This window comes from Salmo trutta, chromosome 38, assembly GCF_901001165.1.
Source record: "Salmo trutta chromosome 38, fSalTru1.1, whole genome shotgun sequence".
NCBI classification, from domain to species: Eukaryota; Metazoa; Chordata; class Actinopteri; order Salmoniformes; family Salmonidae; genus Salmo; species Salmo trutta.
In genome coordinates this window covers 28,666,410-28,738,498 of record NC_042994.1, presented here as the reverse complement: position 1 = coordinate 28,738,498, position 72,089 = coordinate 28,666,410, and the positions used below count along the sequence as shown (strand labels likewise).

Here is a 72,089-nt window from a genome sequence, read left to right as displayed (position 1 = left end):
AAGGGTTACCATAGTAGCCGTGTTTCTAGTGGTCAGCCTGAGCAGCTTTATTTATTTTTATTTAACCTTTATTTAACTGGGCAAGTCAGTTAAGAACAAATTCTTATTTACAATGAAGGCCTACCCTAGTCAGTTGCACAACTGAACGCATTCAACCGAAATGTGTTTTTCCTATGAATCAGAGAGGTGAGGGGGGCTGCCTTAATCACATCCATGTCATCAGTGCTCGGGGAGTAGGTGCTGTTGGGGGACAAAATGCCTAGCTCAAGGGTAGAACAGTAGATATTTTTCACCTTGCCGGCTCAGGAATTCGAACCAACCACCTTTCAGTTACTGGCCCCACGCTCTTAACAGCTAAGCTACCAGCTAGTCATGTCATTGCTGAGATGCGGTGTGTTTTCTGTGCCCAGGAAATATCACTTTTTATTTAGTATAAAATGCGAATTTCAAAAGGCTTTAAATACAATATCAGGTGTCTATTACCTTAAAAACGTAAAAATATGGATCTTGAAAGAGAAATGTTATGCATTTAGAAAAAAAAATGTTTTTCTGGATGTCGGAGTTTTGTATCACCGGGTGTTATTCATCAACTTCCACGAGAAATATACGCCTTAAAATAGTAGCATATTTAAAGTCTCTCTTCATCAATAACGTTCTATTTTCATGATTATTGTATTTATTATTATCTCTCTAGGGACTCAACAGCCAGTGGAATCCCGTGGCGCGATATTCAAATACCTTAGAAATGCTATTACTTAAATTTCTCAAACATATGACTATTTTACACCATTTTAAAGACAAGACTCTCGTTAATCTAACCACACTGTCCGATTTCAAAAAGGCTTTACAACGAAAGCAAAACATTAGATTATGTCAGCAGAGTACCCAGCCAGAAATAATCAGACACACATTTTTCAAGCTAGCATATAATGTCACAAAAACCAAAACCACAGCTAAATGCAGCACTAACCTTTGATGATCTTCATCAGATGACACTCCTAGGACATTATGTTATACAATACATGCATGTTTTGTTCAATCAAGTTCATATTTATATCAAAAAACAGCTTTTTACATTAGCATGTGACGTTCAGAACTAGCATACCCACCGAACACTTCCAGTGAATTTACTAAATTACTAACGATAAACGTTCACAAAAAACATAACAATTATTTAAAGAATTATAGATACAGAACTCCTTTATGCAATCGCGGTGTCCGATTTTAAAATAGCTTTTCGGCAAAAGCACATTTTGCAATATTCTGAGTATATAGCTCGCCATCACGGGCTAGCTATTTTGACACCCACCAAGTTTGGCACTCACCAAACTCAGATTTACTATAAGAAAAATTTGATTACCTTTGCTGTTCTTCGTCAGAATGCACTCCCAGGACTTCTACTTCATCCACAAATGTTGTTTTGGTTCAAAATAATCCATAGTTATGTTCAAATATCCTCTATTTTGTTCTTGCGTTCAAGACACTATCCGAACGGTGACGCGCGGACGCGTATCGTGACAAAGAAATTCTAAATATTCCATTACCGTACTTCGAAGCATGTCAAACGCTGTTTAAAATCAATTTTTATGCGATTTTTCTCGTAAAAAAGCGATAATATTCCGACCAGGAAACCCTGTTTTCATTCAAAGACTCAAAGTTGAAAATGGAGTCGCCTCGTGCACGCGCGCCCCCGTCTCATTGTTCTCAGATCGACCACTTACCAAATGCGCTACTGTTTTTCAGCCATGGGCTGCAAAGTCATCATTCAACGTTCTGGCGCCTTCTGAGAGCCTATGGGAGCCTTACAAAGTGTCACGTTACAGCAGAGATCCTCAGTTTTCAATAAAGAGAGTGTAGAAGGCCAAGAAATGGTCAGAGAGGGCACTTCCTGTACAGAATCTTCTCAGGTTTTTGCCTGCCATATGAGTTCTGTTATACTCACAGACACCATTCAAACAGTTTTAGAAACTTTAGGGTGTTTTCTATCCAAATCAAACAATTATATGCATATTCTAGTTTCTGGGCAGTAGTAATAACCAGATTAAATCGAGTACGTTTTTTATCCGGATGTGAAAATACTGCCCCCTATCCTAGAGAGGTTAAAGATTTTCTGTGTCCCTGATATCACGTTCCATGCTGTTAGTTTGTTGTAATTCTCCATTTAAGAAAACAACCCCTTCCTACAATGACACCACATTCAGGAAGTGTCATCATTTCTGTGGTGGGAAAACAACGATGCAAAGCTACATGCATATAAACACTCAGTTTGATCTATTTGTCCATGTTTCATGTTGTTAGTCCCCAAAAGAAAAATCAGCCCCGTCGCGGATAACGATGTCTTGCTCCCAGACAGACTAAACAACTTTTATGCTCGCTTTGAGGACAATACAGTGCCACTAACACGGCCCGCTACCAAATCCTGCGGGCTCTCCTTCACTGTAGCCAACGTGAGTAAAACATTTAAACGTGTTAACCCTCGCAAAGCTGCAGGCCCAGACAGCATCCCCGGCCGCGTCCTCAGAGCATGTGCAGACCAGCTGGCTGGTGTGTTTACAGACATATTCAATCAATCCTTATCCCAGTCTGCTGTCCCCACATGCTTCAAGAGGCCCACCATTGTTCCTGTTCCCAAGAAAGCTAAGGTTACTGAGCTAAATGACTACCGCTCTGTAGCACTCACTTCCGTCATCATGAAGTGCTTTGAGAGACTAGTCAAGGACCATATCACCGCCACCCTACCTGACACCCTAGACCCACTCCAATTTTCTGCTCCGCCCATAACCGGAAGGCTCTCCAGAGGGTAGTGAGGTCTGCACAACGCATCACTGAGTGCAAACTACCTGCCCTCCAGGACACCTACACCACCCGATGTCACAGGAAGGCCAAAAAGATCCTCAAGGACAGCAACCACCCGAGCCACTGCCTGTTCACCCCGTTAACATCCAGAAGGCGAGGTCAGTACAGGTGCATCAAAGCTGGAATCGAGAGACTGGAAAAACAGCTTATATCTCAAGGCCATCAGACTGTTAAACAGCCATCACTAACATTGAGTGGCTGCTGCCAACAAATGGGAAAATTGATGTAATCAATTTATCACTTGCCACTTTATATTATTTATATTAGATAATGTTTACATAACCTACATGATTAATCTCATATGCATATACTGTACACCATACCATCTACTGCATCTTGCCATCTTGATGTAATTAGATGTATCACTAGCCACTTTCAACAATGCCACTTTATATAATGTTTTCATAACCTACATTACTCATCTCATATGTATATACTGTACTCTATACCATCTACTGCATCTTGCCATCCTGATGTAATGTATCACTAGCCACCTTAAACAATGCTGCTTTATATGTTTTCATACCCTACAATACTCATCTCATATGTATATACTGTACTCCATACCATCTACTGCATCTTGCCTATGCCGTTCGACCATCACTCATTTATATATTTTTATGTACATATTCATATTCATTCCTTTACACTTGTGTGTACAAGGTGGTTGTTGTGGAATTGGTAGATTACTTGTTAGATATTACTGCATGGTCGGAACTAGAAGCACAAGCATTTCGCTACACTTGCATTAACACCTGCTAACCATGTGTATGTGACAAATACATTTGATTTGATTTGACTCAAACTTCCACCCTGTTATGCAAAATTAAACACATTTTTTCATGTTCAAATATGTTTGATAGAGAAGTTAAAATCCTGTTCAAGTGTCTAATTTGGGCTCCAAATGTCCACCCTGGATTATGCACCTAACAGGTTGGACAATGCACCTAAAAAAAACAAGCTTGACCAATATGTTTTTATAACTCTGGACATGAAATAGCATCATTTTTACTTGAAACCTTTAAGGAGGCTATAAAGAAAGGAGAACTACCTGCCTCTCTGAAGCAAGGGGTTATTACTCTTATACCTAAACCACACAAGGATCTCCTAAGTATTGATAATTGGGGTTCAATCACACTCCTAAATAACGACTACAAAATTATAGCCTTAATCTTCGTGAAAAGGTTAAAGTCTTGCTTGAATGATCTGATTGATGAATGTCAATCAGGGTTTATGAAAGGGTGCCATATATCTAATAATCTGAGGCTGGTGTTAGACTTGGTTGAGTATTGTGATCTACTGGATCACTTCCCTGTTTTCTTATTGTTGGATTTTCAGAAAGCATTTGATACCCTTAAGTCACCAATTTTATCTTAGATTGTTTTAAGCATGTGAAGTTTGGTAATTTTTGTTGTTGATGCTATTTGAGCTCTGAACTCAAAGGAACACGATAAGGTTGTCCAATCTCACCTTTTTTATTTTTGTTAGTGTCACAGTATCCAACGAAGGTGGCGCCCCTCCTCGTTCGGGCGGCGCTCGGCGGTCGTCGTCGCCGGCCTATTAGCTGCCACCGATCTATGTTTCTGTGTCTTTTAGTTTTGTCTGTCTATCCCGCACCTGTTTCGTGTCTGTCATTAGTGGGGGGTTATTTAGTGTGTATTTTCAGTTTGGGTTCTCGTGCGGGATTGTTTATTGTCCACTCAGGACAGTTGTGTGTGTGGCCTGTTTCGCTGGCCTGTGTCAGATTTATTGCCGGGCTGCGCCCCGTGCGCTTTTTCCTCGTGTTTTATTTTGGGAATGTGTTTTCCCTGGCGGACTTTATTAAGCGCCCTGTGCCTTTCGGCTATTGTGTTTTGTTTCCCGTGGCATTAAAACACTGTTGCTCCGGCCCTCTGTCTCCTGTGCCTGATTCCGCATCTCCACTGGTCCTAGAATTCCGTGACAGTTAGTATGCCAAATCTTATGCTCATTAGTTCATCAAAGTCAATTTGAAGGCATTTACATTCCAGGACAGAAAGATCCAGATATCCTAACTGGTGGATGTCACAAGCTAGATTACCATTGGATATTGTGAAGCAATTCTCTAAAATCTCAGGTTTGGTATTACATTTTTCCAGATCTGAGATGTTTGTTTTGAAAGGAGCTGTCAATCCAGCAGATTGTAACATCTCTGAAAAAGATACTATAACCTAACTCGGTGTAAAGATCACCAAAAATCTTAAGGCTGTGAATGATCTTAATTTGAATCCTGTAACTGAATCTGTCAACAACAAAAAATATCCTCATGGTTAGGGAGGGATTTAAGTCTTCAAGGAAGGGTGCTTTTATCCAAAGCTGAGGGGCTATCTTTTTTCATCCATTGACATTCCCAAATCCACTTGACATTCCCAAATCCACTTGCTTTGTACAACTTCATATGGAAAAACAAGCCACATAAGATAAAAAGAGATGTTATCACCAACAGGGTTTGTGATGGCGTCTAAATGTCTTAGATTTCACTCTCTTCAATCAGATATCAAAAGTCAACTGGGTTAAAAGGTATATAACAATAACTCATTTTGTTTTTCAGAAGTTCGAAGGGCTTAATTTTTTACTACAATGTCCGTATATTGTGGGTAAACTTCCTGTGAAATTGGTGGGTTTTCACAAGCAGGCTTTAATGTGCTGGGCTTTGTTGTATGAACAACTTTTCACCTCATAAATGTTTTATATGGAACAATGGGTCGATATTACATAGAAACAAGATGTTATTTAACCATAAATGGTTCTCGAAAAACATTGTTCTTGTCAGCCAATTAGTTAGTATTACTGGGAATCTATTTACACGGAGAGAATTTATGGAAAGATACAACTTTGAGGTTTCAAGCAAGGAATATGACACTGTTATTAAAGCTATACCTAGTGGGATAAAAACTTTACTTCAGAATAATGCATATTTTGGAATATCTCTTATTGTAAGCGATATCCAGGTGAATGGTATAGGTTTACTAGATAAGAAATTCAACAATCGTTTATTAAGGGATATTTTCTACAGGAAGTCTATTCCCTCTGCGATATTTTGTTGGGCTTCATCGTTTGTTGTAAACTGGCGCCGTGCTTGGCTCACTCCACACAAATTCATGGTGACCAATAAAGTAAAGGAGATCTCCTTTCAGAGTATCCATAGATTCTATCCGTGTAATAGCTTGATTTCTAAATATACTGCTCAAAAAAATAAAGGGAACACTTAAACAACACAATGTAACTCCAAGTCAATCACACTTCTGTGAAATCAAACTGTCCACTTAGGAAGCAACACTGATTGACAATAAATTTCACATGCTGTTGTGCAAATGGAATAGACAACAGGTGGAAATTATAGGCAATAAGCAAGACACCCCCAATAAAGGAGTGGTTCAGCAGGTGGTGACCACAGACCACTTCTCAGTTCCTATGCTTCCTGGCTGATGTTTTGGTCACTTTTGAATGCTGGCAGTGCTTTCACTCTAGTGGTAGCATGAGACGGAGTCTACAACCCACACAAGTGGCTCAGGTAGTGCAGCTCATCCAGGATGGCACATCAATGCGAGCTGTGGCAAGAAGGTTTGCTGTGTCTGTCAGCGTAGTGTCCAGAGCATGGAGGCGCTACCAGGAGACAGGCCAGTACATCAGGAGACGTGGAGGAGGCCGTAGGAGGGCAACAACCCAGCAGCAGGACCGCTACCTCAGCCTTTGTGCAAGGAGGAGCAGGAGGAGCACTGCCAGAGCCCTGCAAAATGACCTCCAGCAGGCCACAAATGTGCATGTGTCTGCTCAAATGGTCAGAAACAGACTCCATGAGGGTGGTATGAGGGCCTGACGTCCACAGGTGGGGGTTGTGCTTACAGCCCAACACCGTGCAGGACGTTTGGCATTTGCCAGAGAACACCAAGATTGGCAAATTCGCCACTGGCGCCCTGTGCTCTTCACAGATGAAAGCAGGTTCACACTGAGCACATGTAACAGACGTGACAGAGTCTGGAGACGCCGTGGAGAACGTTCTGCTGCCTGCAACATCCTCCAGCATGACAGGTTTGGCGGTGGGTCAGTCATGGTGTGGGGTGGCATTTCTTTGGGGGGCCGCACAGCCCTCCATGTGCTCGCCAGAGGTAGCCTGACTGCCATTAGGTACCGAGATGAGATCCTCAGACCCCTTGTGAGACCATATGCTGGTGCGGTTGGCCCTGGGTTCCTCCTAATGCAAGACAATGCTAGACCTCATGTGGCTGGAGTGTGTCAGCAGTTCCTGCAAGAGGAAGGCATTGATGCTATGGACTGGCCCGCCCATTCCCCAGACCTGAATCCAATTGAGCACATCTGGGACATCATGTCTCGCTCCATCCACCAACGCCACGTTGCACCACAGACTGTCCAGGAGTTGGCGGATGCTTTAGTCCAGGTCTGGGAGGAGATCCCTCAGGAGACCATCCGCCACCTCATCAGGAGCATGCCCAGGCGTTGTAGGGAGGTCATACAGGCACGTGGAGGCCACACACACTACTGAGCCTCATTTTGACTTGTTTTAAGGACATTACATCAAAGTTGGATCAGCCTGTAGTGTGGTTTTCCACGTTAATTTTGAGTGTGACTCCAAATCCAGACCTCCATGGGTTGATAAATTGGATTACCATTGATTATTTTTGTGTGATTTTGTTGTCAGCACATTCAACTATGTAAAGAAAAAAGTATTTAATAAGATTATTTATTTCATTCAGATCTAGGATGTGTTGTTTAAGTGTTCCCTTTATTTTTTTGAGCAGTGCATATACCTGATGTTACCAGTGAATGCACTTTTTGTGAACTAGAAACTGAATCTATTGAACACTTATTCTGTCATTGTTTATATAGTGAAGTGTTCTGGACTATATCTTGGCAACAAAATGCATACAACCATTGAATTATCTAAGTTTGACATTATTTTACTACACTGAATCCACAATTGAATGTGAGTATGTCATAAATCTCTTTATTTAATTAGGAAAAATGTTCATTCACAAATCAACATTTGTGATGTTTCCTTAATTTTTTAAATCTGATCTGGGAAACTATTTAGAATCATTAAAACGTATACAAAACAAAATGTCTAAAAAATGTATTCGCTTCATGTCTGTATTTGAATTGATATAATGTGGATTTGTATTTTTTTTTTTCTCTTATTTCTTTGTGGAATCCTTCTGGCTGTTCTGTTTCTGTTTTGCATGTTATTGTTTAATAAAAATAAAAAATAATAAAAAAACTTCAAGCTGTGTTGTCCCTCCTACCATTTCATTCGCTCTTCCGACTGTCCATCAAGTCCTGGCTGAACCCTACGTCACAGCCATTGACAAAGCACATTTTCGATTCCGCTGGTTTGAGTAGTTATGCAGCGTTTAAAACACCTGGGAAAATACAAGGTAAAATCATGACTTCAATGATCTTCTGATCTGAAAGAGACCAGAGTTTCCGAGTTAGAATTCTGAGTTGGATGACCTTTAAAATTTGGGGTTAGGCTATTTCCGAGTTCCCAGTTGCGAGCCCCCAGTTGTTTTGAACGCGGCACAAGCGCCGACTTGGGAAACACAGTTTCAGCTTGATCACCAAATTAATTGGGAAATAAATAAAAGCCTCAACAGCTAGCTTCCGATCAATTTTAGTTTCACTGTCTGATCATTAAAAAAACGGGCACACTAATTGTTATTTTGACCTTTCCACAAACGTTCTGGCATGTGTTGCTTGATATGAGCACGTTAACACAAACGGTCTGGTACAGTATGTGTTGCTTGACAAGTTAACACAAATGTATCACAGAATAGGTCATCAGTCCACGTTAGGTAGTGGCTAGTGCCTGGCCAGTCATCTAGCTCGCTATATTTCAGTAATGCTGCATGACAGTGTCATAAACCGTATTTTCTACAAGTTATTTAAAATATAATGGAGAAAAAAAACATGACTGTAAAGAACTCATTACAACAACAACGGATTTAAGAAACAAACTTTCAATTGAAGGGAAAATTCTTGGCAGGAAAAAACCCTGCCATAACCAGCCATAAAATAATACAATATTTGTCACAACAGGTGTAAATATATGGGTCATGACAGTGTTATGACCATATTATGACACGTTATGACAAGTTGGGTGTGTTCGTAAATTTATTTTGGCTAACTACTCCTATTTCAGAGCTCTCGTCTGAGTGTGCCAGAGCGCAAAATAACTGATTAATTAACAAACGCTGAACACCCGTTGAATATGACCGGTGTCAGTAAACATTGGCAAAAAAAGCGTAATTAAATTGTTGCTAGCAGCACAGTTACAGTTACTAACGCTTTAGATAACATGAAAACAGCCTAACCAGCTCTGCTAGGGCGAGCAAAATGGTCAGAGTGAGGTGTTCCCTCATTTGTGTCTGGAAGTAGCTAGCAATCTAGCCAACGTTAGCCAGTTAGCTTGTGTACTTGACGGCGGTAGTGAGGTCAGAATGCTCGGATCAACCCTACTCCTCTGCCAGTGTGCACTCTGAACGATCTGAGATCGAAACACTCTGAATTTTTGAAATTACAATCTGACAATGCTCTGAATTTTGCGAACGGCCCAGAGCGCAGTCTGAGACAACACTGGAGGCAATTTACGAAACACACCCAATTATGTCAGCTGTTATGACATATTATGTCATGGTTATGATCAAATGTTTTCATATCATATTTGTAATGTGTACTTGAGTTTTTGTCCTCAAAAAGTGACTACACCTCAGCAATTTATTTAAAAAACACATTACCAGAAAGGTGATATTTGAACCTTTCCTGGAGCCATACAGCATTACTAGTTATTGTTTAAATAATTACTTTTGATCGAATCCCCGAGCTGACGAAGTAAAAATCTGTCGTTCTGCCCCTGAACAAGGCAGTTAACCCACTGTTCCCCGGTAGGCCGTCATTGTAAATAAGAATTTGTTATTAACTAACTTGCCTAGTTAAATAAAGGTTATATTTAAAACATAAAACAATATGTAGAGTAAATTTTAGATTCCATGTACAGTCGTGGCCAAAAGTTTTGAGAATGACACAAATATTAATTTCCACAAAGTTTGCTGCTTCAGTGTCTTTAGATATTTTTGTCAGATGTTACTATGGAATACTGAAGTATAATTACAAGCATTTCATAAGTGTCAAAGGCTTTTATTGACAATTACAAGAAGTTGATGCAAAGAATATTTGCAGTGTTGACCCTTCTTTTTCAAGACCTCTGCAATCCGCCCTGGCATGCTGTCAATTAACTTCTGGGCCACATCCTGACTGATGGCAGCCCATTCTTGCATAATCAATGCTTGGAGTTTGTCAGAATTTGTGGGGTTTTGTTTGTCCACCTGCCTCTTGAGGATTGACCACAAGTTCTCAATGGGAATAAGGTCTGGGGAGTTTCATGGCCATGGACCCAAAATATCAATGTTTTGCTCCCCGAGCCACTTAGTTATCACTTTTGCCTTATGGCAAGGTGCTTCATCATGCTGGAAAAGGCATTGTTCGTCACCAAACTGTTCCTGGATGGTTGGGAGAAGTTGCTCTCTGAGGATGTGTTGGTACCACTCTTTATTCATGACTGTGTTCTTAGGCAAAATTGTGAGTGAGCCCACTTCGTTGGCTGAGAAGCAGCCCCACACATGAATGGTCTCAGGATGCTTTACTGTTGGCATGACACAGGACTGATGGTAGCGCTCACCTTGTCTTCTCCGGACAAGCTTTTTTGCGGATGCCCCAAACAATCGAAAAGGGGATTCAGAGAAAATGACTTTACCCCAGTCCTCAGCAGTCAAATCCCTGTACCTTTTGCAGAATATCAGTCTGTCCCTGATGTTTTTCCTGGAGAGAAGTGGCTTCTTTGCTGCCCTTCATGACACCAGGCCATCCTCCAAAAGTCTTTGCCTTACTGTGCGTGCAAATGCACTCACACCTGCCTTCTGCCATTCCTGAGCAAGCTCTGTACTGGTGGTGCCCCGATCCCGCAACTGAATCAACTTTAGGAGACGTTCCTGGCGCTTGCTGGACTTTCTTGGGCGCCCCGAAGCCTTCTTCACAACAATTGAACCGCTGTCCTTGAAGTTCTTGATGATCCGATAAATGGTTGATTTAGGTGCAATCTTACTGACAGCAATATCCTTGCCTGTGAAGGCCTTTTTGTGCAAAGCAATGATGACGGCACGTGTTTCCGTGCAGGTAACCATGGTTGACAGAGGAAGAACAATGATTCCAAGCACCACCCTCCTTTTGAAGCTTCCAGTCTGTTATTCGAACTCAATCAGCATGATAGAGTGATCTCCAGCCTTGTCCTCATCAACACTCACACCTGTATTAACGAGAGAATCACTGACATGATGTCAGCTGGTCCTTTTGTGGCAGGGCTGAAATGCAGTGGAAATGTTTTTTTGGGATTTGCAATTAATTGCAATTCATCTGATCACTCTTCATAACATTCTGGAGTATATGCAAATTGCCATTGTACAAGCTGAGGCAGCAGACTTTGTGAAAGTTAATATTTGTGTCATTCTCAAAACTTTTGGACACGACTGTAGTTACATTTAACAGGATAACTAATGTCTGGTGTATTACTACACCCTCACAACAGTGATGTACTATACTAGACACGCTAGCTCACCATCATGTCGCTAGCTTCACCATCATGTCGCTAGCTTCACCATCATGTCGCTATCTTCACCATCATGTCGCTGGCTTCACCATCATGTCGCTAGCTTCACCATCATGTCGCTATCTTCACCATCATGTCGCTATCTTCACCATCATGTCGCTAGCTTCACCATCATGTCGCTAGCTTCACCATCATGTCGCTAGCTTCACCATCATGTCGATCCCTTGCCCATTTCGCTTCCCTTCATTGAAAATGAATGGTGCCCCATTGTGTCATCCCCCCCAATGTGCTAGATGGTTTCTTATCAGAAGGGTAATACAGACACAGATTCACAGAGTTTCCATCCATCAGAAACAACAGGACTGCTGCTGCTGGGAGTGGAGAGGCAGGATGAGGCATGAAACAGACAAAGTTTAAGCTCTGGTTAAAAGTAGTATGTAGGGAATAGGGAGCCATTTGGTACTGAGTATTGAATAACCTTGGCTTTGGTATTGACCACCCTTGGCTTCGGTACTGAGCACCCTTGGCTTTGATACTGACCACCCTTGGCTTTGGCACTGACCACCCTTGGCTTTGGTACTGACCACCCTTGGCTATGTCCAAATCCTCTTGACGGGCTCCTTTTCTCTCTATAGTGCACTACCTTCCACCAGAGCACTATTGGCTAAAAACACATTGTGAATGTGACACAATAGCACCACCTACAGGACAATAGGGGAAACTACATTATTTCAAAAAAAGTTTTTACATACATATAAAAAAGTGATTATATTTGTCCTGTTGAAAACTGCATATCCCAACTCTCTCTGAGACACCATCTGAGAGTAAGGTCATGGCAATTAGGCTGGGAAAGAGTGGAAAGATGAGACTCTCACAAAATATATAAATAAATGGAGGTAGTTTTGTGCCAACAAAATAAAGGGGTTAAATATGTGTAAAAAAAAATATATATATATATATTGCCTTTTAAATAATTTCATTACAAAAATCCTAAAATCAAATTGCTAAATGATCAATGGTATGACCATCTTAAAACAATTCCATATGTTAGCTTAGTAGAATGTAATTTACCAAGCACCTGTATCACAACATTGTACTAGACCAGAAGTCTAACTTACCAAGCACCTGTATCACAACATTGTACTAGACCAGAAGTCTAACTTACCAAGCACCTGTATCACAACATTGTACTAGACCAGAAGTCTAATTTACCAAGCACCTGTATCACAACATTGTACTAGACCAGAAGTCTAATTTACCAAGCACCTGTATCACAACATTGTACTAGACCAGAAGTCTAATTTACCAAGCACCTGTATCACAACATTGTACTAGACCAGAAGTCTAATTTACCAAGCACCTGTATCACAACATTGTACTAGACCAGAAGTCTAATTTACCAAGCACCTGTATCACAACATTGTACTAGAACAGAAGTCTAACTTACCAAGCACCTGTATCACAACATTGTACTAGAACAGAAGTCTAACTTACCGGTGAAGTCACAATACAGAGACAATAATGAAACAAGTATTACAATCTCCATTCCCTGTAATAATTTCTGAGAGTCCCTCAGTGAAGGACACTGTATTCTGTTAGGGAGCTGAATAATTTTTACTGGAAACTCCCCAACGATCCACCCTCTTCCTCTCTCTCTCTCCTGCTTCTCTAAGGGCAGTGAGGGGGGAGCCCTCCTCCTCTCTCTCTCTCTCTCTCTCTCCTGCTTCTCTAAGGGCAGTGAGGGGGGAGCCCTCCTCCTCTCTCTCTCTCTCTCTCCTGCTTCTCTAAGGGCAGTGAGGGGGGGCCGTCCTCTTCTCTCTCTCGCTCTCTCCTGCTTCTCTAAGGGCAGTGAGGGGGGAGCCATCCTCCTCCTCTCTTCCTCCTCCTCTCTCTCCTGCTTTTCTAAGTGTAGTAGGTTCCTGTCGGTGTCAGCATTGTTCTGTTACTCCCGAGACAAGAAACATAGTAATATTTCTGTGTGACAGTACAGGCAAAAGAGAGTGAATGAGTGAGAGACAGAGAGAAGGAGATGCGGGGGAGAGAGGGAGATGGGCAGAGAAAGAGAGAGACCCCAAATAAGGACAGTAGTGAAAATAGAGAACTGCCCAATTCTTCTCTGTGCCACCAGGCATCTCTCACCACAAACACACAGTCTCTCTTGTGAGCCAATTCTATTGAAATCTAACAGATACTCCCAAATTACTTTAGTTTGTGTTTTTTTAACCATCTCTCTTACACACACACCTCAATTCATCATGTCATGAATCTACAGTACAAGGTGTTGAAAGCCTTCCACAGGAATGCTGGCCCATGTTGACTCCATGCTTCTGTCGAGTCGCGTCAATTCAAATCTGGTATTAGAACAAATTATTTGGCAAAGAGTAACTCAAGTTTTCTTTGTTCTTTAATTATTGCAAACACTTGAATGGTAAATATGTCGTTCGTATACGGTCTCTCTGTGACACCACGCAGGGCAGACAGAGAAGAGAACGTCAGATCCTATTGTTCTCTCTTATATACTCTGACAGAGATAGTTCCCGCTCAATGCTGGCCTGTCAGAGGGAGGAGGAGCGTGGTTTAAACTTGCTCATCCTAACATCGGCGTGCAGGCTGGTCCCAGCCTCGTGACGCACTTCCTGTCGCCGGGTGTAGTTCTTGTCTTCAGCAGTTGATTTATCCGTAGTTTATATACTTAATATTGTAGCATAGCTTCCCCGGTATATTATAAAGGTTATGCAAACAAATAGCCAGTTCAACCATAACACTTCCCACATTTGTCTCAAGTTGGCTGGATGCAATTTTTTGTACCTTTATTTAACTAGGCAAGTCAGTTAAGAACAAATTCTTATTTTCAATGATGGCCTAGGAACAGTGGGTTAACTGCCTTGTTCAGGGGCAGAAGTACAGATTTTTTACCTCGTCAGCTCAGGGATTTGATCTTGCAACCTTTCGGTTACTAGTCCAACGCTCTAACCACTAGGCTACCTGCCACCCCTTGGGTGGTGAACCATTCTTGATACACAGGGAACTGTTGAGCTTGAAAAACCCAGTAGCGTTGCAGTTCTTGACACAAACCGGTGCGTCTGGCTCCTACTACCATACCCTGTTCAAAAGGCACTTATATATATTTGCCCATTCACCCTCTGAATGGCACAAATACACAATCCATGTCTCAATTGTCTCAAGGCTTAAAAATCCTTATTTAACCTGTCTCCTCCCCCTTCATCTACACTAATTGAAGTGGATTTAACAAGTGACACCAATAAGAGATCATAGATTTCACCTGGTCAGTCAATGTCATGGAAAGAGCAGGTGTTCATAATGTTTTGTACACTCAGTGTATGTGTACAAAAGTATTGGGACAGTGACATATGTTTTGTTGTTTTGGCTCTGTACTTCAGCAGTTTGGATTTTAAATGATACATTGACTACGAGGTTACACTGCAAACTGTCAGCTTTAATTTGGTGAACCGTTTAGAAATTACAGCACTTTTTGTACAAAGTCCCCCCGTTTTATGGGACCAAAAGTATTGGGACAAATTCACTTATGTGTATTAAAGTAGTAAAAAGTTAAGAATTTGGTCCCATATTCTTAGTACCAAATGATCACATAAAGCTTATCACTCTACAAACTTGTTGGATACATTTGCTGTTTGTTTTGGTTGAGTTTCAGATAATGTTGTGCCCAATAGAAATCAGTGGTAAATAATGTGTTGTGACATTTTAGTCTCTTTTATTGTAAATAACAATATAATATGTTTCTAAACACTTCTACATTCATATGGATGCTACCATGATTGTGGATAGTCCTGAATTATGAATACTGATGAGTGAGAAAGTTACAGACCCACAAATATCATACCCCCAAGACATGCTAACCTCTCACCATTACAATAACAGGGGAGGTTAGCATTATATATCATACCCCCAAGACATGCTAATCTCTCACCATTACAAGACAGGGGAGGTTAGCATTGTATATCATACCTCCAAGACATGCTAATCTCTCACCATTACAAGACAGGGGAGGTTAGCATTATATATCATACCCCCAAGACATGCTAATCTCTCACCATTACAAGACAGGGGAGGTTAGCATTGTATATCATACCTCCAAGACATGCTAATCTCTCACCATTACAAGACAGGGGAGGTTAGCATTGTATATCATACCTCCAAGACATGCTAATCTCTCACCATTACAAGACAGGGGAGGTTAGCATTGTATATCATACCTCCAAGACATGCTAATCTCTCACCATTACAATAACAGGTGAGGTTAGCATTGTTTATCATACCCCCAAGACATGCTAACCACCATTACAAGACAGGGGAGGTTAGCATTATTGGGCGGTATGATATCTGTGCGCCAGAGAGCTAAACAGAACTGAGGAAGTTGATTAGATCTGAACACACACAACATTCCTGAACTACCTCTCTGTAATGTCAGCCCTCCTCCTCCTCCCATACTTGTCCCAGATGGCACCCTATTTCCTATATAGTGCACTACTTTTGACCAGTCGCCTTGTACCACATAGGGAATAGGGTGCTGTTTGGGACTTATATTCCAGGAGTGTATAATATCTCTGTTAATGTTGCATTCAAGTAGTGTTCAGTCAGATTCTCAGATGTACCTCTCCCTCCCTCTGCCCTCTCTCTCTCCCTCCCTCCCTCTGCCCTCCCTCCCTCCCTTCGCCCTCTCTCCTCTACCTTTTTCAATCTCACACACACACACACACACACACACACACACACACACACACACACACACACACACACACACACACACACACACACACACACTCACAGAGAGAGTTTCTATCCATCAGAAACAACAGGACTACTACTGCTGGGAGTGGAGAGGCAGAGTGAGGCATGAAACAGACAAAGTTAAAACTCTGGTTAAAAGTAGTATGTAGGGAAAAGTGTGCCATTTGGGACATGATCACCCTGGGCCTTGGTACTGACTACTCTTGGTACTGGCTACCCTTGGTACTGACTACCCTTGGTACTGGCTACCCTTGGTACTGACTACCATTGGCCTTGGTACTGACTACTCTTGGTACTGGCTACCCTTGGTACAGACTACCCTTGGTACTGGCTACCCTTGGTACTGACTACCATTGGCCTTGGTACTGACTACCCTTGGTACTGACTACCATTGGTCTTGGCACTGACTCCCCTTGGCACTGACTACCCTTGGTGCTGACTACCCTTGGTACTGGCTATCCTTGTTACTGACTACCCTTGGTACTGGACTCCCTTGGTACTGAATAGCTTTGGTACTGACTACAATTGGCATTGGTACTGACTACCATTGGTCCTGGCACTGACTGCCCTTGGCACTGACTACCCTTGGTGCTGACTACCCTTGGTGCTGACTACCCTTGGCCTTGGTACTGATAACCCTTGGCCTTGGTTTTGACTACCATTGGCATTGGCACTAACTACCCTTGGTACTGACTACCCTTGGCCTTGGTACTGACTACCCTTGGCCTTGGTACTAACAAGTTAGGAACCAATATACACAGGCAGTTAGGAAAGCAAAGGCTAGCTTTTTCAAACAAAAATTTGCATCCTGTAGCACTAACTCTCAAAAGTTCTGGGACACTGTAAAGTCCATGGAGAATAAGAGCACACCTCCTCCCAGCTGCCCACTGTCAACAGCCCTGCACCCCTCACTGCAACTTGCCCAAGCCTCCCCCATTTCTCCTTTACCCAAATCCAGATAGCTGATGTTCTGAAAGAGCTGCAACATCTGGACCCCTACAAATCAGCAGGGCTAGACAATCTGGACCCTCTCTTCCTAAAATTATCCGCCAAAATTGTTGCAACCCCTATTACTAGCTTGTTCAAACTTTCTTTCGTATCGTCTGAGATCCCCAAAGATTGGAAAGCTGCTGCGGTCATCCCCCTCTTCAAAGGGGGAGACACTCTAGACCCAAACTGCTACAGACCTATATCTATCCTCCCCTGCCTTTCTAAGGTCTTCGAAAGCCAAGTTAACAAACAGATCACCGACCATTTGGAATCCCACCGTACCGTCTCCACTATGCAATCTGGTTTCTGAGCTGGTCATGGGTGCACCTCAGGCATGCTTAAGGTCCTAAACGATATCATAACCGCCATTGATAAGAGACAATACTGTGCAGCTGTATTCATCGTCCTGGCCAAGGCTTTCGACTCTGTCAATCACCACATTCTTATCGGCAGACTCAACAGCCTTGGTTTCTCAAATGACTGCCTCGCCTGGTTCACCAACTACTTCTCTGACAGAGTTCAGTGTGTCAAATCGAAGGGCCTGTTGTCCGGACCTCTGTCAGTCTCTATGGGGGTGCCACAAGGTTCAATCCTCGGGCCGACTCTTTTCTCTGTATACTTCAATGACGTCACTCTTGCTGCTGGTGATTCTCTGATCCACCTCTACGCAGATGACACCATTTTGTATACTTCTGGCCCTTCTTTGGACACTGTGTTAACTAACCTCCAGACAAGCTTCAATGCCATACAACTACCGTGGCCTCCAACTGCTCTTAAATGCAAGCAAAACTAAATGTATGCTCTTCAACCGATCGCTGCCCACACCTACCCACCCATCCAGCATCACTACTCTGGACGGTTCTGACTTAGAATATGTGGACAACTACAAATACCTAGGTGTCTGGTTAGACTGTAAACTCTCCTTCCAGACTCACATTAAGTATCTCCAATCCAAAATTAAATATAGAATCGGCTTCCTATTTCGCAACAAAGCATCCTGCACTCATGCTGCCAAACATACCCTAGTAAAACTGTCTATCCTACCGATCCTTGACTTCGGCGATGTCATTTACAAAATAGCCTCCAACACTCTACTCAGCAAATTGGATGCAGTCTATCACAGTGCCATCCGTTTTGTCACCAAAGCCCCATATACTACCCACCACTGCGACCTGTATGCTCTCATTGGCTGGCCCTCGCTTCATATTCGTCGCCAAACCCACTGGCTCCAGGGCATCTATAAGTCGTTGCTAGTTAAAGCCCCGCCTTATCTCAGCTCACTGGTCACCATAGCAGCACCCACCCGTAGTACGCGCTCTAGCAGGTATATTTCACTGGTCACCCCCAAAGCCAATTCCTCCTTCAGCCGCCTTTCCTTCCAGTTCTGTGCTGCCAGTGACTGGAACGAACTGCAAAAATCACTGAAGCTGGAGACTCCCTCACTAACTTTAAGCACCAGCTGTCAGAGCAGCTCACAGATCACTGCAACTGTACATAGCCCATCTGTAAATAGCCCATCCAAGTACCTCATCACCATATTGCATATTTATTTTATTTATTTCTGCTTCTTTGCACCCCAGTACTTGCACACTCATCTTCTGCGCATCTATCACCCCAGTGTTTAATTTGCCATACTGTAATAATTTCACCACTATGGCCTATTTATTGCCTCAACCCCCTTATCCTACCTCATTTGCACACACTGTATATAGACTTTCTCTATTGCATTATTGAATGTATGTTTGTTTATTCCATGTGTAACTGTGTTGTTGTTTGTGTCTTGGTACTGACTACCCTTGGTACTGACTACTTCTGGTACCGACTACCCTTGGTACTGACTACTCTTGGACTTGGTATTGATTACCCTTGCTACTGACTACACATGGTACCGGCTACCCTTGGTACTGACTACACATGGTACTGATTACCCTTGGTACTGACTACACACGGAACTGACTACTCTTGGTACTGACTACCCTTGGTACTGACTACTCTTGGCCTTGGTACTGATTACACATGGTACTGACTACCCAGTCCAATATTATATTCCAATTCATTTTTTTTTTCTGAATTAAAAACCTTTTGCTCCTGAATTTAATTTTAAAGACTGCTGGGATTTAAAATCTTGCATTATTCAAATAGCATTTAGTGCAATTGTACATAACGGATTGTATATGTGCAGGTGAGTTAAAAATAGGGACTTTACATCAAATCTCCTCATAGTGCGGATATTAATGGTGACCTGTGCAACACCATTCCCCCCCCATAGTTTATTTAAATAATTAAAACAGACTTTGTAAGTATTACTTAGTAAATAATTTTCTAAATAAAACTGACTAAATGGATTTTAACACACTTGTGTGAAACCCTATGCCATAATCTTCTACAGGGGTAACTGGCCCTTCTACAGGGGTAACAACATTTCATGAAATAACAAAAAAAGTGTAAACTGTAGTCATTTATCTCCCTTTATAGTTTATTCTGCCTAAGCATGACCTTTATCCACTTACCAATTTTTTCACCAATTGTTGCTTTTTTGTGTCAACAATTAGACATTGTTCTTAGGGGGGGGCTAGATACCTCCTAGTACCCTACAGGCTGTGACTTACAGCTAGGCGAAATAGACAAAAAAAATAGTTATTAGTGCCTTTAAATTCATTTTTAGAAACAGGAGTTTAGCCAGTCTGTGGCTTCAGGCTCATGCGATGGTGCCTTGAGAACAGGTGTTGTGCCGAAAAATCTCCCCCCTGCCAGAATTCAACCCCCACCTTCAGCGACCGCCCCCGCTTGCGACAAGATGCCCATGTCGCCCATACCTAAATCCGCTACTGATTTGTATTAGTCTATAAATACATATCTTTGCCAAACTTCGTAATTTCTCCCATGTCTTATTTGACTAGTAGTTGTTCTGAAATGTTTATTGCTTGCCAACATTTGACTCCCTCCTCTGTGTTTAATATAACACACAAACATTCATTATTCATTTCGGTTGCCTATCCTGACGTGAAGTTTGTTCTATAGAAAGTATTTGACTCTGATATGTGCCACAAAGTATTTGACTCTATCCACAAATTAAGGAAATTAGAAGGGGGGAGAATTCTGGCAGGGGGGAGACTTTCGGCACAACACCAGTGAATATCCTCTCCATACTTGCAGAGCCATTGGCGATGCAAAACAACCTTTTGGCTATGGAACGCAGTTCCGTCAAATATACAGGTCAAATAATATTTGACACGTTAAATAAGCTTTTAATTTAAACCCTGTTGCCCAAAGCTAACGTTATAAGGAGCCAGCTAGCTTCATGAGGCTCGATCGGACCGGGTTATGTGTTGTAAACCTAGACACAGTAAGGATTAGGCACAATATTTTTTATTTGCGATTTGCTTTCAAAATAAAAGTACCTCTTTGGAAGTGATGCGGAAGGTTACAATTGGTGGAATCATGCCAAATGTAAACTAGATAATGTTAAACCAGGTTGGAATGTGAAGCAATGAAATGGGGTACCAGTCTACTCGGTGACACTCACAGAACACAACTGTGAAGAGTTTAGGCAAATATTAGCGTTGTAGCTCTTATCACGGGACTGTGACTGTGTGAAATCACCTCCCAAGTCAGCCTGTTGTGGGTATTGACATTTATATTGCACTGTACAGCTTTACCTAATGATTGGGGATCAATGAGATGGGGTATCAGTCTACTCAATACCCAATATATTTCTCCCAACATCCTCCTCAGAGTTATCAGACTCCAAAACATCCACGCAGTATTGTTTTTCCTCTGGAATAGTGTTCAATACACATAGGTTGACAATAAATGTGGTTCAATTCACAGTTGTTTCAGAGTCCCGCAATAAGAGCTACGACACTAATGTTCTCTGGGTGTCACTGAGTAGACTGATACCCCTTGTCATTGATCCACAATCCATAGGTAAGGCTGTACAGTGAAATAAGTATGGCCCCCAATGCAATTCTAAAGTCTAATAGATCCACTAGGATTAAAACAGATTTTTGTCAAATTAACAAATGATTCCATCCTCATTTAGCATGATCTATTCAATTATGGCATAATTCTACTATTTGTATTCATTTGCATCACTGTCAATAACATACCTTTATTTTGAAGGCTAACCGCAAGGTCCACTATTGTGGCTAATGCTTATTGTGGCTAGCTTCACATAGATGGGTCCGACCATTAATCAAATAAGAACTGTCTTATAAATTAGGGTTATTTTAGATGATTACACCTAGCTATATAGTTAGCTTGCTAACTACAGCTACTGAAACAGATTATGTCGTTTTGCTATTTTGGGGGGGAAGAACATTGTTTGCATCCATGAGCTAGCTAGCTTTTTTATGACCATCACTGTAGGTGCGCGCGAGACAAGTTTACCAGCATCATAGCATACGTATCGATGAATCGTTGTGACATATGAAATACGAGTGATGTAATCAATGTGTAATAACTACGTAAAAAAGTTATGAACGCGTTAAATGATGTGACGTGAAGTCATATCCAGGTCCTGATTGGTCAACAAGCTTATTTGAAACGTCAAATAGTGTTAATTGACACGTCAAATAGTGTTTATTGACATGTATCTTTTTTGGCATGCAAAGACCCAAACGGCGTTTCATATATATGACCACTCCAGGCAGAGTTGTTACAAACACATCTATATGTAGGCCTAAAGCTTTTTAGGCGAAATAGCCCAATCAAAACGGAAAGCTCCTTGAACGTGGGAATATGCCAGGCCTATTGGGCCAAAATCAATTGTATAAATAATAGAAAGAAAATGAACGAAACGTTTAAGATATCAGATTGTTTATAAATACTTTGCTACCATGACACACTTAGTTATCTCCCCACCTCGTTTCCTTTCTTTTAGCATGTGCACATAGTAAGTACACCATCATTGGGATAAGTGTATTTTCAGATTCCACAATGATTCTTTAGTTGTGGATGTTTCATGTAGCCAGCGTGTAACAACAAGCATAAAACAATGACATCCGGTCTATAACCTAACAGTTTAACGTCATACCAGCAGGTGGCAGCCTTACACAAAACAGTGGACTCTACGTTACCGCACTCCCTCTCTTGCTCTTGGTCCTCATCTTTGTAAGTCACCTTGATTTAGACCCTGTGTGCTTTATCAGCTTCTTTATGAAAATATTTAGCGAACGTCATGGCAGTAGCTAAAGCAAGGGGCTATTATATATAGCAGCACACACATAGACTACAAATGCATGCTGGGCCGGGCATGCCCTGAGCTGAAGTGAGCGCTACTGGAGCGAAATTGGAGATGACCGACGCTCCAGCCTTTGGGAATCTCGCTCCACGATCCAGTCAAATTGGGCACGCTCTGCTCCGTTCCAGCTCCGCTCACGTACTCTGGTTCCTACCAGCCTACTGTGTTGCACTGGTAAATGCTTCACAATGTATTTATTCGTAGGCTATAGCCTGGAAATAATTGAAATAATATAGCCTAAATAATTAATTTTAGTTCCTTCTCAGGCCCCTGACGAACTTAGTGTTTATATGCTGTTTAATATGACATGTAGCCTATTTGAAATTATGTTCGGTCTAAGGCACTGCATCTCAGTGCTAGAAGCGTCACTACAGACCTGGTTCGAATCCAGGCTGTATCACAACCGGCAGTGATTGGGAGTCCCATAGGGCAGGGCACAATTGGCCCAGCGTCATCCGGGTTTGTAGTAAGAATTTGTTCTTAACTGACTTGACTAGTTAAATAAAGGTTACATTTACAATTACAAAAAAACATCCTATGTTCATCATTTCATGTTTATTCAAATACGTTTCATTCAAATCCATATTGTTTGTTTTTCAATACTTAAAAACAATTGGTAGGTCCAGGTAGTCACATAAATAGATGGGTGTTTGTGAAATTGTGATTTTAATGAATGGAGTGAATTTGGAGAAGTGTTTTTTTCTGTGAGGGAGCAGTAGGAAAGGACAAGGAGAGCCACACCCACTCATCTGAATTTCCAACCGCTCACCTCTGTTCACATGCTGTGACCCCAACCCCTCCTCTACATAAAGGACTGGTCCATTCCGTTGTGGTGCACCACCTGTTTGTTCTTGTGTCGTCGTGGCAACCTGTCTTTCAGCTGGTAGTGGCCCATGCGTGTGTGTTTATAGTAAGAGGAGTAGATGAAACAGGAGACCACCAAGAGAATCACCACCGCAGCTGCAGCCAGCCCTGCAATGATGGGCAGGTAGTCCACTACAGGGCAGGAGAGTAGAAAGAGGGGAGAGAGAGAGGCAGATGGGAGAGAGGGGCAGAGGGGAGGAGGAGAGCGAGAGGCAGATGGGGCAGAAGGGAGGAGGAGAGGGAGAGAGAGAGGGAGGGAGATACAGTGAATTTGGAAAGTATTCAGATCCCTTGATTTTTTGTTACAGCCTTATTGTAAAATGGATTCAATAAAAAAAATCCTCATCAATCTACACACAATACCCCATAATGACAAAGTGAGAACAGTTTTTAAATACTTATTAAAAAATGAACAGCAGAAATACCTTATTTACATAAGTATTTGGACACTTTGCTATGAGACTCGAATTGAGCTCAGGTGTATCCTGTTTTCATTGATCATGCTTGAGATGTTTCTACAACTTGATTGGAGTCCACCTGTGGTAAATTCAATTGATTGGACATGATTTGGAAAAGCACACACCTGTCTATATAAGGTTCCAGTTGACAGTGCATGTCAGAGCAAAGACCAAGTCATGAGTTGAAGGATTTGTCCATTGAGCTCCGAGACGTGATTGTGTCGAGGCACAGATCTGGGGAAGGGTACCAAAAAAATGTCTGCAGCATTGAAGGTCCCCAAGAACACAGTGGCCTCCATCACTCCTAAATGGAACCAGGGACTGTAGTGACACCTCTTGCACTGAGATGCTGTGCCTTGGACCGCTGCACCACTCGGGAGCCCAAATACAGGTGTGCCAAGCTTGTAGCGTCATACCCAAGAAGACTCGAGGCTGTAATCGCTGCCAAAAGTGCTTCAACAAAGTACTGAGTAAAGGTTCTGAATACTTATGTAAATGTGATAAAGTTTTGTATTTATTATAAATTTGCAAAAAATTCTAAAAACCTGTTTTTGCTTTGTCATTATGGGGTATTGTGTGTAGATTGATGAGGGGGGAAAACAATTGAATCAATTTTAGAATATGGCTGTAACGTGACACAATTTGGAAAAAGTCAAGGGGTCTGAATACTTTCCAAATGCAACCAACCAATCAACCATCTGTCTCACCTGTGACCTCCACGTTAACAGTACAGGTGCTGTTTCCCGGGGGGTTTCTGGCGATGCAGGTGTACTCTCCAGAGTGAGACTTGGCTATGTTGGTGATGGTCACTACGGATCTCTCTTCTGTGGTGTTGGGGGCGGGGGCGGATTGGGGGAGCAACCAACCGTACGAGGGGGCGGGGTTACCATTTGCACTACAGTTAAGTGATAAGGTGTCGCCCTCTGTGATCCTCATGGAGAAACATCCAGGACTCATAGTGATCAGAGGCTTGTCTGGGGGGGGGGGTGTATGAGAAACAAGTTGATTAATGAGAGAGAAAGAGAGATGAAACAAGTTGATTAATGAGAGAATAGGAAGTGAAAACAACATCAGTGAACGTCATGACTCGTCTGGTATCTAACTAACAGTTGTACTAAATGTGTGGAGACAGAGAACCAGATGGACTCACAGAGCACGGTGATGTTGAGGCGGTCTGATTCCATTACAGGAGGAGGTTGGGGTCCCTCTGGTCCCAGATCCAACATGGCTGAACACCACAACTGGGCCCTGTCATCATCTCTACTAGGGGTGAAGTCCAGAGTATAGGCCCCATTCTCTGGTGTCTTGATGTTGTCCTTGGATTTCTGTTGTGTGTCTAATTCTGTCTGTTCACCAGTGGTATTGACTTTGTAGAAGGTCACCCTGAGTCTCTCAATAGGAGCGATGTTCTGGACAAGACACTGTAGCTGGTAGTGATGCTTCTCAACCATCGGATCAGGGTACGTCCTATAGCTGATGGACACACTGTCTGGAAGCTCTGTGGAGGAATGGAAACACACACAGTAATTTAACAGTGCAGAGCCATACTAAGAATACATTCAGAAACACCAGAGAAGATAAGAGAGAGACGTCACTCACTATAAACTGTGATGTCCAGCTGTTTCTTACACTGGCCTCCTTCTGTGAAGCATGTTGGTTTGATATTCCAGTCATTCACACTGTCATGAAATATTTAAAGTGCATTTAAAATAAATCAATGAAAAATAGAAGCCAGAACTGTCTAAAATACCAGTAAAACCATTAATTAAAGTCTATTGAAGCCTTTTTTTAAAAACGAGTTTTAAAAGTCTCAGCTGTGTCTGCCCCTCTTAGAACAATCGGAAATTTCTTTTTGATACTGTCGCAAAGCTAACTGAAAAGCAGCATTCGCAAATGGAGGATGGCTTTCACTTCAGCAGTAATACATTTATGAACTTCTTTGAGGAAAAGATCATGATCATTAGAAAGCAAATTACGGACTCCTCTTTAAATCTGGGTATTCCTCCAAAGCTCCATTGTCCTGAGTCTGCACAACTCTGCCAGGACCTAGGATCAAGGGAGATACTAAAGTGTTTTAGTACTATATCTCTTGACACAATGATGAAAATAATCATGGCCTCCAAACCCTCAAGCTGCCTACTGGACCCTATTCCAACTAAACTACTGAAAGAGCTGCTTCCTGTGCTTGGCCCTCCTATGTTGAACATAATAAACGGCTCTCTATCCACCGGATGTGTACCAAGCTCACTAAAAGTGGCAGTAATAAAGCCTCTCTTGAAAAAGCCGAATCTTGACCCAGAAATTATAAAAAAACTATCGGCCTATATCGAATCTTCCATTCCTCTCAAAAATTTTAGAAAAAGCTGTTGCACAGCAACTCATTGCCTTCCTGAAGACAAACAATGTATACGAAACGCTTCAGTCTGGTTTTAGACCCCATCATAGCACTGAGACTGCACTTGTGAAGGTGGTAAATGACCTTTTAATGACGTCAGACTGAGGCTCTGCATCTGTCCTCGTGCTCCTAGATCTTAGTGCCGCTTTTGATACCATCGATCACCACATTCTTTTGGAGAGATTGGAAACCCAAATTGGTCTACATGGACAAGTTCTGGCCTGGTTTAGATCTTATCTGTCGGAAAGATATCAGTTTGTCTCTATGAATGGTTTGTCCTCTGACAAATCAATTGTACATTTCGGTGTTCCTCAAGGTTCCGTTTTAGGACCACTATTGTTTTCACTATATATTTTACCTCTTGGGGATGTCATTCGAAAACATAATGTTAAATTTCACTGCTATGCGGACGACACACAGCTGTACATTTCAATGAAACATGGTGAAGCCCCAAAATTGCCCTCGCTAGAAGCCTGTGTTTCAGACATAAAGAAGTGGATGGCTGCAAACTTTCTACTTTTAAACTCAGACAAAACAGAGATGCTTGTTCTAGGTCCCAAGAAACAAAGAGATCTTCTGTTGAATCTGACAATTAATCTGGATGGTTGTACAGTCGTCTCAAATAAAACTGTGAAGGACCTCGGCGTTACTCTGGACCCTGATCTCTCCTTTGAAGAACATATCAAGACTGTTTCAAGGACAGCTTTTTTCCATCTACGTAACATTGCAAAAATCAGAAACTTTCTGTCCAAAAGTGACGCAGAAAAATTAATCCATGCTTTTGTTACTTCTAGGCTGGACTACTGCAATGCTCTACTTTCCGGCTACCCGGATAAAGCACTAAACAAACTTCAGTTAGTGCTAAATACGGCTGCTAGAATCCTGACTAGAACCAAAACATTTGATCATATTACTCCAGTGCTAGCCTCCCTACACTGGCTTCCTGTTAAGGCAAGGGCTGATTTCAAGGTTTTACTGCTAACCTACAAAGCATTACATGGGCTTGCTCCTACCTATCTTTCCGATTTGGTCCTGCCGTACATACCTACACGTATGCTACGGTCACAAGACGCAGGCCTCCTAATTGTCCCTAGAATTTCTAAGCAAACGGCTGGAGGTAGGGCTTTCTCCTATAGAGCTCCATTTTTATGGAATGGTCTGCCTACCCATGTGAGAGACGCAGACTCAGTCTCAACCTTTAAGTCTTTACTGAAGACTTATCTCTTCAATAGGTCCTATGATTAAGTATAGTCTGGCCCAGGAGTGTGAAGGTGAACGGAAAGGCTGGAGCAACGAACCGCCCTTGCTGTCTCTGCCTTGCCGGTTCCCCTCTTTCCACTGGGATTCTCTGCCTCTAACCCTATTACAGGGGCTGAGTCACTGGCTTACTGGTGTTCTTCCATGCCGTCCATGGGAGGGGTGCGTCACTTGAGTGTGTCACTGACGTGGTCTTCCTGTCTGGGTTGGCAAACCCCCCCTTGGGTTGTGCCATGGCGGAGATCTTTGTGGGCTATACTCGGCCTTGTCCTAGGACGGTAAGTTGGTGGTTGTAGACATCCCTCTAGTGGTGTGGGGGCTGTGCTTTGGCAAAGGGGGTGGGGTTATATCCTGCCTGTTTAGCCCTGTCCGGGGGTATCATCGGATGGGGCCACAGTGTCTTCTGATCTCTCCTGTCTCAGCCTCCAGTATTTATGCTGCAGTAGTTTATGTGTCGGGGGGCTAAGGTCAGTCTGTTACATCTGGAGTATTTCTCTTGTCTTATCCGGTGTCCTGTGTGAATTTAAATATGCTCTCTCTAATTCTCTCTATCTGTCTTTCTCTCCGAGGACCTGAGCCCGAGGACCATGCCTCAGGACTACCTGGCATGATGACTCCTTGCTGTCCCCAGTCCACCTGGCCGTGCTGCTGCTCCAGTTTCAACTGTTCTGCCCTCGGCTATGGAACCCTGACCTGTTCACCGGACGTGCTTGTTGCACCCTCGACAACTACTATGATTATTATTATTTGACCATGCTGGTCATCTATGATCATTTTAACATCTTGACCATGTTCTGTTATAATTATCCACCCGGCACAGCCAGAAGAGGACTGGCCACCCCTCATAGCCTGGTTCCTCTCTAGGTTTCTTCCTAGGTTTTTGCCTTTCTAGGGAGTTTTTCCTAGGGAGTTTTTCCTAGCCACCGTGCTTCTTTCACATGCATTGCTTGCTGTTTGGGGTTTTAGGCTGGGTTTCTGTACAGCACTTTGAGATATCAGCTGATGTACGAAGGGCTATATAAATAAATTTGATTTGATCTTACCTGTCCACCCTCCAGTTGAGGAACGTCCCCTCCATGTCTGTTAGACCCACCCCTCCCTCGGTCGCCTCCCAGCCCAATTTCTTATTAAGCTGATCGGAGGTGCATTTGGCTGAAGCTGGGTCTCCATACTTCACCACCAGCCTGGCAGGACTGATCACCAGGCACTCAGCATCTGGAAGACCAAGGTCAAGTTAAAACTTTATTGTTCTGATATTGTTGAAACCAAACAGGAAAATATTATTGTCTAATGTTAATCTATCTGTTAATCAACTACATGTTACACTCCATAACCCAGAAGTTGCCACACACACACACACACACACACACACACACACACACACACACACACACACACACACACACACACACACACACCATGCTACAGTACATCTCCCGTACTAGCAGACCCCATGCTTCTAATGACCTCTAGTTATCACTATGGCAACACAGACAACATCTGGACCCTCCTCTTCCTGCCATTGTGCTCTGTGATGCCCCACACACACACACACACGTTTTAGTCATTTAGCAGACGCTCTTATCCAGAGCAATTTACAGTAGTGAATGCATTTTTTTTTTGTACTGCCCCCCCCCGTGGGAATCGAACCCACAACCTTGGCAACCACACACACACACACACACAGCCAGATCCACTCAAAATCTTTGGACTCCAAATTCTAATTCACTCTGCCATAATAAGTACCACGAAACACACAGGCTTTCCAATCTATTAATAAAAAAATACTTCATATTAAATACATAAAGTACTAAAATATTAAAACGAAACAGAAAAACAGGAGTCGATTGCGTCAATCTAATTAATATAGTAATAAAATCCCCATCAAAATACGTCTGAAGGGGAAACTCTCAGGTAAAAAGAAATACATGGCGGAAGTTGTGTCCCCCCCCAAAAAAGGGGTTAAATATGTGTCAAAAGCTAAATATATATATATTTCCTTTTAAATATTTTTGGGGGATACTTACAGAAATCCTAAAATCAAATTGCTAAATGATCAATGGTATGACCATCTTAAAACAATTCCATATGTTAGCTTAGTAGAATGTAATTTACCAAGCACCTGTATCACAACATTGTACTAGACCAGAAGTCTAACTTACCAAGCACCTGTATCACAACATTGTACTAGACCAGAAGTCTAATTTACCAAGCACCTGTATCACAACATTGTACTAGACCAGAAGTCTAATTTACCAAGCACCTGTATCACAACATTGTACTAGACCAGAAGTCTAACTTACCAAGCACCTGTATCACAACATTGTACTAGACCAGAAGTCTAATTTACCAAGCACCTGTATCACAACATTGTACTAGACCAGAAGTCTAATTTACCAAGCACCTGTATCACAACATTGTACTAGACCAGAAGTCTAATTTACCAAGCACCTGTATCACAACATTGTACTAGACCAGAAGTCTAATTTACCAAGCACCTGTTTCACAACATTGTACTAGACCAGAAGTCTAATTTACCAAGCACCTGTATCACAACATTGTACTAGACCAGAAGTCTAACTTACCAAGCACCTGTATTACAACATTGTACTAGAACAGAAGTCTAATTTACCAAGCACCTGTATCACAACATTGTACTAGACCAGAAGTCTAACTTACCAAGCACCTGTATCACAACATTGTACTAGACCAGAAGTCTAATTTACCAAGCACCTGTATCACAACATTGTACTAGACCAGGAGTCTAATTTACCAAGCACCTGTATCACAACATTGTACTAGACCAGGAGTCTAATTTACCAAACACCTGTATCACAACATTGTACTAGACCAGAAGTCTAATTTACCAACCACCTGTATCACAACATTGTACTAGACCAGAAGTCTAATTTACCAAGCACCTGTATCACAACATTGTACTAGACCAGAAGTCTAACTTACCGGTGAAGTCACAATACAGAGACAATAATGAAACAAGTATTACAATCTCCATTCCCCTTAATAATTCCTGAGAGTCCCTCAGTGAAGGACACTGTATTCTGTTAGGGAGCTGAATAATTTTTACTGGAAACTCCCCAACGTCTCTCTCCTGCTTCTCTAAAGGCAGTGAGGGGGGAGAGAATAGGGGGGAAGTGTAGTAGGTTCCTGTCGGGGTCATTGGTTTGGAATTTCCCAGAAAGCTAGAGAAAAACATTGTTCTGTTACTCCCCGAGACCAGAAACATAGTAATAATTCTGAGTGACAGTACAGGCTAAAGAGAGGTGAGTGAGAGACAGAGAGAGAAATGGAGAGGGAGATGGGGGAGAGGGAGGGAGATGGGCAGAGAGAGAGAGACCCAAATAAGGACAGTAGTGTATAATGGAGTATTGGAAATAGAGAACTGTCTGATTTATTCTCTGTGCCACCAGGTGTCTCTCACTGTCACCACAAACACACACTGTCTCATCTGGTGAGCCCATTCTATTGAAATGTAGTGGGTACACCCACATTACTTTAGTTTCTGTCTTTTTTTACCATAATTCTACACTGAGTATACCAAAACCAAGCAGCGTTGCAGTTCTTGACACAAACCGGTGCATCTGGCTCCTACTACCATACCCTGTTCAAAAGGCACTTAAATATATTTGCCCATTCACCCTCTGAATGGCACAAATACACAATCCATGTCTCAAAAGTTAAGAATTTGGTCCCATATTCTTAGTACCAAATGATCACATAAAGCTTATCACTCTACAAACTTGTTGGATACATTTGCTGTTTGTTTAGGTTGAGTTTCAGATAATGTTGTGCCCAATAGAAATCAGTGGTAAATAATGTGTTGTGACATTTTAGTCTCTTTTATTGTAAATAACAATATAATATGTTTCTAAACACTTCTACATTCATATGGATGCTACCATGATTGTGGATAGTCCTGAATTATGAATACTGATGAGTGAGAAAGTTACAGACCCACAAATATTATACCCCCAAGACATGCTAACCTCTCACCATTACAATAACAGGGGAGGTTAGCATTGTATATCATACCCCCAAGACATGCTAATCTCTCACCATTACAAGACAGGGGAGGTTAGCATTATATATCATACCTCCAAGACATGCTAATCTCTCACAATTACAATAACAGGGGAGGTTAGCATTGTTTATCATACCCCCAAGACATGCTAATCTCTCACCATTACAAGACAGGGGAGGTTAGCATTATATATCATATCTCCAAGACATGCTAATCTCTCACAATTACAATAACAGGGGAGGTTAGCATTGTTTATCATACCCCCAAGACATGCTAACCACCATTACAAGACAGGGGAGGTTAGCATTATTGGGCGGTATGATATCTGTGCGCCAGAGAGCTAAACAGAACTGAGGAAGTTGATTAGATCTGAACACACACAACATTCCTGAACTACCTCTCTGTAATGTCAGCCCTCCTCCTCCTCCCATACTTGTCCCAAATGGCACCCTATTCCCTATATAGTGCACTACGTTTGACCAGTCGCCTTGCACCACATAGGGAATAGGGTGCTGTTTCGGACTTATATTCCAGGAGTTTATAATGTCTCTGTTAATGTTGCATTCAAGTAGTGTTCAGTCAGATTCTCAGATGTACCTCTCCCTCCCTCTGCCCTCTATCTCCCTCTCTCCCTCCCTCCCTCCCTCTGCCCTCTCTCCGCCCCTCTCTCCGTCCCTCTCTCCGTCCCTCTCTCCCTCTGCCCTCCCTCCCTCCCTTCGCCCTCTCTCCCTCCCTCCCCTCTCCCTCCCTCCCTCCCCTCTCCCTCCCCCTCCCTCCCTCCCCTCTGCCCTCCCTCCCCTCTCCCTCCCTCCCTCCCTCTGCCCTCTCTCCCTCCCTCCCCTCTGCCCTCCCTCCCCTCTCCCTCCCTCCCTCCCCTCTCCCTCCCTCTCCCTCCCCCTCCCTCCCTCCCTCTGCCCTCTCTCCCTCCCTCCCTCCCCTCTGCCCTCCCTCCCCTCTCCCTCCCTCCCTCTCCCTCCCTCCCTCCCCTCCCCTCTCCCTCCCTCCCTCTGCCTTCTCTCCTCTAACTTTTTCAAGCCCACTCTACCTCTTCCTTCTTTTTCACTCATCCAACTCCACCCTTCTCTGAGTGGTACGTGTTTACTCATCCAACTCCACCCTTCTCTGAGTGGTACGTGTTTACTCATCCAACTCCACCCTTCTCTGAGTGGTACGTGTTTACTCATCCAACTCCACCCTTCTCTGAGTGGTACGTGTTTACTCATCCAACTCCACCATCTCTGAGTGGTACGTGTTTACTCATCCAACTCCACCCTTCTCTGAGTGGTACGTGTTTACTCATCCAACTCCACCCTTCTCTGAGTGGTACGTGTTTACTCATCCAACTCCACCCTTCTCTGAGTGGTACGTGTTTACTCAGAGGAAGGGAAAGTTTCTTATCAGAAGGGAAATAAACACACACCCACCGAGTTTCTATCCATCAGAAAAAACAGGACAACTGTATATACGCTATTATTTATGTTTTTTGTATGCTATTTTAATATTTGAGAATTAACCAATGATATCAGGCAAAACCCGGCCATGATTACAGCACCTGTGTGTGTGTCTTTTGACACTATATAAACGAGTCACCCCACAGTGTTTGTCATTATACCCCGATGAAGACAGCTTGTCTGTCGAAACGTTGGACATAAATATTTTTGCATCTGAGCTCCTAGAGTGTGCGGCTCTCCTTTATAGCCAGCACCTCGTCTAAATAGGTGTGCCTTTATTTCACCTCTAGATTGTTTTCTTGTTTACGTCTGTCTCCTACCCTGTTCCCTTTACTCTGCTCCTGTTCTCCAGGACCTAGGGGTTCTGCTCAACACCCAGATCCATCTGACGTCCTCCTATACCAACCACCCTCCAACCTTTCTTTACATCAGCTACTGTTATTGTCAAGTTGTCATTATCTGCTAAGAAAGAGCAAGACAACTATCATACTGGGCACATCATGTGAGCTGCACAGATTAGCTAAAAACACTAGCACTGCAAACACTCAGAACAAAGAGGGCAGCAGCACCTGGACTTTGCAGTTTCCCTCTTCGAGTCCACTACTGTCGTGGAATATTGCTTCAAAAATATAACAACACTCTTACAAGAACTTTTGAATTCAATATAGGCTTTAATACAAAGTAACTAACGTTTGTCGTCGGATTTTGACCAAAATGCAGCGGGGAAATGTGCACTCATCTTCTTTATTATAAAAACGGACAAGAAGGAGAACCAAAACAAACACAAAGAAAACACAACAACTAATCACAAGCTGGTAAGGCACAAGGCTATACACAGAACAATCTCCCACAAAGTACTCAACAAACACATACCTATATATAGGACTCTCAATCAGAGGCAACTAGAAAACACCTGCCTCCAATTGAGAGTCCCACCCCAATTAACAAAACATAGAAATACAAAAGACTAGACAGAACATAGAAATACACTAACAAAGAACAGTGCCCAAAAACCCCCGGAATACATAAATCAAATACCCTACTAAACAAACCACCACCCCGAACCACATAAAACAAATACCCTCTGCCACATCCTGACCAAACTACAATAACAAATAACCCGTATTACTGGTCAGGACGTGACAGTACCCCCCCCCCCCCACCCCAAAGGTGGAGACCCCGGATGCACCTCACACAAAAAAAAAAAATTACCCCAAAAACAAACAAATCCCCTAAACTAAAGGGAGGGAAGGGAGGGAGGGTGGCTGCCGTCAACGGGAAGGGAGGGTGGCTGTGCAACACCCCCCCCTCCCCAACCCACCTATACTGGAGGTGGCTCAGGTTCCGGTCTACAACCCCCACCCAACCTGTCCACCCCTGCAGCATACTCAGGGCCGTAGAGCGTCTCTGGGGGCTCCGGACTTTGGACCAACTCTGGAAGCTTGGTTTTGGACCGTAGGCAGACTCACTCGGTTCCGGACCGTAGGCAGACCCATTCGGTTCCGAGCTGTAGGCAGATTCACTCGGCTCCGGACCGCAGGCAGACTCACTCGGCTCCGGACCGCAGGCAGACTCACTCGGCTCCGGACCGCAGGCAGACTCACTCGGCTCCGGACCGCAGGCAGACTCACTCGGCTCCGGACCGCAGGCAGACTCACTCGGCTCCGGACCGCAGGCAGACTCACTCAGCCCCCTAGCTCTCTATCCGGTCATTGTACTCATTGTCCTTGCTACTTCCTGCTATTCAATTATGTTTTTTCAGCATAGCAGCTGCATCTAGTTTCTTTACATTAACTCCCACATAAATCCCTCCTCTGGGACTAATTAGTCCCACAAACCAAAGTAACAGTTAAAGGATGGAAGCAAAAAGATATCAACCATATACACACACAAAATAAACTGGACCAAACATATACAAATCAATAACACAGATAGGAGTAAAAGATCCAGTAAAAAATGAAATAAAAACACTATCAATGAACCAATGTACTGTGAAGAGGTGGCCATAGAGAGGGGTTTTTGTTCTTTATTTTGGTTAGGCCAGGGTGTTACATTGGGTGGGCGTTCTATGTTAATTTTTCTATGTTTTTGTATTTCTTTGTTTTGGGCCGTGTGTGTGTGTGTGTGTGTGGCTCCCAATCAAGCACAGCTGTAGTTCGTTGTTGCTGATTGGGAGTCACACATAAGTAGCCCGTTTTTCCTTTGGGGTTTTGTGGGTGATTGTTTTCTGTATAGCTTCTGTGCCTTATGGAATGGTTCGGTTGTTCTTTTATGTTGCTTGTCGTATTTTAGTGTTCAGTTTTCTCATTAAAATGACGGACACTTACCACGCTGCATTTTGGTCGGATTTCTCTTCCCCTTCATCTGAGGACGACGAAGACAGCCGTTACAGAATCACCCACCAGAAAAGGACCAAGCAGTGGAGGAAGGAGCAGCACCAGGAGAAGAGCGTTCAGGACTCGTGGACATGGGAGGAGATACTGGACGGTAAAGGACCATGGGCTCAAGCTGGGGAGTATCGCCGCCCGCAGTGGGAGATCGAGGCAGCGAGAGCAGAGAGGCACTGGTATGAGGCAAGGGAGCGCAACAGGCACGAGAGGCAGCCCCCAAAAAATGTTGGGGGGGCACACGGGGAGTGTGGCAGAGTCAGGTTGGAGACCTGAGCCAACTCCCCGTGCTTACAGGAGGCAGCGCAGTACTGGTCAGACACCGTGTTATGCGGTAAAGCGCACGGTGTCCCCAGTACGCGTTGATAGCCCAGAGCGCTACATGCCAGCCCCCCGCCAGGTCGGAGTGTTCCAGCTCAGCGCATCTGGTCTCCGGTGCGCCGTTTCGGTCCAGGCTATCCTGCGCCGGCTCTGCGCACTGTGTCTCCAGGGCGCTGGGAGGGCTCAGTTCGCCCAATGCCTGCTCTCCGCCCGTGCCTGGCCAAAGTGGGCATTCAGCCTGGAGTAAGGGTGTCAAGGCTAAGGACCAGAACTCCAGTGCTCCCCCACAGCTCGGTTTATCCTCTGCCTCCTCCTCGGACCAGGCCTCCAGTGGGTCTCCCCAGCCTGGTCTATCCTGTGCCTCCTCCCAGGACCAGGCCTCCAGTGGGTCTCCCCATCCTGGTCAGTCCTGTGCCTAGAGCCAGGCCTCCTTCATGTCTCCCCAGCCTGGTGAATCCTGGGCCAGAGCCGCCAGAGCCGCCCGCCAGTCCGGAGCCGCCAGAGCCGCCCGCCTGTCCGGAGCCGCCAGAGCCGCCCGCCAGCCTGGTGAGTCCTGTGCCTGCGCCCAGGGCCAGGCCTCCTTCATGTCTCCCCAGCCTGGTGAGTCCTGTGCCTGTGCCCAGGGCCAAGCCTCCTTCATGTCTCCCCAGCCTGGTGAATCCTGGGTCAGAGCCGCCAGAGCCGCCTGCCAGCCCGGAGCCGCCCGCCAGCCCGGAGCAGCCTGGCGCAGCCAGGGTCGCCCGCCAGCCGGGCGCAGGGGCGCCTCCTAAGTGGGCGACGCCGAGGGTGGAGCGGAGACCACGTCCCGCACCTGAGCCACCGCCGTAGGAAGGCCCACCCCAAAAACCCCTCCCCTTCAGAGTCAGGTTTTGCGGCCGGAGTCCGCACCTTTAGGGGGGGGGGGTACTGTAACGCCCTGGCCATAGAGAGGGGTTTTTGTTCTTTATTTTGGTTAGGCCAGGGTGTTACATTGGGTGGGCGTTCTATGTTCATTTTTCTGTTTTTGTATTTCTTTGTTTTGGGCCGTGTGTGGCTCCCAATCAGGCACAGCTGCAGTTCGTTGTTGCTGATTGGGAGTCACACATAAGTAGCCTGTTTTTCCTTTGGGGTTTTCTGGGTGATTGTTTTCCGTATAGCTTCTGTGCCTTGTGGAATTGTTCGGTTGTTCTTTTATGTTGCTTGTCGTATTTTAGTGTTCAGTATTCTCATTAAAATGACGGACACTTACCACGCTGCATTTTGGTCTGATTTCTCTTCCCCCCTGAGAACGACGAAGACAGCCGTTACAAGAGGCATGAGCATGTAGTACATACAAGAGGCATGAGCATGTAGTACATAACCTCAGGCTATCTCAGTTATGTACAATATACAGAGAATAAGAAAACCCTTATAATGTCATTCTAAATACGACATTTAAACAAGATCCTTCCTTACAGACATCTCTGTAACAACAGTGAAATCACAAATGAAAACACCTGTTTATCGCTCTAACTAAAATACCTGTTCAGTCTTTTAGGAAGACCTTAAAGAGTTTGTTCTGCCCACACATCCTGAAACTAATCAGCTATACCTTTTTCCTGATTCTTTAACATTTCAAGAGATAATGCTACTTGAGTTATATTACCACATTTACCTTTGTGATTCACAATCATTCCTTTATCAAATTTACAAACTCCTGCAGTTTAACACCCAAATAATTTAACAATTAACTGTGTTTCTCACATCTATCCCATTATCTCCACAGCTGTAGAAACATTCATATCTACTTTTTACCATAGTAAACCTATCATTATGAGGACCATTTCATTCAGTTCTCATGTCATATGTTGCACATTCATGTTCTCCCAACATAGTTTCATTTAAGACACTTCTACCCCTGGTGCTACCTAAGGCAATTCTACATTCTATGTTGCACAAAGGGATATAGTATTTTCTCTGAATACATTGAACATTTTCCACCTAACACATTCTTCAAAAGATGCAAGTTCAGGTACTATTAAAATATCAGAATAAGGTGATTTGCTACACAAAATACAATTGTCCATCCTATGTTTAGTTGCTGCTTACTGAGCCCACTTATACACGCCATTTGTTACTGCTTTTCTAAATTGTTGATCAATGTTTGATTCTGGGGTAGTTTCTTCATTGTAGCCACCCCAGTTGGTAACAGATGTCCAGATGTTCTGCATCAACCCACTTTCCTGTGGTTTTGCTATTGTCTTAGTTGGTGTACTAGTCTCTAGTGGGAGGTGATTTTACAATTTCTTCTAGGTTTGTCGCTGTTGCTGTCAAGGCCATTCTACCGTTCTTCATCTGTCCTGTTTCACTGTCTGTTAGAAAGACCATGTGAGTACAGATAAGTTGATAAGAAAGTCTCCTTTCCATTCTTCTGTTGTTGATTCTTTGTCCCCTTGGACAGCACCTCTGTCAGGGGTATCTGCCAGAGTAGGTATGTCATCAGGAGCAACAGGCATGTCACTCCTCCCCATCCCTGGACTCTCTGGATATTCAGGAGAGAGTGTCTGTTGGAAGTTGCTCCTTGATCTACCTCTCCTGCCTGGCTCCTGCCTGGCTCCTGCCTGGCTCCTGCCTGGCTCCTGGATCTCCTCTGCTCCCGTTCCCTTTGGACACCCACCTGGTGTACCAGCATCCTCTGCGTCTTCATGGCCTGGTGGTTGTCTCCTCCTCTCCTACGGGACTTTGGTACAGTGGTTTAGATGGTACCACGTGTTGCTTCCTTTCACCTGGACAGCAGTTAACGTTGTTCGAGCCACCTTGTAGGGACCCTCCCTCCTTGGCTCATTCCATTCTTCCGGAACACTCGGACCTGGTCACCTTGGATCACCAGACGTGGAACCTCTGGTCCTGGTTCAGGTTTCTGCCTTCTTTCTGTGAGGCATTCAAACTTAGAGACTTATGGCCTCTGTTCTATGATCACACCATACATCCACTTATTTCACTCATCACTCACCAACTAACATTCCAGCTGAAGCTGGCGACCCCTCTCCTTCTGGTTCCTAAGCATAAGACTTGGAAAGTGAAAAATAAAAACACAACAGTATCGACAATGTGATATGTCATGCATAAATATATTCATGAAAACCGAAATCTGAGACCATGACAATTCCACTCTCTCTTCACCTGACTCTATGCCTCCAGGATACTTTCCTGCTGGAATCCACAAGAATAAAAGCCTTAAAAAGCTTCCTCATGCTTTCACCCAGTCTTCCCCTTTCGGCCACAGGTTCTGAGAGGTGTTCCCAAATCATGTCATTTTCACGTTGTTTCCCCATCTGCTCCATTTCAACTGATAGGCATATCCCTAATCAACATGATATCTTCTTGAAGGAATTCAATACTGTATATGCTTTCACATTAATGCCTTTAACATGTTGTTCAAAGTACAATTACACTAACATCTATCCTCTTTCACATGATGCATTAACCAATAGAACAAGTAGCTCCCAAACCCAACAACTGTATGTCTACAGTGGAATCTAGTCTCTCTCTCTCGCTCTCTTTCATGGTGCTTTCAAGCTCACCCATTATTCAGCTGGACCTTATTTCTTGTGAGAATTATGCACCCACCGAAGAGAGACATGACGATCTTTACCACTGCAGGTGCTGTAAGAAGTATACCCCCAGCCTGGTGTATCTTGATGTACACTCAATCTCCAGAATTCAGCCCATGCCCTTGGTTATTTCTGGCTTCTTATGTGCTGCTTTTCTCCTGAGGACATACACACTAACACATGGGTTATTTCCTGACAACAGACTTTCTTCTCATGTCAAGATCACTACTTTGTAATATTTAAATAACAGCCCTATTTAAACATTCTGTTTCCTCTCCTTTTACCACAGATATACCTATACCTAATGATAGGCAAATTATGGTCCCTACAGCAACTGCTGTAAGAATAACATGTAATCAGTTAAGTGTCTTCCAGTTGGAAGAATATCCAACCTCTTAAAACTCCAAGTCATAACTTTCTTAAACTGTTACCATAGTGTTAAATGTCACCACTATCACTTTTACTCTTACCATAACCTAGGTATGTGTAATGTTCAATTTACTCAGAATTTTCCCTATATTGTGCATCCCTATATTTTACACAGCCAGCTGTCCTTTCTCTTCTGTGAGTTATCTTCCTCTAAAAATCTACATAGTCTCTAAAAATAACACCCCTCTACCACCATAACCTTCATTTATGAGCCCCCTCAGATCCCCAATGTAGTCACAGTTCTTCTAACCCATAACACATCATTTCCTAGTTCTCATTTCCTCCCACAGTTTGATACATATCAAAACATTCTCGAATCATAATGTAACTAAACCTGGGGAAAACGTCCATCCGTTACGTTCTATGACCACTACTCATAATGTAACTAAACCACTACTCATAATGTAACTAAACCTGGGGAAAACGTCCATCCGTTACGTTCTATGACCACTACTCATAATGTAACTAAACCACTACTCATAATGTAACTAAACCTGGGGAAAACGTCCATCCGTTACGTTCTATGCCCACTACTCATAATGTAACTAAACCTGGGGAAAACATCCATCCGTTACGTTCTATGCCCACTACTCATAATGTAACTAAACCTGGGGAAAATGTCCATCCGTTACGTTCTATGCCCACTACTCATAATGTAACTAAACCTGGGGAAAACGTCCATCCGTTACGTTCTATGCCCACTACTCATAATGTAACTAAACCTGGGGAAAACGTCCATCCGTTACGTTCTATGACCACTACTCATAATGTAACTAAACCTGGGGAAAACGTCCATCCATTACGTTCTATGACCACTACTCATAATGTAACTAAACCACTACTCATAATGTAACTAAACCTGGGGAAAACGTCCATCCGTTACGTTCTATGCCCACTACTCATAATGTAACTAAACCTGGGGAAAACGTCCATCCGTTACGTTCTATGCCCACTACTCATAATGTAACTAAACCTGGGGAAAATGTCCATCCGTTTCGTTCTATGCCCACTACTCATAATGTAACTAAACCTGGGGAAAACGTCCATCCGTTACGTTCTATGCCCATGTTATGTTGGTCTCGTCCTTCATCCTTGTGTGTATCGCAAAACAGACTATAAACCTTTTATGCAATTAATTATCAACACAATTTAACATTAAAATTGCAATGAGATAATAAAACAAAAGAAACAAAAACCTTTAATCTAATCTTCTGTAAGTTCTGTCAACCTCCCTGTCTCAGGATTTAGTTTCCAGAGCTTCCCTAGGCCTAGTAAATGTAAAACAGTTCTATATCCAAATCATAACTAAAGCATTTATAAATTGTCCAACCCAAAAACAGAGTAACATAAATCCACTATCCTTACTGCAATCGTTAAATGTTTGTTTCAATCCACCACCATGTTCATAAACTAACTAAAATATTTTAAAAGTTCATTTTAAATTTGGCAATCCCAATGCTGGCGCTTAACCCAATTACTTATTTAACTCAACAAACATTTCCTCACACTCTTGATTCCATTCTACAAGTGTTTTAGCACTTTCTGAGAATGACGGCATAATATGTCTGTAACAAAACTGAAAACTCCTTACGTTTTCCTGAGCATGCGCGGAGAGTTTAGCCATGTCTCAGAATGCACAGTTTCTTGCCCTCAGAAAACCTCAAACATGTTACATTTTGCTTTGCCTGTTCCTCCACCTAATTTACTAAGGTGGTGATCTCTCATATAAGTTTATTTTCCATCGTTCGACGCCAATAACAAATCATCCTCGTATTTTATCACCACAGAAATGATTGTTTCAATGCTAAATGATACCAAGTGGGACTATTTGCAAATCCCATCGGTTCTCTAATAACAGTTAGGTAAAACGTGATCTAATACGTCTTCCATCACATAGAAACTGTCATCTCTATGAACCACTCATTGATCGAACAGAGACCATACACGGCTTTCTGAAAGTTCCATTCTTACTAACCTCAAAACGATTAGTTGTTGCTCTTTTGAAAAGGATGCATACTCTCGTATAGCTGCTTCTCATTCTCTCAGATAATAATTCATTAGTCACAGCACTTAATACCTCCTATTAAAGCCCACTCTATACTGTCTGCAACTGTATACTGAACACTACAGATGACTTCATTTCTTATCCCAGTACAGCACCTCATCACTGTGCGTTTTTTACATTCACAGATATCATTATTATTTCTTTTTTTACATAGGAATTGTCGCCCCTACGATCTCTGCTGGTGTCTTATTTATTTTATCAGTTTACATTACTTTAACTTTATTAATCCTATTTAACTTTATTAATCCTATTTAACACATTTTTCTGTCTAATTCAGCTGTTTATAATATTTACACTTTATCTCTTTATATTTATTCACTTATGATATTCTATCCTACTTAATGTCTTATTGTTTATATTCCTAATTTATCCTACCTATTCTCTACACTTGTAGAGTCTCTCCAGACCCACACTCTCTCCTAGATGCTGTGACTTCCTAAGGGTCCTGCAGCTCCAGTGTTACCCGTTTTCCTCCTACCGTCCTTCTTCTTTATGTATTTGTTGTCACTATTTATTCTAAATAGCCTGAGTTTATTTTAACCATATAGTATAGCTTGTGTTTTATCTGTATGTTTTATCTTCTCACTTCACACTCCGTATATACCATGTGTCTTGTTTAATCATTTTTACCACAAGTTCTATGCATTCCAGACTAGTTATTTAACACATTTATTATGTAAATGTTCTACCTTTTCATAGTTCCTTTTAATCAATACCCTTTGATTTATTTTTCTTCCCAGTATGCTCTATGCGCATCCTTTTCCTATTACACTCGATCAACTGTCACAGAGAGGTTTGCGCATTCCTTCCCCTTGACACACACACACACACACACACACACACACACACCAGTATACTATATTTAACTGCAGTCTTTAGCTTCTCTGATTCACTTCCGCAGACACAGAGAAGCTTTCATTCATTCATGTTTTTATGGTATGACGGAAGTCCTGCCTAATCGGGTCAGTTTCCCTTTCATATCTCACTCACCCCCTCCCTGCTATACTCTGTTCCTCAGAGCAGCAACGAGGAGTGGCCTACTGATTTACCGACTCCGTTAGCTAGACGGAGCGTTTTATCTGCAGGATCTGTTTTGCAGTTGAACCTCGCCTAATCGGGTCGACGTTTTCCTGCTCCCTAACTATTCACCCAGGCCGACCCTTTTTCTAATTTTAAAAGCGGTCTCGTGGGCTTTCTGCCTACTTATTTATGCAGCCCTCTACTCTCTTAGAGCTGTATTCTTAAGCAATCTGTCCATTCAGTCCTTCTACTAATTTTATCGAAGCGTTATCACAGGATTTTCTATCTACTTATTTATTTGTTTTGACCATATGGGCAGGCAGCGGCAGCCCCATACCAGGCCAGGCCTACCGCTCACCACACATTTAGTCCTCACAGATGTACATATTTAATTTTATTTAACAACCCCCAAAATTCATGCATGCAAGCAGTTTCTATTGAATTCAAAAGCTCTTAGTATTACTAGGTGTTTTAGGAATGTAAGGAGAGACCTACGTGACGTCTTTTTCCGCTGAGACAGAAACCCTGAAGCAATCTACACACACATTTCAACTACGTAAGAACAAGCTTACCTGTATATAGTTGGGCGGCCACCCGTTTGTGAGATTGTCCCGAGAAACTGTCACCAGCCAAGAACGACACTGTCCGAGGTCCCTTCGATCTCCTGGCAAGCTCGCCATTTATGTCGTGGAATATTGCTTAAAAAATATAACACTCTTACAAGAACTTTTGAATTCAATATAGGCTTTAATACAGAGTAGCAAAGCCAAGCCCTTCCATGAAAAAGACTACATTCTCATATTACAGAGTCCTTTTTTTATATGATTCTGTCTTTGCATAACGTATAGAGTCTCCTCCCTCTATACGAAACTAGCTTCCCTAGACCGTTCTTCACCATTATCTCTCCATATCAGTTCTTGCTTGTTAACGCCTGATGACGAACACATTTGTTCCGGTTTGGACTACAATGGTGGCAGACCCCCTAGCTTACACAACAAAAATAGATTTATTGTATATGGTTCACATGTCAGTCAATTTGCCACCATTCTTCTCTTGTTTCCTCCTGACAATAGTATGTTATTATGTTCTCAGCTAATGCAATCTCTGTCATGACATCCTACTCAGAGATGGCAATTGTACTGCATGCCCCCACCTCTCTATCCGGTCATTGTACTCATTGTCCTTGCTACTTCCTGCTATTCAATTATGTTTTTTCAGCATAGCAGCTGCATCTAGTTTCTTTACATTAACTCCCTCACTACCGGTTGAAAAACAAGTGACAGGCAGAACCTCCCATCCACACAATACCCACCTCTTCTCTATTCCACACACCAGAATTTTGTATTTCAGTCTGACTGCCATGTGAGTGTACATACAATCTGAAAGTAAATTGACACACATGTACCAAATAAATATCAATGGTTATGTATTTAAGTCTAAAATATTGCTAGATTGTTTTCACAGCTGTTTCATAAGGTGTTCGTTATTGTAAATTGTAACTATCCCTTGATGGTATTTGTTAGTTCAACATTATTCATTGCATCATAAGACTATATATATATATATATATATATATATATATATATATATATATATATATATATTCAACCACAAGGGTGTACTAATGAGCTATGATTTTTTTAAATCATAATTGAGGACTAAAATACTTTGTGTAGATTAAGGGAATGCCTGTTTAAAATGAAAACATGACAGCCAGACAAGCCAGTGTATGAATCAAATGTATTTTCATATGAATGGAGTGGAAATTAGCTCACTTTGTGATCTGTAAGGTAAGTAGCAATGTGTGTGTGGAGGGCATTGAAATTATATTGTTTACACTGATGCCTGTTTATTCATAAAAAGCAGAAGATGGTAAATAACATATATCGCAATGGTTAGCCTATGCAAATGAATAGGAATACATTTAGCCTAATTGGTAAAAACATATGACGTGGGGGAAAATCGGGATCCTAGTCAGGCTTTTGTTTGTCAATTCATGTGTATCAAATCTGTTGGCAATTGTGGGCTAAATCAATGACAAGCAGCTTAAATGTTCAGGCTTCATCATGGTCTGTGATCAAAACAGGCTGGGGTGTTTTCGGTTCCGTTTAGTGAGTGACAACGCAACTGCACTGAAATGCATAGCCTGATTCAATGGGATTCTCCTGAATAATACATGTTTTTATCTGTTAAACTGTTTGGTCGATGCATAGATCCATACCTATTCTAACTTTTTGGTATTTTGCATTAGGCATAGCTCTACATTGCAGAGCATTTAATAAACCAACCACATTTCCTGTGATGTTTAGGATGCGCAAGACCTTCGATAGGCTAGTAGACTGCGGAAATAATCGTGGAGATCACCATTGTTATAGTCTAGATCGCTTATAAAATCTGGACCGTTGCTTTTCCTATAGCTAAGCAAACAAGTGGTAGCATATGCTTTTTGGACATCTCTATAACAAGGCCTATATCCTCACATACCCCCTCAATTCGAACCCTGCTTTTAACCATAAAACATCACAGAAATGTATAGACGAAGGATTGCATGGTGACAGTGATTGTGTCTGTTATGGGATGGGATGAGCGCGTTTCTTTCATAGTTCCCAGTTGTCCGACTGAAGTCGGAAGTCAGAAATGAAAGGTGTCCAGGTGAGTCCAATGATGCGCTGCTGCGCGTGATGGTGACCGGTGATGAAGCGCAGGTGCGCGTAATGATGGCGACAGGTGTGCATGATGAAGGCAGTCTGGAGCCTCGAGCAGAGAGGGAGAGCGGGAGCAGGCGTCACAGTAGGTGTATATACACATATACAGTATTTGTGTATGTATTGTTTTATATACAGTATGAGTCATCGTTTAAAATCAAAATATTTGCAAAGTAGTAAAAACGTTGTTATTTATTGAAACTGATACAATACTCAGATAATAAAAGAGACAAAAAACTAAACAAAAAGTCCTCACCATAATCAGACAATGTAATTTGTATATGAACAAAGTAAATAGTAAATTGTATTTGATCTGACTCCATAAGATAATAAGGAAATGTAGAATGAAGTAATGAATGGGCATCAAGAATGGTCTGAGATCGTGAAATCAAATACAGGCAATAACATTGTCAAATGAATGAACTCCATTATATGTAGAAGGCAAAATTATAAAGGTACAAGGTAATACTATCAAAAGTATTGTTGTCATGGTAATCAATCAAAGCTGCACTATGCAGAAATCACTCAGAAAAAAACGAAACTTAATAAGAAAGGGGAGCATAGAAATACCGCATGTAGAACAGATCTACCGCTTCTTAGACTTGCTTTCAATGAGAATGACATATCTATAACTCACATTTCTATGTGGATATGGCCAGGTCGCCAACTCGCTCCCTCTCTCCAGCACTCGACGTCGCCTGTCTACTAACCATCATAATACCTTCTCATCATTACCCACACCTGCTCCCCATCATTACCCACACCTGCTCTCCATCATTACCCACACCTGCTCTCCATCATTACCCACACCTGCTCCTCATCATTACCCACACCTGGACTTCATCATCATCTTGACTACCTTCCCTTCATGTAGCCCTCAGTAGCTTCAGTCATCAGGCAGTAGAGGTTTGTTTTCATGTTCAGTACTCATCCCCTGTTTTGTTCATTTAACTAGCATCATCGTTATCAAACTGTCCTTCTGCACCTGCTTCCTGACTCTCTACATATGCCTGACAATTATAAATCAATAGTTAGCAGAAAGTGGACAGACAGCCACAGTGGGAGGGGGTTGGAAAATAATCACATGTATTCAGCCAATCAGTGGGTTCAGGAAGTGGTCTTACAGCCAATGAATGAGCTGGAGGAGAAACACCGCCACCATGGCACTTCCAGCAGCCTGACAGGAACATGCTGAGGAGGGAAACAGATGTTTAGGCTGTGATTACACAGGCAGCACAATTATGATCTTTTGCCAATATTTGGCATGTTTGATACAGTGCATTCGGAAAATATTCAGACCCCTTCACGTTTCCACATGTTATGTTACAGGCTTATTCTAAAATGGATTAAACAATTTTTAAATCCTCATCAATCTACACACAATACCCCATAATGACAAAGCGAAAACTGGCTTTTAAAAATGCTTGCTAATTTTTTTTTTTAAAGCATTCAGACCCTTTGCTAAGAGACTCAAAATTGAGCTCAGGTGCATCCTGTTTCCATTGATCATCCTTCAGATGTTTCTGCAACTTGATTGGAGTCCACCTGTGGTAAATTCAATTGATTGGACATGATTTGGAAAGGCACACACCTTTCTACATAAGGTCCCACAGTTGATAGTGAATGTCAGAGCAAAAACCAAGCTGAGGTCGAACGAATTGTCCATAGATCTCCGAGACGTGATTGTGTCGAGGCACAGATCTGGGGAAGGGTACCAAAAAATGTCTGCAGCATTGAAGGTCCCCAAGAACACAGTGGCCTCCCATCATTCTTAAATGGAAGAAGATTGGAACCACCAAGACTCTTCCAAGAGCTGTTCCAATCGGAGAAGAAGGGCCTTGGTCAAGGAGGTGACCAAGAAGCTGATGGTCACTCTGACAGAGCTCCAGAGTTCCTCTGTCCAGAAGGTCAACCATCTCTGCAGCGCTCCACCAATCAGGCCTTTATGGTAGTGCCAGATGGACTTTTACTCCTCAGTAAAAGTCACATGACATCCCACTTGGTGTTTGCCAAACGGCACCCAAATGAATCTCAGACCATGAGAAAAAAGATTCTCTGATCTGAAGAAACCAAGATTGAACTCTTTGGCCTGAATGCCAAGCGTCACGTCTGGAGGAAACCTTGCACCATCCCTAAGGTGAAGTATGGTGGTGGCAGGAATGTTTTTCAGCAGCAGGAACTGGGAGTCTAGTCAGGATCGAGGTAAAGATGAACGGAGCAAAGTACAGAGAGATCCTTGATGAAAACCTGCTCCAGGACGCTCAGGACCTCAGACTGGGGCAAAGGTTCGCCTTCCAACAGGACTACGACACTAAGCACAAGGCCAAGACAACGCAGGAGTGGATTTGGAAAAAGTTTCTGAATGTCCTTGAATGGCCCAGCCACAGCCCGGACTTGAACCAGATTAAACATCTCTGGAGAGATCTGAAAATAGCTGTGCAGCTACGCTCCCCATCCAACCTGATAGAACTTGACAGGATCTGCAGAGAAGAATGGGAGAAACTCCCCAAATACACGTGAGCCAAGTTTGCACCGTCATACCAAAGAAGACTCGAGGCTGTAATCACTGCCAAAGGTGCTTTAACAAAGTCCTGAGTAAAGGGTCTGAATACTTATGAAAATGTGATCAGTTTTTTATTAGAAATGTTTTTGCAAAAGAATACCAAAACCTGTTTTTGCTTTGTCATTATGGGGTATTGTGTTGAGATTGATGAGGGGGAAAAAATGATTTAATCCATTTTAGAATAAGTCTGTTAAGTAACAAAATGTTGAAAAAGTGAAGGCGTCTGAATACTTTCCGAATGCACTGTATATTATTTAGTATACGTAAAGACAACATTAAATTGATCAGTTCAGTTCAGCCTAAATTCAACACACCTGGTCTTCCAGGTGGGTTTAAATCAAAAACATGAAGTGCCTGTGGCCCTCCAGAACCAGGGTTGCCAGTTACACTTTATTTGGATAATCCAGTTGGTCATAATATCAACAAACTATCCATTGATAAGCAGAAGCTTACTACATTTACGGTTAAGGTTATGTTTAGGGTTAAGTTTAGGGTTAAGATAAGGGTTAAGGTGAGGGTTAGGGTTAGTAGATAGTCTGTAGAGCATCTACAGATGGATAAAGTGTTACTGGGTTGCCTACCCCTGCCCTATATAGTGCACTACGTTTGACCATATGGGGAATAGGGTGCCATTAGGGATGTATCTCAGGGTAAAGTAGTGCACTATGTAGGGAATAGGGTGCCATTTGGGATGCATCCTTCCAGGAGTTTATAATGTCTCTGGTAATGTTACATTCAAGTAGTGTTCAGTCAGATTCTCAGATGTCTATCCCTCCCCCTGCCATCTCTCCCTCACCCTGCCCTCTCTCCCTCCCCCTGCCCTCTCTCCCTCCCTCTGCCCTCTCTCCCTCCCCCTGCCCTCTCTCCCTCCCCCTGCCCTCTCTCCCTCCCTCTGCCCTCTCTCCCTCCCTCTGCCCTCTGTCCCTCCCCCTGCCCTCTCTCCCCTCCGTCCAATCGTTCTGTTTTCCTCCCCCCAATATTTCACACCAGCCCACTCTGGCCTCTCACCCCCAGTCTTTTCTCTCACACACACACACACACACACACACACACACACACACACACACACACACACACACACACACACACACACACACACACACACACACACACACACACACACACACAGAGAGAGCAGGGAGAGACCGAGAGAGCAGAGAGAGCAGAGAGACCGAGAGAGACCAAGAGAGCAGAGACCGAGAGTAAAGGAGAACAGTGCAGACACATCACCAGTCGAGTCACAGAGAAACAGATAGACTCACAGTGCACGGCGAGGTTGAAGGGCTCTGATACCACTTCAGGAGGAGGTTGGGGTCCCAGTTCTCCCAGTCCTAACAGGGCTGAACACCAGAGCTGGGCCCCATCATCACCTCTACTGGGGGACCACAGCAGGGGATATACCCCACTAATAGGTTCCTTGGTGGTCTGCCTTGGTACATCTGGTGCATATAACAATGTCTTTGTCTTTCTACCGATGGCAGAGGCTTTGTAGAAGGCCACATTGAGACTGTTAACTGGAGCGACCTTCTGGATGAGACACTTAAACTCGTACTCTTTCCCCTCAACCATCGGACCTGAGGGGCCTGTCATGGACACACTGTCTGGAAGCTCTGTGGAGGAATGGAAACACACACACAGTGATTTAACAGTGCAGAGCCATACTAAGAATACATTCAGAAACTCCAGAGAAGATAAGAGAGAGACGTCACTCACTATAAACTGTGATGTTCAGCTGTTTCAGACACTGGCCTCCTTCTGTGTAGCATGTTGGTTTGATATTCCAGTCAGTCACACTGTCAAATCACATTACATTTTATTTAAAGCAGCAATCCTTAGTTGAAACAATAACCAACTTGATTTAAATTGCATTTAAAATAGCAAATAAAGGCAATATCACAGTTTAAGTTCAAACATAAAAAAAGTAGCCAGCTGCCACTGTTTGCCACTTTAAAGGCTAAAAAGGTGGGTTTTAAAAGTCTCAGCTGTGTCTGCCCCTCTTACCTGTCCACCCTCCAGTTTAGGGACTTCACCTCCTTGTCTGTTAGATCCGTCCCTCCCTGGGTGGCTTCCCAGCCCATTTGTACAGGGGTATCTGAGCTGCAATTAGAGGAGGCTGGGTCTCCATACTTCACCACCAGCCTGGCAGGACTGATCACCAGGCACTCAGCATCTGGAAGACCAAGGTCAAGTTAAAACTTTATTGTTCTGTTATATTTGATTTTATTGTTCAAACCAAACAGGACAATATTATTGTCTAATGTTTATCTATCTGAATGTTAATCAACTACATGTTACACTCCATAACCCAGAAATATCCACACACACAAGGAGGAAGAACATGCACACACACACACACACACACACACACACACACACACACACACACACACACACACACACACACACACACACACACACACACACACACACACAGAACCTGTTGAAGCAACCCCTCCCTAGTATTCACCAATCATACCATGTCAAATGAGTGACTAGTTTAACTCTAGGAAGGAAGGAAGTGTCATGACTGTCCTGATCAGGTCAGGGTACAGGAGACCACCACCCTGCAGATTATCTCCCAAACCCCCAACAGAGGAGGAGAGATCTAGGGGTCTGAAGATGTGGGGGTTTTATGACACCTCATGCCCATAATACAGAGAAATTCCTTTGTCCTAACAATGGAGAACTGGCCTCAGAACATTAAACATGCAATAAAGGGACTTTGGAACAATGGTTTCCGTCAGCCACAATGGTGGTTATGACGAAAAGTGGAATATTAAAATGTATGTAACTTTTGTATTTGTTTTTAAAGGTTAAGAGATGACGTTATTATGAAAACATTGTACCTTTAAGAGTTTTCCCAGTATATGCCTGATGTTTATACATTGTACGCTGTTTGGAAAATATCCAAATCAAACAGAATGTTTTGATAAAGATGAAATGTGAAGTTAGTGTCTAAAATCTGATTTTTAGCCAAATCTAAGCCTTGCCCCCTTTACTTGGTCCGCCCAGAGAATTGCCCTAAAGGCGGTTACACCCACTTCTGACCCGAGGGTATAAGACAGGAGAGTGAAGAATTAACATTGAGGACTATTGACCCCAAGCTGCAGCTAAGGTCTAACAAAGTCGACGAACCCCAAAACGAAACACAAGGTTGAAGACAAAGAAATATTTTTCTACACGAGCTACGGACGAGTAGCTGTGTCTAAGCGGGTGAACTCAAGCCGAACCACCCAGCCTCCACTCTCCATTGAATCGTGGTATCGACACCATTCGAGCCGAAGCTGTGAGCTCTGAGCTACAGAGCTGTCTGTCCTCAGAAGACCCCTTTCCGATCAAGGGTGAGGATCAGACCACTTAGCCAAGAAGGACACTGACATCGTGAGGACAACCAGAGAGTTGCGCCGGAGAACTGCGTCATTTAGAAGCCTAAACGACCCACGCGGAGCTTCCCACCTGAGAACTCCAACACGTAATTACATCATTATATTCTGACCCATAAGAGCGGCAGTTCGGGGCAAGGCTAATTTTAAATAAGCATGGCTGACAAATGAACCCAAATGTATATTTCTCTCGTGTACTTCCTTTCTTTCTCTCTCTTTAAAATCCCCATTTTGGGTAACAAGCGCCATAGTGTGTTGGCCCGTTATACTAAGTCCTAATCAATAGCTAGACTGTGTTTTGTGTATGTGCATTTTTATCATCATTTTAGCTTGCTAGTAAATAAATAATCAACTAAGATTGGTGTGGTAAATTCAGTGGTAAAGCCCGGGTCCGTGCAGATTCCCGGATTATACGACTTTCAGATTATGAGACTGTAGAGGAAATTGATTAATTTAGCGACTGTTGTAATCGATATTCTGATATCCTTTGAGTTAATTTGGGAAATAGAAACTCAATCAAAACAATGTTCCCATGGTGCCCCAGGTTAATGAGTTAATAATTGCTTGATTCATTGCTTAATTCATTTAATCACGTAATTATAAACCGTTAATCATTCGATGAGCAACAGTCGTCACATTAACTAATACAACGTCACGACAGAAGGAAGGAAGGAAGGAAGGAAGGAAGGAAGATGCATTCCTACAGAATTTGAAAGGAGGGAGAAGGGCGTAGAGGCCAGATCAACTCAGAACCTTTTCACTCCAAATTATATTATATTTCACTCTGTACCACGTAACACACAGGCTTTCCAATTTTTTCATTTAAAATAGTAAATACATAAAGTACTAAAATATTAGATCGAAACAGAAAAAAAAATACTTAGGCACATTTATCACAACATTGTACTAGAACAGAAGTCTAATTTACCAAGCACCTGTATCACAACATTGTACTAGACCAGAAGTCTAATTTACCAAGCACCTGTATCACAACATTGTACTAGACCAGAAGTCTAATTTACCAAGCACCTGTATCACAACATTGTACTAGTACAGAAGTCTAATTTACCAAGCACCTGTATCACAACATTGTACTAGACCAGAAGTCTAACTTACCAAGCACCTGTATTACAACATTGTACTAGACCAGAAGTCTAATTTACCAAGCACCTGTATCACAACATTGTACTAGTACAGAAGTCTAATTTACCAAGCACCTGTATCACAACATTGTACTAGACCAGAAGTCTAATTTACCAAGCACCTGTATCACAACATTGTACTAGACCAGAAGTCTAATTTACCAAGCACCTGTATCACAACATTGTACTAGACCAGAAGTCTAATTTACCAAGCACCTGTATCACAACATTGTACTAGACCAGAAGTCTAATTTACCAAGCACCTGTATCACAACATTGTACTAGACCAGAAGTCTAATTTACCAAGCACCTGTATCACAACATTGTACTAGTACAGAAGTCTAATTTACCAAGCACCTGTATCACAACATTGTACTAGACCAGAAGTCTAACTTACCAAGCACCTGTATCACAACATTGTACTAGAACAGAAGTCTAATTTACCAAGCACCTGTATCACAACATTGTACTAGACCAGAAGTCTAACTTACCGGTGAAGTCACAATACAGAGACAATAATGAAACAAGTATTACAATCTCCATTCCCTGTAATAATTCCTGAGAGTCCCTCAGTGAAGGACACTGTATTCTGTTAGGCGAGCGGCAGACGCTGTTTCTTCTCCGGTGACCGTTGAAAGTGAAAGTATTATTTACTGGAAAACCCTTAACGACCCTTCCTTCTCCTCTTATCTCTCTCTCACACACAGTGTTCTATCACTCCCTCTTCTCCTTCTCTGGGGGCAGTGAGAGGATGATGGGGAAAGGATGGAGGGAGGGGTCGGGGAGGAGTTCTGGTTCCAAATAAGGACATGACAGTAGGCTTTATTAGTGTGTTTAGGTTTGGGGGTTACAACGGGATTCTGGCTTTTCTTTCGAACAGAAACAGAACTCCCTCTGTAAACCCCATTGTCTCACGTCTGCACTGATCTGTGTGATAACTCGCAAAACACTCAGTATTTATGAAAATCGAAATGTGCACGAAAATGAGCAACCTAGTCAGTATCTGCTTGCTGCATACTGGCTGAACTGGTCTTAAATCAATCCATATATGAAACGAAAGGGATGCTAACAACGCCAGTTGTAGCTAGTGTAGTGAAATTCTAGCTAATAGCACGAATACGTTTTCATGATAAGGCAGTTTCTGTTCTGTCGTGATAAGTGCGCTGAGTTCTGCAGCACAGCTGACTGTTTCTAGCTGCGATGTTATCACGTTGGCCAACTGTTACAACGTCACCGGCTGTCAGAATCAGATACATGCTGATTGCTTACAACAGTCCCAGAACATTGGTGCCGTTCAGCTTCACCAACCAGCTACCGCAATGGCCATTCATTCAAACAAGCTAACACAAAGCTGCTAGCTGGAGAAGGTTTGCTCAGCTGATCAAGCAAGGTTTACCATAGTAGCCGTGTTTCTAGTGGTCAGCCTGAGTAGCCATTACATACTGTAGCGACCCGCACAGACAGTTGTGGGTTATGTGTTAGGCTATTGGTGGGTTGTGTCGTACTTACCAGTGTTCGCGGGGTCATGCCAATCAACCTGCTATCTGCCAATCACGGGAATGCCTGGAATGTTCTGATACCGGGCAGCCTGGTGGTTGGCGGAGTGGCGTGGAGGGGGGTTGGGCAGGGGGATGGAGCATTGGAAGTTAAGACCGGGTTTAGCCATTGTTCTCTCTCTTACGTCTGGGCTTCACAAGAGAAGGTCACGGTTGGTTTGTAGTGTACCTTTCATTTATTTGGCGTGGGCTACGGCCAAACAGTAGCCTGTGTTAAGTCGGGTTAATAAACCGTCTATTCGTTAACTCCATCCTCTGTCTGGACAATTGTTCCTTCGTGGTCTAGTCAGGTCATTACGTACCTTTGGGGAAAGGCAGTAAGTGGATACCCATTCAACCGAAATGTGTTTTTCCTCTGAATCAGGGGCTGCCTTAATCCATTTCATCGGCGCCCGGGGAGTAGGTGCTGTTGGGGGACAAAATGCCTAGCTCAAGGGTAGAACAGTAGTTATTTTTCATCTTGCCGGCTCAGGAATTCGAACCAACCACCTTTCCGTTACTGTCCCAACGCTCTTAACAGCTGAGCTACCAGCTAGTCATGTCGTTGCTGAGATGCTGTGCGTCTTCTGTGCCCAGGAAATATCACGTTTTATTTAGTATAAAATGTGGATTTCAAAAGGCTTTAAATACAAGGTCAGGTGTCCATTATCTTAAACGCAAAAATATGGATCTTTAAAGGGAAATGTTATGCATTTAAAAAATGTTTTTGTGGATGTAGGAGTTTTGTATCAAGTCTCTTCATTTTATATTTCTCGTTAAATTTTCTCTCATCAATGACGTTTTATTTTCATGATTATTGTATTTATTTATTTAAAGATTTTCCGTGTCCCTGATATCACTTTCCACTCTGTTAGTTTGTTGTAATTCTCTATTTAAGAAAACAACTCCTTCCTACAATGACACCACATTCAGGAAGTGTCATCATTTCTGTGGTGGGAAAACAATGGTGCAACGCCACATACATATAAACACTGTTTGATCTATTTTCCATGTTGTTACTCACAAACTTCCACCCGGTTATGCAAAATTAACCAAATGTTTTAATGTTAAAATATGTTTGATAGAGAAGTTAAAATCCAGTTCAAGTGTCTCATTTTGGCTCCAAATTTCCACCCTGTTAGGATTATGCACCTAATAGATTGGACAATGCACCCAAGCTTGCATCTGAGCTTGACTAACATGTTTTTATTACTCTGAACATGCGGTACATCTAAACGGCTTGCATTGAGCGGTAGCCCTGATTCGCATGGACACGGATACCTCTTCTCTGCCTCTGTAAAGCAGGATGTGAAATCTGAAACCACTTGAAGCTGTGTTGTCCCTCCTACCATTTCATTCGCTCTTCCGACTGTCCATCAAGTCCAGGCTGAACCCTACGTCACAGCTACTGACAAAGCACATTTTCGATTCCGCTGGTTTGAGCAGTTATGCAGCGTTCAAAACAACTGGGAAAATACGATCTGAAAGAGGCCAGAGTTTCCGAGTTGGATGACCTTTCAAATCGATTTTTCCCAGTCTGAGCTCGTTTTTTTTCTTCCGAGTTCCCAGTTGTTTTTAATGCAGAAGTTGGAGATTTCCGAGTTCCCAGTTGCGAGCCCCCAGGTGTTTTGAACGCGGCATGAGCAACGACTTGGGAAACACAGTTTCAGCTTGATCACCAAATTAATTGGGAAATAAAGAAAATCCTCAACAGCTAGCTACACATCAATTTTAGTTTCACTGTCTGATCATAAAAAAAAAACGAGCCCACTAATTGTTATTTTGACCTTACCACAAAAGGTCTGGTATGTGTTTCTTGATATGAGCACGTTAACTCAAATGTATCACAGAATGTGTCATTTTTTATTTATTTAACCTTTATTTAACTAGGCAAGCCAGTTAAGAACACATTCTTATTTACAATGACGGCCTACCTCGGTCAAAACCTAATGATGCTGGTCCAATTGTGCGCCGCCCTATGGGACTCCAAATCACGGCATTAGACCACTGCGCCACTCTGGAGCCCAATGAGTCAGCAGTCCACGTTAGTTAGTGGCTAGTGCCTGGCCAGTCATCTAGCTAGCTTAATTTCAGTAATGCTGCATGACAGTGTCATAAACCGTATTTTCTACAAGTTATTTAAAATGATGGAGAAAAAAAACATGATTGTAAAGAACTCATTACAACAACAAAACGATTTAAGGAGCAAACGTTCAAATGAAGGGGATATATGGATCAGGTGTAAATATATGGGTCATGACAGTGTTATGACCATATTATGACACGTTATGACAAGTTGGGTGTGTTCGTAAACTCATTTTGGCTAACTACTCCTATTTCAGAGCTCTCGTCTGAGTGTGCCAGAGCGCAAAATAACTGATGAATTTACGAACGTTCAACACCGGTTGAATATGACCGGCGTCAGTAAACGTCAGCAAAGAAGCGTAATTAAATTGTTGCTAGCAGCACAGTTACAGTTACTAACGCTTTAGATAACATGAAAACAGCCTAACCAGCTCTGCTAAGGCGAGTAAAATAGTCAGTGACGTGTTTTCTCATTTGTGTCTGGAAGTAGCTAGCAATCTAGCCAACGTTAGCCAGTTAGCTTGTGTACTTGACGGCGGTTGTGAGGTCAGAATGCTCGGATCAACCCTACTCCTCTGCCAGTGTGCACTCTGAACGATCTGAGATCGAAACACTCTGAATTTATGAAATTACAATCTGCTTTGAATTTTAAGAACTGCCCAGAACGCAGTCTGAGGCAAAACTGGTAGCAATTTACGAAACACACCCAATTATGTCAGCTGACATATAATAATCAGGGTGGTTCGAGTCCTGAATGCTGATTGGTTGACAGCCGTAGTATATCACACCATATACCAGTGTATAACAAAACATTTATATTTACTTCTCTAATTACGTTGGTAACTAGTTTATAATAGCAATAAGGCACCTCCGGGGTTTGTGATATATGTAAAAAAGTCTAGATCACCTGTACTCCACACACAGAGACGCGTACAAAGTTCTCCCTTGCCCTCCATTTGGTAAATCCGACCACAACTCTATCCTCCTGATTTCTGCTTACAAGCAAAAATTAAAGCAGGAAGCACCAGTGACTCGGTCTGTAAAAAAGGGGTCAGATGAAGCAGATGCTGTATGTTTGACTGTATGTTTGTTTTACTCCATGTGTAACTCTGTGTTCTTGTATGTATCGAACTGCTTTGCTTTATCTTGGCCAGGTCGCAATTGTAAATGAGAACTTGTTCTCAACTTGCCTACCTGGTTAAATAAAATAAAAATAAATAAAAATGCTAAACTACAGGACTGTTTTGCTATTACGGACTGGAACATGTCCAGATTCTTCCGATGGCATTGAGGAGTACACCACATCATTCACTAGCTTTATCAATAAGTAAATTGAGGACGTCGTCCCCACAGTCACTGTAGGTACATACCCCAACCAAAAGCCATGGATTACAGGCAACATTCGCACTGAGCTAAAGGGTAGAGCCGCCGCTTTCAAGGTGCAGGACTCTAACCCGGAAGCTTATAAGAAATCCTGCTGATGCCCTGCGACGAACCATCAAACAGGCAAAGCGTCAATACAGGGCTAAGATTGAATCGTACTACACCGGCTCAGATGCTCGTCTTATGTGACAGGGCTTGCAAACTATTACAGACTACAAAGGGAAGCACAGACGCGAGCTGCGCAGTGACACAGGCCTACCAGACGAGCTAAATTACTTCTATGCTCATTTCGAGGCAAGCAACACTGAGGCATGCATGAGAGCATCAGCTGTTCCAGACGACTGTGTGATCACGCTCTCCCTAGCCGACGTGAGTAAGATCTTTAAACAGGTCAACATTCACAAGGCTGCGGGGCCAGACGGATTACCAGGACGTGTGCTCCGGGCATGTGCTGACCAACTGGCAGGTGTCTTCACTGACATTTTCAACATGTCCCTGATTGAGTCTGTAATACCAACATGTTTCAAGCAGACCACCATAGTCCCTGTGCCTAAGAACACAAAGGCAACCTGCCTAAATTACTATAGACCCGTAGCACTCACGTCCGTAGCCATGAAGTGCTTTGAAAGGCTAGTAATGACTCACATCAACACCATTATCCCAGAAACGCTAGACCCACTCCAATTTGCATACAGCCCAAACAGATCCACAGATGATGCAATCTCGATTGCACTCCACACTGCCCTTTCCCACCTGGACAAAAGGTACACCTATGTAAGAATGCTGTTCATTGACTACAGCTCAGTGTTCAACACCATAGTGCCCTCAAAGCTCATCACTAAGCTAAGGATCCTGGGACTAAACACCTCCCTCTGCAACTGGATCCTGGAGTTCCTGACGGGCCGCCCCCAGGTGGTGAGGGTAGGTAGCAACACATCTACCACGCTGATCCTCAACACTGGAGCCACCCAGGGGTGCGTGCTCAGTCCCCCCCTGTACTCCCTGTTCATCCACGACTGCATGGCCAGGCACGACTCCAACACCATCATTAAGTTTGCAGACGACACAACAGTGGTAGGCCTGATCACCGACAACGATGAGACAGCCTATAGGGAGGAGGTCAGAGAACTGGCCAGGTGGTGTCAGAATAACAACCTCTCCCTCAACGTAACCAAGACTAAGGAGATGATTGTGGACTACAGGAAAAGGAGGACCGAGCACGCCCCCATTCTCATCGACGGGGCTGTAGTGGAGCAGGTTGAGAGCTTCAGGTTCCTTGGTGTCCACATCACCAACAAACTAGAATGGTCCAAACACACCAAGACAGTCGTTAAGAGGGAACGACAAAGCCTATTCCCCCTCAGGAAACTAAAAAGATTTGGCATGGGTCCTGAGATCCTCAAAAGGTTCTACAGCTGCAACATTGAGAGCATCCTGACTGGTTGCATCACTGCCTGGTATGACAATTGCTCGGCCTCCGACTGCAAGGCACTACAGAGGGTAGTGCGTACGGCCCAGTACATCACTGGGGTTAAGCTGCCTGCCATCCAGGACCTCTACACCAGGCAGTGTCAGAGGAAGGCCCTAAAAATTGTCAAGGACCCCAGCCACCCCAGTCATAGACTGTTCTCTCTAATACCGCATGGCAAGCAGTACCGGAGTGCCAAGTCTAGGACAAACATGGCTTCTCAACAGTTTTTACCCCCAAGCCATAAGACTCCTGAACAGGTAATCAAATGGCTACCCGGACGATTTGCATTGTGTGCCCCCCCCCAACCCCTCTTTTAAGCTGCTGCTACTCTCTGTTTATCATATGCATAGTCACTTTAACTATACATTCATGTACATACTACCTCAATTGGCCCGACAAACCAGTGCCCCCGCACATTGGCTAACCGGGGTATCTGCTTTGTGTCCCACCCACCACCCGCCAACCCATCTTTCACGCTACTGCTACTCTCTGTTCATCATATATGCATAGTCACTTTAACCATATCTACATGTACATACTACCTCAATCAGACTGACTAACCGGTGCCTGTATGTAGCCTTGCTACAGTTATAGCCTCGCTACGGTAAATAGCCTGTCTTTTTACTGTTGTTTTTATTTCTTTACTTACCTATTGTTCACCTAATACCTTTTTTGCACTGTTGGTTAGAGCCTGTAAGTAAGAATTTCACTGTAAGGTTGCACATGACAAATACACTTTTTTTTAATATATATATATATATATAATTTGTATTAATTTTTTTTACATTTACTGAGCACCCTTGTTTATGGCCCTCTGGTGATTAATAATTACATTGGGGGTTAACGTTGGGCCAGTAACCGAAAGGTTGCTGGATCGAATCCTTGAGCGGACAAGGTAAAAATCTGTCTTTCTGCCCCTGAACAAGGCAGAAAGACTCACTGTTCCCCGGTAGGCCGTCATTGTAACTAAGAATATGTTCTTAACTGACTTGCCTAGTTAAATAAAGTGATAACTCAGAGGAGGGGAGAGTTACTGACTACCCTTGGCCGTTTTACTGAGCACCCTTGGCTTTAGTACTGAGCATCCTTGGCTTTGGTACTGAGCATCCTTGGCTTTGGTACTGAGCACCCTTGGCTTTGGTACTGAGCACCCTTGGCTTTGGTACTGAGCACCCTTGGCTTTGGTACTGAGCACCCTTTGCTTTAGTACTGAGCACCCTTGGCTTTGGTACTGACCACCCTTGGCTTTGGTACTGAGCACCCTTGGCTTTAGTACTGAGCACCCTTTGCTTTGGTACTGAGCACCCTTGGCTTTGGTACTGAGCACCCTTGGCTTTGGTACTGACCACCCTTGGCTTTGGTACTGAGCACCCTTGGCTTTAGTACTGAGCACCCATGGCTTTGGTACTGAGCACCCTTTGCTTTGGTACTGAGCACCCTTGGCTTTGGTACTGAGCACCCTTGGCTTTGGTACTGAGCACCCTTGGCTTTGGTACTGAGCACCCTTGGCTTTAGTACTGAGCACCCTTGGCTTTGGTACTGAGCACCCTTGGCTTTGGTACTGCCTACCCTTGGCTTTGGTACTGACTACCCTTGGCTTTGGTACTGAGCACCCTTGGCTTTGGTACTGAGCACCCTTGGCTTTGGTACTGAGCACCCTTGGCTTTGGTACTGAGCACCCTTGGCTTTGGTACTGAGCACCCTTGGCTTTGGTACTGACTACCCTTGGCTTTGGTACTGAGCACCCTTGGCTTTGGTACTGAGCACCCTTGGCTTTGGTAGTGAGCACCCTTGCTTTGGTACTGAGCACCCTTGGCTTTGGTACTGAGCACCCTTGGCTTTGGTACTGAGCACCCTTGGCTTTGGTACTGAGCACCCTTGGCTTTGGTACTGAGCACCCTTTGCTTTGGTACTGACTACCCTTGGCTTTGGTACTGAGCACCCTTGGCTTTGGTACTGAGCACCCTTGGCTTTAGTACTGAGCACCCTTGGCTTTGGTACTGCCTACCCTTGGCTTTGGTACTGAGCACCCTTGGCTTTAGTACTGAGCACCCTTTGCTTTGGTACTGACTACCCTTGGCTTTGGTACTGACCACCCTTGGCTTTGGTACTGACCACCCTTGGCTTTGGTACTGACCACCCTTGGCTTTGTACTGAGCACCCTTGGCTTTGGTACTGACCACCCTTGGCTGTGTCCAAATCCTCTTGACTGGCTCCTTTTCTCTCTATAGTGCCATACCTTCCACCAGAGCACTATGGGCTAATAACACACTAAACTCCACTAACTGCATTGTGAATGTGACACAATATCACCACCTACAGGACAATAGGGGAAACTACATTGTTTAAAAAAAACATTTTTACATAGATTAAAAAAAAAGAAGCTTATATTTGTCGTGTTGAAAATTGCATATCCCAACTCTCCCTGACACACCCTCTGAGAGTGAGGTCATGACCAGGGTCTGCCATTATCAACAGGCAATCCTGGAGCAATTAAGTGCCTTGCTCAAGGACACGTCGATTTTTATCTTGTCGACTCGAGTATTCGAAATAGGAACATTTCAATTACTGGTCCGACGCTTTAACCACTAGGCAACCTGCCCCCCTAAATAGAAGGCAGAAGTACGAAATCCCTTAGTAGGATACATTAGTTATTCAGATCCAATAAAGAGAATAAAAAGTCAACGGTGTTTACCAGGGAATGTGTTCATGAATGTGGTGCGGGACAAAAACTCACCTGGACCCATAATTAGACTTTCATTTACATATTGACAAAGTCTAGTTCATTGTATCTGACTCCATAAGATAATAAGGAAATGTATTATTATAAGTGTTAGCTGACTAAGATCAAGAATGGTCTGAGATAGTGAAATCAAATGCAAGTAATTAAAACACTTTAACGCCTGACGTTAGTATCTTTAAACACCTGGTAACGTGCCTGTAGCCGATCAAAACGTTAAAAAAACACCGTTCTCTTAGACGAGATGCTAGAAATAAACAGTTTTGCCACCATTTAGTGGCCGATCTTTGTAATTACCAGACCAGAAATCGTCAGTCTAAATTGAACGCCTTTGCAGGTTGTCAACAAGGCAGTTCTGCTCCTCCGAAACAGCCTCGTACGTGGTCAAAAAGGTGTTTTGAAATTCAATGCATGCAAAATGCTCATTAGATGTCCAGAGATGCCTGGTTAAATTTTCTAAGAAAAATATACACTTTTGGCGAAGCATAGCCACTCAAAATTCATGTTGCTTATATTTAACACCAGGTGTTAAGTGATGCAAACCACACATTTTATGATTAAGCAATAAGGCCCGAGGGGGTGTGGTATATGACCAATATAACACGGCTAAGGGCTGTTCTTAGGCCCGAGGGGGTGTGGTATATGACCAATATAACACGGCTAAGGGCTGTTCTTAGGCCCGAGGGGGTGTGGTATATGACCAATATACCACGGCTAAGGGCTGTTCTTAGGCCCGAGGGGGTGTGGTATATGACCAATATACCACGGCTAAGGGCTGTTCTTAGGCCCGAGGGGGTGTGGTATATGACCAATATAACACGGCTAAGGGCTGTTCTTAGGCACGAGGGGGTGTGGTATATGACCAATATACCACGGCTAAGGGCTGTTCTTAGGCACGAGGGTGTGTGGTATATGACCAATATACCACGGCTAAGGGCTGTTCTTATGCGCGAGGGGGTGTGGTATATGACCAATATACCACGGCTAAGGGCTGTTCTTAGGCGCGAGGGTGTGTGGTATATGACCAATATACCACGGCTAAGGGCTGTTCTTAGGCGCGAGGGTGTGTGGTATATGACCAATATACCACGGCTAAGGGCTGTTCTTAGGCGCGAGGGGGTGTGGTATATGACCAATATACCACGGCTAAGGGCTGTTCTTAGGCGCGAGGGGGTGTGGTATATGACCAATATACCACGGCTAAGGGCTGTTCTTAGGCACGAGGGGGTGTGGTATATGACCAATATACCACGGCTAAGGGCTGTTCTTAGGCCCGAGGGTGTGTGGTATATGACCAATATACCACGGCTAAGGGCTGTTCTTAGGCCCGAGGGGGTGTGGTATATGACCAATATACCACGGCTAAGGGCTGTTCTTAGGCCCGAGGGGGTGTGGTATATGACCAATATACCACGGCTAAGGGCTGTTCTTAGGCACGAGGGTGTGTGGTATATGACCAATATACCACGGCTAAGGGCTGTTCTTAGGCCCGAGGGTGTGTGGTATATGACCAATATACCACGGCTAAGGGCTGTTCTTAGGCCCGAGGGGGTGTGGTATATGACCAATATACCACGGCTAAGGGCTGTTCTTAGGCCCGAGGGGGTGTGGTATATGACCAATATACCACGGCTAAGGGCTGTTCTTAGGCACGAGGGGGTGTGGTATATGACCAATATACCACGGCTAAGGGCTGTTCTTAGGCACGAGGGGGTGTGGTATATGACCAATATAACACTGCTAAGGGCTGTTCTTAGGCCCGAGGGGGTGTGGTATATGACCAATATACCACGGCTAAGGGCTGTTCTTAGGCCCGAGGGGGTGTGGTATATGACCAATATACCACGGCTAAGGGCTGTTCTTAGGCACGAGGGTGTGTGGTATATGACCAATATACCACGGCTAAGGGCTGTTCTTAGGCCCGAGGGGGTGTGGTATATGACCAATATACCACGGCTAAGGGCTGTTCTTAGGCCCGAGGGGGTGTGGTATATGACCAATATACCACGGCTAAGGGCTGTTCTTTACATGACCCAATGCAGAGTGCCTGGATAAAATCAAATGTTATTTGTCACATGCCCCGAGTACAACAGGTATATAGACTTACAGTGAAATGCTTACTTACAAGCCCTTAACCAACAATGCCTTTTTAAGAAAAATAAGTGCTAAGAAAATATTTACTAAAATAAACTGAAGTAAAAAAAAAAATGTACATTTAAATAAATCAAAGAAGAAAATAGAACACAGCCCGTAGCTGTGGTATATTGGCCATATATCACAAACCCTGAGGCGCTTTATTGCTATTATAAACTGGTTACCAACATAATTAGCGCAGTAAAAATAAATGTTTTGTCATACCTGTGGTATACGGTCTGATAGACCACGGCTGTCAGCCAATCAGCAATCAGGGCTTGAACCACCCAGTTTATAATGCTTTATATACAATAACAACGCAACACTAATAAAAATATTATTTTATAACAAATGTGTTTTCCGAATTGTATGGTTTACTACAGTTAACATATAATGCCAAGCATCCCCTTTTAACTGTGAATCTCACTGATTTATTTTGCGAACGGAACACACAAATGAGCCTAATTGTAGCCTAAGACTTACCTACCAGTACATACTTGATGCTACGATTCAAAATGTCAAAAAAGGGTGCAGTATGACAGCATTTTATTGTAAAGGATGACGCCAAAAAGTCTAATGGAAACTCTTCAAACAGCGGCCTGCTTATCATAGATTGACAACGAATATGACACACCACTTGAAAACAGTTAGTTGGCCTACTTTGTTTTAATAGTTGCATGCTAAAACATTGACAGGTTTTACATGCTTGACACAGAGACATGACAAACAGACACGTGACAAACAGAGACGTGTCAAACAGAGATGGGACAAACAGAGACGGGACAAACAGAGACGGGACAAACAGAGACGGGACAAACAGAGACGGGACAAACAGAGACGTGACAAACAGAGACGTGACAAACAGAGACGGGACAAACAGAGACGTGACAAACAGAGACGTGACAAACAGAGACGGGACAGACAGAGACGTGACAAACAGAGACGTGACAAACAGAGACGGGACAGACAGAGACGTGACAAACAGAGACGGGACAAACAGAGACGGGACAAACAGAGACGTGACAAACAGAGACGGGACAAACAGAGACGGGACAGACAGAGACGGGACAAACAAAGACGGGACAAACAGAGACGGGACAAACAGAGACGGGACAAACAGAGACGTGACAAACAGAGACGTGACAAACAGAGACGTGACAAACAGAGACGGGACAAACAGAGACGTGACAAACAGAGACGGGACAAACAGAGAGGGGACAGACAGAGACGGGACAAACAGAGACGGGACAGACAGAGACGTGACAAACAGAGACGTGACAAACAGAGACGGGACAGACAGAGACGTGACAAACAGAGACGGGACAGACAGAGACGTGACAAACAGAGACGTGACAAACAGAGACGGGACAAACAGAGACGGGACAAACAGAGACGGGACAAACAGAGACGGGACAAACAGAGACGTGACAGACAGAGACGGGACAGACAGAGACGTGACAAACAGAGACGGGACAAACAGAGACGTGACAAACAGAGACGTGACAAACAGAGACGTGACAGACAGAGACGGGACAGACAGAGACGGGACAAACAGAGACGGGACAAACAGAGACGGGACAGAGACGGGTCTACTAGAGAAAGAATAGACACACAGTAAGAAGAAAGTCATAGAGCAGAGCTACAGTACTGCTAATAGGAGAACGACATGACATAGAGCAGAGATACAGTACTGCTAATAGCAGAAAGACATGTCATACAGCAGAGATACAGTACTGCTAATAGCAGAAAGACATGTCATACAGCAGAGATACAGTACTGCTAATAGCAGAAAGACATGTCATACAGCAGAGATACAGTACTGCTAATAGGAGAACGACATGACATAGAGCAGAGATACAGTACTGCTAATAGCAGAAAGACATGTCATACAGCAGAGATACAGTACTGCTAATAGGAGAACGACATGACATAGAGCAGAGATACAGTACTGCTAATAGCAGAAAGACATGTCATACAGCAGAGATACAGTACTGCTAATAGGAGAACGACATGACATAGAGCAGAGCTACAGTACTGCTAATAGGAGAACGACATGACATAGAGCAGAGCTACAGTACTGCTAATAGGAGAACGACATGACATAGAGCAGAGATACAGTACTGCTAATTGGAGAATGACATGACATAGAGCAGAGCTACAGTACTGCTAATAGGAGAACGACATGACATAGAGCAGAGCTACAGTACTGCTAATAGGAGAACGACATGACATAGAGCAGAGATACAGTACTGCTAATTGGAGAATGACATGACATACAGCAGAGATACAGTACATTTAATAGCAGAAAGACATGACATAGAGCAGAGATACAGTACATCTAATAGCAGAAAGACATGACATAGAGCAGAGATACAGTACATCTAATAGCAGAAAGACATGACATACAGCAGAGATACAGTACTGCTAATAGGAGAAAGACATGTCATACAGCAGAGATACAGTACTGCTAATAGCAGAAAGACATGTCATACAGCAGAGATACAGTACTGCTAATAGCAGAAAGACATGTCATACAGCAGAGATACAGTACTGCTAATAGCAGAAAGACATGACATACAGCAGAGATACAGTACTGCTAATAGCAGAAAGACATGTCATACAGCAGAGATACAGTACTGCTAATAGCAGAAAGACATGTCATACAGCAGAGATACAGTACATCTAATAGCAGAAAGACATGTCATACAGCAGAGATACAGTACTGCTAATAGCAGAAAGACATGACATAGAGCAGAGATACAGTACTGCTAATAGCAGAAAGACATGTCATACAGCAGAGATACAGTACTGCTAATAGCAGAAAGACATGTCATACAGCAGAGATACAGTACTGCTAATAGCAGAAAGACATGTCATACAGCAGAGATACAGTACTGCTAATAGCAGAAAGACATGTCATACAGCAGAGATACAGTACTGCTAATAGCAGAAAGACATGACATACAGCAGAGATACAGTACTGCTAATAGCAGAAAGACATGTCATACAGCAGAGATACAGTACTGCTAATAGCAGAAAGACATGTCATACAGCAGAGATACAGTACTGCTAATAGCAGAAAGACATGTCATACAGCAGAGATACAGTACTGCTAATAGCAGAAAGACATGTCATACAGCAGAGATACAGTACTGCTAATAGCAGAAAGACATGTCATACAGCAGAGATACAGTACTGCTAATAGCAGAAAGACATGTCATACAGCAGAGATACAGTACTGCTAATAGCAGAAAGACATGACATACAGCAGAGATACAGTACTGCTAATAGCAGAAAGACATGTCATACAGCAGAGATACAGTACTGCTAATAGCAGAAAGACATGACATACAGCAGAGATACAGTACTGCTAATAGCAGAAAGACATGTCATACAGCAGAGATACAGTACTGCTAATAGCAGAAAGACATGACATACAGCAGAGATACAGTACTGCTAATAGCAGAAAGACATGTCATACAGCAGAGATACAGTACTGCTAATAGCAGAAAGACATGACATACAGCAGAGATACAGTACTGCTAATAGCAGAAAGACATGTCATACAGCAGAGATACAGTACTGCTAATAGCAGAAAGACATGACATACAGCAGAGATACAGTACTGCTAATAGCATAAAGACATGTCATACAGCAGAGATACAGTACTGCTAATAGCAGAAAGACATGTCATACAGCAGAGATACAGTACTGCTAATAGCAGAAAGACATGACATACAGCAGAGATACAGTACTGCTAATAGCAGAAAGACATGACATACAGCAGAGATACAGTACTGCTAATAGCAGAAAGACATGACATACAGCAGAGATACAGTACTGCTAATAGCAGAAAGACATGACATACAGCAGAGATACAGTACTGCTAATAGCAGAAAGACATGACATACAGCAGAGATACAGTACTGCTAATAGCAGAAAGACATGTCATACAGCAGAGATACAGTACTGCTAATAGCAGAAAGACATGTCATACAGCAGAGATACAGTACTGCTAATAGCAGAAAGACATGTCATACAGCAGAGATACAGTACTGCTAATAGCAGAAAGACATGTCATACAGCAGAGATACAGTACTGCTAATAGCAGAAAGACATGTCATACAGCAGAGATACAGTACTGCTAATAGCAGAAAGACATGACATACAGCAGAGATACAGTACTGCTAATAGCAGAAAGACATGACATACAGCAGAGATACAGTACTGCTAATAGCAGAAAGACATGTCATACAGCAGAGATACAGTACTGCTAATAGCAGAAAGACATGTCATACAGCAGAGATACAGTACTGCTAATAGCAGAAAGACATGTCATACAGCAGAGATACAGTACTGCTAATAGCAGAAAGACATGTCATACAGCAGAGATACAGTACTGCTAATAGCAGAAAGACATGTCATACAGCAGAGATACAGTACTGCTAATAGCAGAAAGACATGTCATACAGCAGAGATACAGTACTGCTAATAGCAGAAAGACATGTCATACAGCAGAGATACAGTACTGCTAATAGCAGAAAGACATGTCATACAGCAGAGATACAGTACTGCTAATAGCAGAAAGACATGTCATACAGCAGAGATACAGTACTGCTAATAGCAGAAAGACATGTCATACAGCAGAGATACAGTACTGCTAATAGCAGAAAGACATGTCATACAGCAGAGATACAGTACTTCTAATAGCAGAAAGACATGTCATACAGCAGAGATACAGTACTGCTAATAGCAGAAAGACATGTCATACAGCAGAGATACAGTACTGCTAATAGCAGAAAGACATGTCATACAGCAGAGATACAGTACTGCTAATAGCAGAAAGACATGTCATACAGCAGAGATACAGTACTGCTAATAGCAGAAAGACATGTCATACAGCAGAGATACAGTACTGCTAATAGCAGAAAGACATGTCATACAGCAGAGATACAGTACTGCTAATAGCAGAAAGACATGTCATACAGCAGAGATACAGTACTGCTAATAGCAGAAAGACATGTCATACAGCAGAGATACAGTACTGCTAATAGCAGAAAGACATGTCATACAGCAGAGATACAGTACTGCTAATAGCAGAAAGACATGACATACAGCAGAGATACAGTACTGCTAATAGCAGAAAGACATGTCATACAGCAGAGATACAGTACTGCTAATAGCAGAAAGACATGACATACAGCAGAGATACAGTACTGCTAATAGCAGAAAGACATGTCATACAGCAGAGATACAGTACTGCTAATAGCAGAAAGACATGTCATACAGCAGAGATACAGTACTGCTAATAGCAGAATGACATGACATAGAGCAGAGATACAGTACTGCTAATAGCAGAAAGACATGTCATACAGCAGAGATACAGTACTGCTAATAGCAGAAAGACATGACATAGAGCAGAGATACAGTACTGCTAATAGCAGAAAGACATGTCATACAGCAGAGATACAGTACTGCTAATAGCAGAAAGACATGTCATACAGCAGAGATACAGTACTGCTAATAGCAGAAAGACATGTCATACAGCAGAGATACAGTACTGCTAATAGCAGAAAGACATGACATACAGCAGAGATACAGTACTGCTAATAGCAGAATGACATGACATAGAGCAGAGATACAGTACTGCTAATAGCAGAAAGACATGTCATACAGCAGAGATACAGTACTGCTAATAGCAGAAAGACATGTCATACAGCAGAGATACAGTACTGCTAATAGCAGAAAGACATGTCATACAGCAGAGATACAGTACTGCTAATAGCAGAAAGACATGTCATACAGCAGAGATACAGTACTGCTAATAGCAGAAAGACGTGTCATACAGCAGAGATACAGTACTGCTAATAGCAGAAAGACATGTCATACAGCAGAGATACAGTACTGCTAATAGCAGAAAGACATGTCATACAGCAGAGATACAGTACTGCTAATAGCAGAAAGACATGTCATACAGCAGAGATACAGTACTGCTAATAGCAGAAAGACATGACATACAGCAGAGATACAGTACTGCTAATAGCAGAAAGACATGTCATACAGCAGAGATACAGTACTGCTAATAGCAGAAAGACATGACATACAGCAGAGATACAGTACTGCTAATAGCAGAAAGACATGACATACAGCAGAGATACAGTACTGCTAATAGCAGAAAGACATGTCATACAGCAGAGATACAGTACTGCTAATAGCAGAAAGACATGACATACAGCAGAGATACAGTACTGCTAATAGCAGAAAGACATGACATACAGCAGAGATACAGTACTGCTAATAGCAGAAAGACATGTCATACAGCAGAGATACAGTACTGCTAATAGCATAAAGACATGTCATACAGCAGAGATACAGTACTGCTAATAGCAGAAAGACATGTCATACAGCAGAGATACAGTACTGCTAATAGCATAAAGACATGTCATACAGCAGAGATACAGTACTGCTAATAGCAGAAAGACATGACATACAGCAGAGATACAGTACTGCTAATAGCAGAAAGACATGTCATACAGCAGAGATACAGTACTGCTAATAGCAGAAAGACATGACATACAGCAGAGATACAGTACTGCTAATAGCATAAAGACATGTCATACAGCAGAGATACAGTACTGCTAATAGCAGAAAGACATGTCATACAGCAGAGATACAGTACTGCTAATAGCATAAAGACATGTCATACAGCAGAGATACAGTACTGCTAATAGCAGAAAGACATGACATACAGCAGAGATACAGTACTGCTAATAGCAGAAAGACATGTCATACAGCAGAGATACAGTACTGCTAATAGGAGAATTTCAATAAAAGTAAAAAGGAAGTTGTGTTATTTTGTAACATGTTTAATATAATATCATTGGCTAATCATTACCCATGAGACTGAGTTGATAGCCTATCAGTAATACCACATACATGGGCTTCATAACGATGTTTAACAACGATCATGTTTGTTTCTGTTCCAAGTTCCGACCCATTTCATTGAGGTGGATTTATGATAGTTCGTACTATTCTGGTATGTATGACCTAACTGTTACTTCTGATTTCCTTTGTCACTGTTCCTCATCTAACACACACACACACACACACACACACACACACACACACACACACACACACACACACACACACACACACACACACACACACACACACACAGTTTCTGCTGTAACATCCTGTGAATTCCGCCCATCTCATTACACACACACAGTTTCTGCTGTTACATCCTGTGAACTCTGCCCTCATCTTTTTCCTCTCCTCCCCAGTTATGACCGAGCCTATGAACAACAGTGAGACTGACTAACACAGTCAGCAACACTGGACAGCCATGCAGGCAAAGGGAACACAACACACAGTTTCAGCTGTTATATCCTGGACCCTCTGTCCCTCTCATTACAGACACACAGTTTCAGCTGTTATATCCTGGACCTCTGTCCCTCTCATTACAGACACACAGTTTAAGCTGTTATATCCTGGACCTCTGTCCCTCTCATTACAGACACAGAGTTTCAGCTGTTATATCCTGGACCTCTGTCCCTCTCATTACAGACACACAGTTTCAGCTGTTATATCCTGGACCTCTGTCCCTCTCATTACAGACACACAGTTTCAGCTGTTATATCCTGGACCCTCTGATTACAGACAGAGTTTCTGCCATTAAATCCTCTCTCATCTCTGTCCTCTCCTCCCCAGTTTAGAATCTCTGTCCTCTCCTCCCCAGTTTAAGAATCTCTGTCCTCTCCTCCCCAGTTTAGAATCTCTGTCCTCTCCTCCCCAGTTTAAGAATCTCTGTCCTCTCCTCCCCAGTTAAGAATCTCTGTCCTCTCCTCCCCAGTTAAGAATCTCTGTCCTCTCCTCCCCAGTTTAAGAATCTCTGTCCTCTCCTCCCCAGTTAAGAATATCTGTCCTCTCCTCCCCAGTTTAAGAATCTCTGTCCTCTCCTCCCCAGTTAAGAATCTCTGTCCTCTCCTCCCCAGTTTAGAATCTCTGTCCTCTCCTCCCCAGTTTAGAATCTCTGTCCTCTCCTCCCCAGTTTAGAATCTCTGTCCTCTCCTCCCCAGTTTAAGAATCTCTGTCCTCTCCTCCCCAGTTTAGAATCTCTGTCCTCTCCTCCCCAGTTTAGAATCTCTGTCCTCTCCTCCCCAGTTTAGAATCTCTGTCCTCTCCTCCCCAGTTTA

General features: G+C 43.1%; 2 protein-coding genes and 1 long non-coding RNA gene across 6 annotated transcripts; all 3 read right to left on the bottom strand.

The window, feature by feature from the left end:
• Window positions 1-23,142: 23,142 nt before the first annotated feature.
• Window positions 23,143-43,782, bottom strand: LOC115178128 (immunoglobulin superfamily member 10-like). 3 transcript variants are annotated; one of them, XM_029739161.1, is made up of 6 exons: window positions 43,324-43,782; window positions 28,511-28,682; window positions 25,415-25,494; window positions 24,966-25,313; window positions 24,523-24,789; window positions 23,143-23,489 (listed from the first exon to the last, which is right to left on the bottom strand). In XM_029739161.1, the coding sequence occupies exons 2-6, from the start codon at window positions 28,543-28,545 to the stop codon at window positions 23,296-23,298; spliced, it is 924 nt and encodes a 307-aa protein (XP_029595021.1). In that variant the 5' UTR covers window positions 28,546-28,682; window positions 43,324-43,782; the 3' UTR covers window positions 23,143-23,295. The 3 variants fall into 3 exon arrangements, with proteins under 3 accessions (XP_029595021.1, XP_029595019.1, XP_029595020.1); XM_029739159.1 differs by lacking the exon at window positions 43,324-43,782 and adding an exon at window positions 30,429-30,586; XM_029739160.1 differs by lacking the exon at window positions 43,324-43,782 and adding an exon at window positions 30,429-30,586 and having other exon boundaries at window positions 24,703-24,789.
• A 1,848-nt stretch (window positions 43,783-45,630) lies between these two features.
• Window positions 45,631-53,239, bottom strand: LOC115178131 (uncharacterized). Of its 2 annotated transcripts, none has more exons than XM_029739165.1 (5): window positions 53,036-53,239; window positions 50,021-50,189; window positions 49,733-49,812; window positions 49,282-49,629; window positions 45,631-46,647 (listed from the first exon to the last, which is right to left on the bottom strand). In XM_029739165.1, exons 1-5 carry the CDS (start codon window positions 53,085-53,087, stop codon window positions 46,577-46,579), a joined length of 720 nt encoding a protein of 239 aa, XP_029595025.1. In that variant the 5' UTR covers window positions 53,088-53,239; the 3' UTR covers window positions 45,631-46,576. The 2 variants fall into 2 exon arrangements, with proteins under 2 accessions (XP_029595025.1, XP_029595026.1); XM_029739166.1 differs by having other exon boundaries at window positions 53,079-53,237.
• A 17,931-nt stretch (window positions 53,240-71,170) lies between these two features.
• LOC115178132 (uncharacterized) lies at window positions 71,171-71,699 on the bottom strand. Its single transcript, XR_003872557.1, has 2 exons — window positions 71,541-71,699; window positions 71,171-71,490 (listed from the first exon to the last, which is right to left on the bottom strand). It is a non-coding gene; the product is annotated as an uncharacterized LOC115178132 (long non-coding RNA).
• Between the last annotated feature and the right edge of the window lie 390 nt (window positions 71,700-72,089).

What these genes read in the sequence shown, in the direction of transcription:
- LOC115178128 (XM_029739159.1), bottom strand. Translation starts at nt 30,480, where the DNA reads ATGGAGATTGTAATACTTGTTTCATTATTGTCTCTGTATTGTGACTTC. An exon ending in CTCAACTGGAGGGTGGACAG is followed by an intron (nt 25,495 to 28,510) that starts GTAAGATCAAAT and finishes ATTTCATGACAG; the next exon opens with TGTGAATGACTGGAATATCA. An exon ending in CCTCAACATCACCGTGCTCT is followed by an intron (nt 24,790 to 24,965) that starts GTGAGTCCATCT and finishes CCCCCCCCCCAG; the next exon opens with ACAAGCCTCTGATCACTATG.
- LOC115178131 (XM_029739165.1), bottom strand. Translation starts at nt 53,087, where the DNA reads ATGGAGATTGTAATACTTGTTTCATTATTGTCTCTGTATTGTGACTTC. An exon ending in TCTGTATTGTGACTTCACCG is followed by an intron (nt 50,190 to 53,035) that starts GTAAGTTAGACT and finishes TTGGTCTTCCAG; the next exon opens with ATGCTGAGTGCCTGGTGATC. An exon ending in CTTCAACCTCGCCGTGCACT is followed by an intron (nt 46,648 to 49,281) that starts GTGAGTCTATCT and finishes TTCCCTCCTCAG; the next exon opens with CATGTTCCTGTCAGGCTGCT.